Source organism: Chiloscyllium plagiosum, unplaced genomic scaffold (genome assembly GCF_037043375.1).
Source record: "Chiloscyllium plagiosum isolate Xiang-an unplaced genomic scaffold, Cpla_swu_hap1 HiC_scaffold_27, whole genome shotgun sequence".
NCBI classification, from domain to species: domain Eukaryota; kingdom Metazoa; phylum Chordata; class Chondrichthyes; order Orectolobiformes; family Hemiscylliidae; genus Chiloscyllium; species Chiloscyllium plagiosum.
Window position 1 is genome coordinate 45,093,679 of NW_028270165.1, and position 72,089 is coordinate 45,165,767.

A 72,089-nucleotide genomic window follows, 5' to 3' on the forward strand; every position below is an offset into this window, starting at 1 on the left:
GAAATAGTGAGGAAAGAGATCAGTCTGTGACTGGTCCAGTTGGGAAAGGGACTGAGTTAAACAATCAGAGCAGGAAGTAACAAAGCAGAGAACAAGGTAGGACTGGTAAATTAAACTGCATTTATTTCAATTGCAAGAGGCCGAACAGGGAAGGCAGATGATGGTTAGGAACTTGGGACTGAGATATCATGGCAGTTACAGAAACATGGACAGCACTGGCAGCTTAATGTTCAAGAACACACATGGTATTGGAAGGATAGAAAGAGGGGCAGGAGAGGAGGGAGAGTGGCTTTTTTGATAAGGGATATATTACTGTGCTTAGGGAGGATATTCCTGGGAATACATGCAGGAAGCTTATTTGGGTGGAACTGAGAAATAAGAAAAGGGATGATCACCTTATTGGGATTTTATTACAGACTCCCTCATAGTCAGAGGGAAATTGAGAAAAAACTTAAGGAGATTTCAGTTATCTTTAATAATAATAGGGTGGTTATGGTCAGGGATTTTAACTTTCCAAACATAGACTGGGACTGCCATAGTGTTTAAAGGCAGTACAAAGGCAGTTGGAGTATACTTAAGAGTAAACTCAGGAGGGCAAAAAGGGAACATGAGATAGCTTCGACAAGTGGAGTTAAGGAGGAATTTAAATGTGTACAAGAAAATTTTCTGATTCAGTAAGTGGATGTTCTGACTAGTGAAGGTGCAAACCGTGACCTACTCTTGGGAAATAAGGCAGGGCAGGTGACTGAGCTGTCAGTGGAGGAGCACTTTGGGGCCAGTGACCATAATTCTATGAGCTATAAAAGAGTGAAGATAAAGTATAGACCAGATCTAAATTGTAGGATGGCTAACTTGGTATTAGGCAAGATGTTTCAAAAGCTAACTGGGAGCAGATGTTCGCAGGTAAAGGGATGGCTAGAAAATGGGAAGCCTTCAAAAATAAGAAACTGAGAGTCCAGAGACAGTATATTCCTGTTAGGGTGAAAGGGGAAAATCTAGGTAAAAACAAGGACTGCAGATGCTGGAAACCAGATTCTAGATTAGATGAAGGGCTTTTGCCCAAAACATCGATTTTCCTGCTCCTCGGATGCTGCCTGAACTGCTGTGTTTTTCCAGCACCACTCTCATCTAGAACCCAGGGTGAAAGGGGAGGTTGGCAGGTGTACTGAATGCTGAATGACTAGAGGAATTGAGCTTTTGGTTCAGAAAAAGAAGGAAGCATATGACAAGTATAGACAGGAGAGATCGAGTGAATCCTGACAGTACAAAGGCAGTTGGAGTATACTTAAGAGTAAACTCAGGAGGGCAAAAAGGGAACATGAGATAGCTTCGACAAGTAGAGTTAAGGAGAATCCAAAGGATTTTTATAAATATATTAAGGAGAAAAGGGTAACTAGGGAGAGAACAGGGCCCCTCAAAGATCAGCAAGACGGCCTATGTGTGGAGCTGCAGGAGTTGGGGGAGATAATAAACAAGTATTTTACATCAGTGTTTACTGTAGGGAAGGACATGGAAGAAATAGAATGTGTGGAAACAGATGATGATATCTTGAAAAATGTAAAAATGTCCATACTACAAAGGAGGTGGTGCTGGATGTCTTGAAATGCATGCAAGTGGATAAATCCCCAGAACCTGAACAGTTGTACCCTAGAACTCTGTGGGAAGCGAGAGAAGTGATTGCTGGGTCCCTTGCTGAGGTATTTGTACCATCGATAGTCACAAGTGAGGTGATGAAAGACTGGAGGTTGTCTAACGTGGTACCAATATTTAAGAAAGATTGCAAGGAAAAGCCAGGGAACTATCAACCAGTGAGCCTGACATTGCCGGAGGGCAAGTGTTTGGAGGTAATCCTGAGGGACAGGATTTACATGTCTTTGGAAAGGCAAGGATTGATTAGGGATAGTCAGCATGGCTTTGTGCGTGAGAAATCATGCCTCACGAACTTGATCGAATTTTTTGAAGAAGCAACAAGGGATTGACGAGAGCAGAGCAGTCGACATAATCTCCATGGACTTCAGAAAGGCATTCAACAAGGTTCCTCATAAGAGACTGGTTAGCAAGGTTAGATCTAGAGAAATACAGGGAGAATTAGCCACTTGGATACAGATCTGGCTTGAAGGTAGTAGACGGAGAGTGGTGGTGAAGGGTTGATTTTCAGCCTGGAGGCCTGTGACCAGTGTTGTGCCACATGGATTGGTGCTGGTCCCACTACTTTTCATCATTCATATGAATGATTTGGATGTGAGCATAAGAGGTATAGTTAGTAAGTTTGCAGATGACACCAAAATTGGAGATGTAGTGGACAGCAAATAAGGTTACCTCAGATGACAATGGGATCTTGATCCGATGGGCCAATGGGCTAAGGAATGGCAGATGGAGTTTAATTTAGATAAATGTGAGGTACTACATTTGGAAAAGCAAATCAGGAAAGGTCCGAGGGAGTGTTGCTGATCAAAGAAACCTTGGAGTGCAGATTCATAGCTTCTTGACAGTAGAGTCGCAGGTAGATAGAACAGTGAGGAAGGCATTTGGTATGCCTTCCTTTATCGGTCAGAACATTGGGTAGGAAAGTTGAGAGGTCACGTTGCAGCTGTATAGGACACTGGTTAGGCCTTTTCGGAATATTGTGTGCAATTCTGGTCTCCTTCCTAACAGGAGGATGCTGTGAAACTTGAAAGGGTTCAGAAAAGATTTACAAGAATGTTGCCAGGTTTGGCGGATTTTAGCTATCTGGAGAGGCAGAATAGACTCGGGCTGTTTTCCTGGAGCGTCAGAAGCTTTTGTGGGGGTGGGTGGGGGGTGGGGGTGACCTTCGACACGTTTATTCTATCCATAATCCTCATGATTTTATAAACAGACAAGGTCTTTTCCCTGGGTTGTGGAGTCCAGAACTAGAGGGCATAGGTTTAGAGTGAGAGGGGAAAGAATTTAAAAGGGACCTCAGGGACAAGTGTTTCATGCAGAGGGTAGTGCATGTATGGAACGAGTGTCAGAGGAAGTGATGGAGGATGGTACAATTACGGCATTTAAAAGGCATCTGGATGGGTATATGAATAGGAAAGGTTTAGAGCGATAGTGGCCAAGTCCTGGCAAATGGGACGAGATTAGGTTGGGATAACTGGTCGGCATGAATGAGTTGGACTAAAAGGTCTGTTTCTGTGCTGTGCACCTCTACGGCTTTAATTCAAGACTCTGAAATTGTTCATGAAAACCACTTCAGTAATCTGCCCAGTTTTAAGACGACAATATACAGGAGCAGAATGAGGCCATTTGGCTCATTGAGTCTGCTCCACCAGTCGATCATGGCCGATATGTTTCTCAACCCCATTCTTTTGCCTTCTCCTCGTAACCCTTGATCCCCTTACTTATCAAAGACCTATCTATCCCTGTCTGAAATGCCCTCAAAGACTTGGCCTCCACAGCGCTCTGCAGCAATGAGATCCACAGATTCACCATCCTCTGGCTGCAGAATTTCCTCCTCATCTCAGTTCTGAAGGCATTCCTTCACCCTGAGCCTGTATCCTCTGGTCCTCGTTTCTCCTACTGGTGGAAACATCTTCCCCACATCCACTGTATCCAGTCAGAGTCACGCAGCACGGAAACAGATCCTTCGGTCCAACCAGTCCATGTTGACTATAATCCCAAACTAAACTAGTCCCACCTACATGTGCTTGGCCCAATATCCCTCTGAACATTTCTTATTCATGTACTTATCCAAATGTCATTTAAATGTTGGGACTATAAGTGCATCCATCACTTTCTCTGGAAATTCATTCCACACGTGAAGCACTCTGTGTAAAAATGTTGCCCCTTATTTTGTTTTTAAATCTTTCTGTTCTCACCTTAAAAATATGTCCGCTCGTCTTGAAATCCCTCATTCCAGGGAAATGACTCCTGGCATTCATCTTCTCTGTATCCAGCAAGATTTTATAAATCTCAAAGAAGACCTGAAATGTTAGCTTGCTCTCTATGTGGACACTGTCTGACCAGCTGTGATCTACAGCATTTGTTGTTTTCAGGACGGATTCCAGCATCTGTTGCAATGCGCTCCTAAATGTTAGCTACCTCTTTCCAGATCCTTCGAGACTCAACCTTACTCAACAATCCACTGTGCGGTACAGTCAATAAAGTTCCACATTGCATCTCTTTCAGCACGTGGCTCAGTGGTTACACTGCTGCCTCACAGCACCAGGGACAAGGATTTGACTCCAGCTTCAGGTGACTGTCTGTCTGTGTGGAGTTTGAATATTGTCTCTCCCCCCCCCCCCCCCGTAGCTGTGTGGGTTTCATCGAGATGCTCCGGTTTCCTCCCACAGTCCAAAGATGTACAGGTTAGGATGAATTGGCTATGCGAAATTGCCCCATAGAGTTCAGGGATGTGTGGATTAGGTATATTAGTCAGAGGTAAATGGAGAGTTGTTGGGCCAAATGGCCTCATTCCGCACTGTAGGGATTCGATGTGGCAACCCACCAGCTGTTTGCATTTCCTGTAGGGGAAGTGGGGACGGGCCGAAAGTTCAGTGTGTGTGAAGTGAAAATTAAACGTAGTGCTTTGCTTGAGCTCAAGCTGAGTGACTTGGTGGCAGGACTGGAAAAGGAAGGTACGGTGTCTGTAGTTAGTGATGCTGCCTCACGGCACCAGAGAGCCAGATACAATTCCAGCCTCGGGGCCGTTGTCTGTGTGGATATTGCACATTCTCCGTCTGGTGTTTGCTGCGGATTTCTTCCAGTGCACCTGTTTCTTCCCACTATCCAAAGATGTGCAGGTTTGGGTGAATTAGCCATGTTAAATTGTCCATAATGTCCAGGATGTGTAGGTTAGATGCATTAATCAGGTGTAAATGTAGAGCAATCAGAGTAGGGTAATGGTGCTTTCAATTTCATGGAATTACAAAAGAAAAGAATGTTCCGCATAAAGGAGAATTGCTTGTTCTGAATTTCTACCCTGACTGACAGTGATAACTTTCATAATCTGTTTTTTCCAGTGCATTTGAAGATTTGAAGACTGAAGTTTCAAATTCAGTAGTTGAAGGGCTTATGCCCGAAACAGCAACTCTCCTGCTCCCTGGATGCTGCCTGACCTACTGTGTATTTCCAGCACCACACATTTTGACTGACTCTCCAGCATCTGCAGTCGTCATTTTCATGTCAATGACAGACAGTCGATCAATCCATTGGGACTGTAACGATTTTTGACTATGATTCTGCGAGAAGGAGCAAAATTCTTTGGTTTCTGTTTCAGTACGCTTTCAGCATCAGTGGAGCTGGATGAGAGACGCTACTGTGGCAGCGCATTGAATGTGCAGCCTGTCACAATTATACAGCCTGGAAAGAGGAATTCACGGCAGGGAGGGTTTGTACATGCGTTTGTGTGCAGCTGAAGCTTTGGCCATGGAGAAACCAGAGGAATCTCGCCCCATGGAGAAACCGTGGAAGTGTGGTGACTGCGGGAAAGGCTTCAGTGTCCCATCTGCCCTGGAAATTCATCAGCGCAGTCACACCAGGGAGAGGCCGTTCTCCTGCCCAGAGTGTGGGAAGGGATTTATCCGCTCTTGCCACCTGCTGGACCACCGCCGAGTCCACACTGGGGAGAGACCATTCACCTGCCCCGAGTGCGGGAACAGCTTCACCCACTCCTCCCACTTGCTGGCGCACCAGCTTGTCCACACCGGGGAGAGGCCATTCCCCTGCTCTGATTGTGGGAAGGCCTTCAGCAAATCCTCTGACCTGCTGAAGCACCAGCGGGTCCACACAGGGGAGAGGCCATTCAGTTGCCCCGAGTGCGGGAAGGCCTTTAGCGATTCCTCTGCCCTGCTGAGGCACCAGTGGGTCCACACAGGCAAGAAGCCGTTCCCCTGCCCTGAATGTGGGAAGGGCTTCAGCAGTTCCTCCTCCCTGCTGACACACCAGCGGGTCCACACTGGGGAGAGGCCATTTGCCTGCCCTGAGTGTGGGAAGAATTTTCCCCAGCCCTCCCAACTGCTGACCCACTGGCGGGTCCATACCGGGGAGAAGCCATTCTCCTGCTCAGTGTGCGGGAAGGGCTTTGCGGTCTCCTCTAACTTCGTGGCCCACCAGCAGTTCCACACGGGGGAAAGGCCCTTCAGCTGTCGCGAGTGCGGGAAGGCTTTCAGCAATTCCTCCCACCTGCTGAGGCATCAGCGGGTCCACACAGGGGAGAAGCCGTTCTCCTGCCCAGAGTGCGAGAAACGCTTTAACCACTCCTCTCACCTTCTGACCCACCAGCGGGTCCACATGGGAGAGTGGCCGTTCTACTGTCCTGAGTGCAGGAAGGGCTTCAGCAATTCTTCTGCTCTGCTGACCCACCAGCGGGTCCATAGAGGAGAGAGGCCATTCAGCTGCCCTGAGTGTGGCAAGAGGTTCACATTTTCCAGGAACTTGCGAAGACACCAGCAGGGGCACCAGTGCTCCCAACAATCGGATACTGCAAGTGACGCTACTGTGGATTAAACCTTGTGCCCCACTCTGACAATGGGTGCAGTGGGAAAGTTGGTGGGCTTTTAAAAAAATGTCTGGACTGCACACTGCCTCACACCCCCAAGTGCAACTCTAAAGTGGCTCGGGGCGACATGGTGGCTCAGTGGTTAGCACAGCTGCCTCATAGAGCCATGGATTCGGGTTTGAATCTAGTGTTTGATTCTCCCGTGTCTGCATGGGTTTCCTCCGGGTGTTCCGCTTTTGCTCCCACAATACAAAGATGTACAAGTTAGGGTGAGTTAGCCTAGCTAAATTGTCCATAGTGTTCAGGGATGTGTAAGTGTGGTGCAGTAGTCAGGGGTAAATGTAGACTGGTCAAAAGTGTGGTGCTGGAAAAGCATAGCAGGTCAGGCAGCATCTGAGGCGCAGGAGGATCGACGTTTTGGGCATAAGTCCTTCATCAGGATTCTCCTGGTCTTCGGATGCTGCCTGATCTGCTGTGCTTTTCCAGCACCACATTCTTGACTCTGATCTCCAGCATCTGCAGTCCTCACTTTCTCCAAGTAAATGTAAAGTAACAGGGTTAAGAGAATAGGTCTGGGTGGGTAACTATACGGAGGGTTGATGTTGCCTTTTTGGTCCCAAAGGTCTGTTTACATTCTGTAGGGATTCTGTGATTCCATAAACTTTGCTTCCAGTGGGCGACATTACTCGGAGTCTGGGACTGCACGTTGCTAAGAATCCGCAGAAACCTTAGACCACAAGAGCACTGGAGCAGACATGAGGCCATTCAGCCCATTGAGTCTGCTCCACCATTTGTTAGAAACAAAAAATAATTGCGGTTGCTGGAATCCAAAGTTGGCAAGCAGGAGGCTGGGAGAACGCAGCAAGCTAGGTAGCATTAGGAGGTGAAGTTAGCATTTCGGGTATTAACCCTCGTTCAGGACTGAAGAAGGGTTCTTCCGAAAACATTGACTTCTGTATCAGAAACAATTTACCAGGATGTTGCCGGGGGTTGGAGGGTTTGAGCTGCAGGGAGAGGCTATTTGGCTGGGTGAGAGATTTAAAAGGGACGTAAGGGGCAATGTTTTCACGCAGAGGGTAGTGCATGTATGGAATGAGTTTCCAGAGAAAGTGGAGGCTGGTACAATTATACCACTGAGAGGGCATCTGGTTTCGGACATGAACAGGAACGGTTCAGAAAGATAATGGGCCAAATACTGACAAATGGAATCAAATTAATTTAGGATGTCTTGTCAGCGTTGATGAGTTGGACTGAAGGGTCTGTTTCCGTGCTGTACATCTATGTCTACCGGTCCTGATGTAAGTTTTAAAATTGAGTCCAAGTAACTTTGAATAGTTCAGTCTTGTTGAACTCACCTCTTGAAAGGTTTCAAGTGAATCCCTCCAAGTGATACTGTTTAAAAATGCCGAGTTGGACAAAATATCCCATTAAGTTCGACACAAACCCACAGCTGAAGATATCAGAAATCACACAACACCAGCTTAGAGACCAACAGGTTTATTTGAAATTACAAGCTTTAGAAGCATTGCTCCTTCTTCAATGCTGCTGCTTCATCACTTCACCGACAAAGGAGCAGTGCTCTGAAATCTTGAGTTCAAATAAACCTGTTGGACTCTAACCTGGTGCCATTTGACTTCTGACCTTGTCCAGCCCAATCCAACACCAGCACTTCCACATCAGAGTTGACTAATGAGATTGGATTTTATTCAGTGTGATTAAGTGAGATGCTCATCTGAAAACACAAAACTGTTGGAGAGACAAAGAGACACGAGTCAGTGCTACTCCGCGGAGACAGGCCCATCGGCCCAAACTGGTCCATGCCGACCAAAATGTCCATCAACAGTAACCCCATTTCCCTGCACTTGGCCACTATCCTTCTCAGCCTTTCCTCTCCATGTGTTTGACCAAATGTCTTTTAAATGTTGTTAATGTACCGACCTCAACCACTTCCACTGGCAGCTCATTCCATACACAAGCCACACTCTAAAATTTTTGCCCCACATATTTTTTCAATCACTCCCCTCTGACCAGGTTTGTATTATCTGTTTGGAGATGTAGGAGTAAAACTTCACAATAAAAGATTAATACAGCCTTTATTCATGACTCATGATTAAACACACTTTCTCCATTTACAGCTGTAATTGAGAGGCTTCTCTGAATTAGTTGACATGTTTGTAACAAGTTGTGAAACATGAAAGGGTTCTGAAAAGATTTACAAAGATACTGCCAGGGTTGGAGGGTTTGAGCTGTTGCAAGAGGCTGAAATAGCCCCAGTCTATTTTCCCTGGAGGGTCAGAGGCTGGGGGGTGACCTTACAGACTGTTTCGCTGTAGAAGTGTTTCAGAAAAAAAAAATCTCAAACCTTTTTCCGATTGTTGCCTTTGCCAACATCTGGCCATGAGTGAAGTCTCTTAGCCCAGTCGAATCGGACCCTCTGCCTTTTACAACCCCTCTTGGGAAAAAAAATCAAGATGACATCTTCTTAAAGGAGTAACATCATCACAACAGAGAGCACACAAACATAAACATTTCTATCACAAGTTTGTACAGTTAACAGGCCAAGATAATGACTTTTCAATTTAGCCAATCAATTTAAATCCCGTCCTTTGGCTACCAATATCTATTAAATTTAAATGTGATGGTTTTGACAACAGAGGACCGATCCTATTGTAAAAACTCAATATGGCATCAAGGGTATAAAAGAAGGGGACAGTTGGACAGAACCCCAGAGCTAACTCCCCATTGCTAGAGCTAAGAGTCCTCAGCACTAGAGAGAGACATCAGCTCTGACAGTCAGCTGTGAATGAGACAGCATCATTTACAAAAAAACCAGAAGAGCAGGAATTGCAGGAGGCATTCCTGACAAAAGATTCAATAGAAGGATGCTTAGAATATTCTGGAAGATGTAATCTGAGAGACTAAATTCTATTTCTTGTTGTTTTAGTGGGTCTTGTATTTATTGGAACAGCATATGACAAAAATCCTGTTTCATGCCAGAATCGTCAGTAGTTCGAAGGGATTTATTAGGTTTGTTAATAGTTTAGTTCAGTTGTTCACCATTCAAGTTGGATATGTAAATTGTTTTTTGTTGATTTTTAAAGTGTCAGGGATTTATTTTTGTTTAAGACTAGAGCAGATGACACTACTTTTCACACTAATTTTCCGATTATAGGGCAATGCACTCCTCTATTGGTGTTTCGGTTTGAGATCTCAGAGAGGGGAGGGGATTCAGCATTCGTTTTTTAACAGTATTGACGTGCCGTCCTGCTGAATGCAAAGGAGTCATTATTAATCCTAGCCTCTCACTCTGATTGTGGGTGAATCGCTTTAATTTGAATACTGACTCAGAAACTGCACAGGCAACCAACTGTTGAATCATAATTTACATTTTATTGTAAGTAGGAACCAAAATATAAAACCCCTCAAGTAAGCAAGTTCACCCTCACCACCCAAATCTTGGCTATCACCCAAATGTTGGCGGAATTTAACATTGTTTCTACCAATAGTGCCCATCTCTGGAAGTTTACAGGGGTTTGATGCAGGGTTGTTCTTCCAAGCACTGCAGCTGAAACGTTCTGGAGTTGAATTCTGGTGGAGTTCCGTCACTTTCAGATTTGTGGTGTAACGTTTCTTTAGATTCTAACACCATCTCCCCACACTTCTGGAGACTTCAGGTCTGTAGCTTACCTTCTTATCCTTGAGGGTTTTCCACCTGTTAGAAACAGCCTGTCCTGCAATGAATCTCTTTACGCCAAGGTAAAAACAATGACTGCAGATGCTGGAAACCAGAGTCGAGATTAGAGTGGTGCTGGTAAAGCACAGCAGTTCAGACAGCATTCAAGGAGCAGGAAAAATTGACGTTTCGGGCAAAAGCCCTTCATCAGGAATACAGGATTCCTGATGAAGGGCTTTTGCCCGAAATGTTGATTTTCCTGCTCCTTGTATGCCCTCTACACCAAGGCCTTCCTTCTACAAGCAGAATTAATTGTCCTTTTGTCACAGTTATTAAACACCATTATCTCATCTGTCCAAAGAAACAGCTCATTGTTTTGCCTCCTCCTTCCCAGCGATAGTTAATGTATGTTATTTGTTAACTCCCTTGTAGCAGTTTCTCATTGGCCCTTTCGTTTCTTGGTCCAGAAAGCGTTATTGCTGACTCATGAAGTTATCAAAGTTCTGGAGTTTACAGGACCACACCACATTCCTGTCTGCCTCTTCCAGGAATAACGACTGTTCCTGAGATACTCGCAATTCCTGACATTCCTTGGTATCCCCAAATACAATCCACATGTCAGGAAATCACTAGTGCTGCCCTGACACCAGACAGTCACTGTTGGAACAGAAGGATTATGGGAAGAAAATACAGAAATCCGAAGTGCAAAGAGACTTGGGAGTTCAAGTCCAGGATTTTCTCAAAGTAAACTTGCAGGTTGAGTCAGTAGTTAGGAAGGCAAATGCAATAATCGCATTTATTTTGACAGGACTTGAATACAAAAGCAGGGATGTACTTCTGAGACTCTATAAGGCTCTAGTCAGGCCACATTTGCAGCATTGAGAGCAGTTTTGGGCCTCCTATTCGCAAGGATGTGCCCCAGGAGAATGTTCAGAGGAGGTTCACGAGAATGGTCCCAGGAATGAAACGTTTAACATATGAGGAACTTTTGAGGACTCTGGGACTATATGAAGTTTAGAAGGATGAGGGGGGTTACAATTGAAACCTACAGGATATTGAATGGCCTGGACAGAGTGGATGTTGGGAAGATGTTTCCATTGTTAGGACAAAGTAGGACCCGAGAGTACAGCCTTAAGAAGAAAAGGAAGACCCTTTAGTTGGGAGATAAGGAAAACCTTCTTCAGCCAGAGAGTGGTGTATCTATGGAATTCACAGCCACAGAAGGCTGTGGAGGCCAGGTCATTGAGCAGATTTAAGATGGAGACAGAAATGTTCTTGAGTATCAAGGGGATCAAGGGTTCCGGGACGAATGGGCTTGAGAAAGTTAACAGCCACGATTGAATGGTGGAGTCGACTCAATGGGATGAATGGCCTAATTTCAGCTCCTATTGTCTTATGATATGCTGATGTGTGGAGGGGTGATGAGTGGGCAAAGAGATGAAGGGGGAGTAGAATTAAGGGGAAGCTGGATACAGCCACAAGGGAGAAAGAAATACAAGAACTGTACAATAAATGACAGAACTCTTAGGAGCACTGGCATGCAGAGGGATCTGGAAGTGGAAACAGAGGTGGGTATGGTGGTCAAGAAGGCACATAGGACGCTTGCCTTTCCTGGGTGTGAGAGTTGGCAAGTTACATTACAGCTATTTATTTCAACCACATTCGGAATATTGTATGCAGTTCTGGTCACCACGCTATCAGAAGGACGTGGATGCTCTGGGAGAGGGTGCTATAGTCAAGGGCTAATGTTGCGTAATAGGAGTAGGTGAATAAGTCTGTGTCAGTTACTCTTCAGAGGGTCAGTGTGCACATGTTGCGCCGAATGGTCTTTTCCACACTCGGGATTCTATGTTACTCAGAGGTTTTTTTATTCCCCAGGGTGAAAATATCAACAACAAAAGGGCACAGGTTCAAGGCAAGAGGAGGGCAGTCTACGGGAGAAGTGGAGGGGAAGGTTTTTCACACAGAGGGGTGATGGGTGGTGGAAGGAGGCACCTTAGCAACGTTTAAGGTGTATCTTGATAGACACATGAACGCGAGATGAACAGAAGGATAGAAACCGCACATGAGCAATAAATAGCAGGTCCAAGTGAGGATTAAGAATTGGCACAGGATTGACGGGGGTGCCTAAACCAAATAAGAATGGCTTGTGACTGTGTTGTACTGATACAGGTTTTCCCCACTATCCAAAAGTGGAGCGTTCCTATGAAACCTTTCATAAGGCAAAATAGCGTAAAGCGAAGAAGCAATGAACATTAATTCATTTATATCGTATATACTCAAGTAATAGTCAAATTTTTGACTACTTTTTAAGGTTAAATTTAGGGGGTCGACTGTTACTTGGATACTACTTGAGGGGCTGAAATTCATGCCTGTCAAGATTCATACCGTATCATAAGCAGAAGCTCAACTGATGAACAAAGCAAAAAAAATTATGGTAATTCTGAAAACTGAGTGGAACATACAGACAACGGACTGGAAGACAGGAACAGAGCCGAACAACCGACAGACTGCAGAGCTGGAGTGGAACATGACGGCCATCACACTGACTCACAAACATGGGTCTGTTGTCTATGAAGAACTAGGGTCGACGTTTACATGATCAGACTACTTTTCACAACACTTGCAAGAAAAAGAAATCAAACACGTCCAATTCGCCATGCATGGAGAACAGGAAATAAAGTAAAGAATTAAAAAAAAAAAGAGATTTCCAGCATTCATACACAACTATACATGTGCACATGTCCATTTAAATACTGGGTAGGTTGATTCTTTGGAAGATGACAATCGCAAAGAAATGAAGCTCTTCAACAAAATGCTGGATTTGGTAGAAAGATTAATTAGTACCCTCACTCCCCTCCCTCCACAGCCAAATCATCACTGGGCAAGACAAAACCCCAGGATCTAAATAACATACCTACATACACACACACACACAATCCTACCCATTTTACGTGCAATTACCTCAAATCACATTTATAAAACATAACCATAGGGGTTTACACAGGCTCTCGTACACAATATTGCCTGTGACCTTCTACAGCGCTGTAAAGTGCTGTAAATCCCATGATGACAGTATTTCATAACCAATGTGTTAAATAACATTGTATATTTTATTAAAAAAAGATATCTATATATTATACACAATTTAACATCGGAACAGTTCAGTCAGATGGTACAGCCTGCCCTCCTACATGGATTATAGAAGGTGTATGGAGGATTAGATGGTGATTCTAATAGAAATTATGTTTGTTTTAGGAATGGGAGTGATTGTGGCTCCAGGCTAATGGCGATCCGCCTTATCCCCCGGGTTCCCCCTCAGCCCAGCCCGGTACCTGGTAGAGTGAAGCCGCGGGTAGCTCCAGGCTCACGGTCCAGCACAGCACCGAGTGCAGCCTCTCCTCCAGCTTGTGTTCCGCCGGACTTTACCCCCCGCCGCCGCTCCTCCACCTCCCGCCGCCGAGGAAGCCGCGGGCGCCGGCTCTCTCTCCTCCACCGCCGACATTTTTAATTTGTTTTCTCGTTCACCCCGTAACCGTCACCTCCCCCTTCCCGGGCCCCGGGAATTATACACAAATAAACAATAAACCCCACCGGACACTGTCTCCTTTTCTTCACAACTTTTGTTTGAAAAGTTCCGGCTTTAATTTGAAATGTATTTTAAAGGTATTTTCTGAGGTAAACGATGCCTGTCTGCCCCCTCCCTCCGTCAGAAACCGCCCGCTGAGTCGATGAGAAAACCGCAGCCTCGCGCCGCCATCTTTGTTTTTCTTCTTTCCATCTCCTCCTTCAGTGACGCGCGTCATCCGCGCCCCGCCCAATCAGAGCGCACCTTACTCCACCTGACCAATGGCGGTCGGCGCCGGTTGTTATTGACAGAGTTTGTGTCCAATTGCCAATTTGGGATAAAAAGACGGGAGTCACGATTTCTTTTCCCTGTGGTTGCACTTCTCATTCTCCTTGCTTTTCTCCTCCCCAGGGGAGGGGAATCCCAAACTAGAGGGCACAGGTTTAGGGTGAGAGGGGAAAAATTTAAAAGGGTCCCATGGATTAGAAAAAAAAGTGTGAAAGTTAGTTCACCTCAAGAAAAGCCCCCTCTTACGACCTAAACAAATTAGATTGTTCACAGCCTATTACTCACTAAACAAGAAGGATGTTGTGAAACTTAAAAGAGTTCAGAAATTATTTATAAGAATGTTGCTAGGGTTGGAGGGTTTGAGCTACAGGGAGAGGCTGAATTGGCTGGGGCCGTTTTCACTGGAGCACCGGAAGCTGACGGGTGATCTTATGGAGGATTATAAGATCACGACAGGCATGGATAGGTCAAAAAGATAAGGTTTTTTTCCTGGGGTGGAGGAGTCCAGTACAAGTGGGCATTAGTTTTTGGGTGAGAGGGGAAAGATTTAAAAGGGCCCCAAGGGGCAACTTTTTCACATATAGGTTGGTGTGTGAACTGAATGAGCTGCCAGAGAAAATGGTGAAGACTGGTACAAATACAACATTTAAAAGAAATCTGGATAAGTATATGAATAGAGGGATATGGACAAAGTCCGAGCAAACAGGACTAGATTAATTTGGCTATCTGGTCAGCACATACTGAAGGATTGTTTTTGTGCTGTACAACTCAATGGTTCTATTTCTACAGAGCCAGAACCAATTTCACAAGACTAGGAATAGACCATTCGCCCCTTACACACTGTCCTCAACTGTGGCCTAACTGAGCATATTTCAATTCGTAGTGCTATGTAATGAGCCAGACTTTATAAAAAAATCTTAAAGCAAAGGAACACTTAGGAGTTATAATATGGTAGAGTTCAGTGTGCAGTTTGAAAGAGAGAAGGCAAAATTGGATGTTACACTTAAATAAAGGTAATTACAAGGGCAATGAGAGAGGAACGGACAAAAATTTGTTGGAAGTAGAGCCTAGTGGGGAAGACAGTAGAGTAACAATGGCAGGAATTTCTGGGTGTAATTGAGGACACAGTACAGAGGTTCATCCTCCCCAAAAAAGAAAGATTATCGGGGGGAGGGCAGTGAAGAAGATAGCTATGGCTGACAAAGGAAGTCAGGAAATGTATCAATGAAAAAAAGAGAACCTACAAAGTGGCCAAGACCACTGGGAAATCAGATGCCTGGGAAGACTACAAAAACAAACAGAAGATAACAGAGAGAAATAAGGAATGAGAGGATCAAATATGAAGGTAAGCGGACCAGTAATGTTAGAAATGATAGTAAAAGTTTTTTTGCAATACATAAGAAACAAACCAGAGGCAAAAGTAGAAATTGGGCTGTTCCAAATTGATGCAGGAAGATAGTGATGGGCAATAAGGAAATAGCTGAAGAACTTAATAAATACTTTGTATCAGTTTTCACAGTGGAAGACATGAGTAATATCCTAACAACTAAGGAGAGTTAAGGGGCAGAGTTGAGTATGGTAGCCATTACAAAAGAGAAAGTGCTAGAAAAGCTAAAAGGTCTAAAGATTGAGAAATCTCCTGGTTCTGAAAGCTACATCCTGGCGTTCTGCGGGAGGTGGCTGAAGAATTCGCAGAGGCGTTGGTTGTAATCTTTCAAAAGTCACTGGAGTCAGGGAAAGTCCCAGGCAATTGAAAAATCACTGTCGTAAGTCCTTTGTTCAAGAAAGGATCAAGACAAAAGATGGAAAATTATACACCGATTAGCCTAACCTCAGTTGTAGATAAAATTCTAGAATCCATCGTAAAGGATGAAATTTCTAAATTCTTGGAATTGCATGGTTGGATTAAAATAAGTCAGCATGGATTTAGTCAGTGGAGGTCGTGCCTGACAAACCTGTTAGAATTCTTTGAAGAACATAGAACATAGAAGAATACAGCGCAGTACAGGCCCTTCGGCCCTCAATGTTGCGCCGATCCAAGCCCACCTAACCTACACTAGCCCACTATCCTCCATATGCCTATCCAATTCCCGCTTAAATGCCCATAATGAGGGAGTCCACCACTGCTACTGGCAGGGCATTCCATGAACTCACGACTCGCTGAGTAAAGAACCTACCCCTAACATCTGTCCTATACCTACCCCCCCTTAATTTAAAGCTATGCCCCCTTGTAATAGCTGACTCCATACGTGGAAAAGGATTCTCACTGTCGACCCTATCCAAACCCCTAATCATCTTGTACACCTCTATCAAGTCACCCCTAAACCTTCTTTTCTCCAATGAAAACAACCCCAAGTGCCTCAGCCTTTCCTCATACGATCTTTCTACCATACCAGGCAACATCCTGGTAAACCTCCTCTGCACCCGTTCCAGTGCCTCCACATCCTTCCTATAGTATGGCGACCAAAACTGCACACAATACTCCAGATGCAGCCGCACCAGAGTCTTATACAACTGCAACATGACCTCAGGACTCCGGAACTCAATTCCTCTACCAATAAAAGCCAGTACGCCATATGCCTTCTTCACCGCACTATTTACCTGGGTGGCAACTTTCAAAGATTTGTGTACATGGACACCAAGATCCCTCTGCTCATCCACACTACCAAGTATCCGACCGTTAGCCCAGTACCCCATCTTTTTATTACTCTTACCAAAGTGAATCACCTCACACTTAGCTACATTGAACTCCATTTGCCACCTTTCTGCCCAGTTCTGCAGCTTATCTATATCCCACTGTAACCTGCCACATCCTTCCTCACTGTCTACAACTCCTCCGACTTTCGTATCATCCGCAAACTTGCTCACCCAACCTTCTAACCCCTCCTCCAGGTCATTTATAAAAATGACAAACAGCAATGGTCCCAAAACAGATCCTTGCGGAACACCGCTAGTGACGGCACTCCAAGATGAACCTTTGCCATCAACTACTACACTCTGTCTTCTTCCAGCCAGCCAACTCCTAATCCAAACCTCCAACTCACCCTCAATGCCATACCTCCGTATTTTTTGCAGTAGTCTACCATGGGGAACCTTATCAAACGCCTTACTAAAATCCATATACACCACAGCTACTGCTTTCCCCTCGTCCACCTCCTTAGTCACCTTCTCAAAGAATTCAATAAGGTTTGTGAGGCACGACCTGCCCTTCAGAAAACCATGCTGACTATCCTTGATCACAATATTCCTATCCAGATGTTCATAAATCCTATCCCTTACAATTCTCTCTAAGATTTTGCCCACAACAGAAGTGAGACTCACCGGCCTATAGTTACTAGGGTTATCCCTACTCCCCTTCTTGAACAAGGGAACCACATTTGCTAGCCTCCAATCTTCTGGCACTACTCCTGTAGACACTGAGGACATAAAAATCAAGGCCAATGGCTCTGCAATCTCCTCCCTTGCTTCCCAGAGAATCCTAGGATAAATGCCATCAGGCCCAGGGGACTTATCTATTTTCACCCTTTCCAGAATTTCCAACACCTCTTTCCTACATACCTCAAAGCCATCCATTCTACTTAATTGTGACTCAGTACTCACATTGACAACAATGTCCTGTTCCTGATTGAATACTGACGAAAAGTATTCATTCAGTGTCTCCCCAATCTCTTCAGCCTCCACACGCAACTTCCCACGACTATCCTTGACTGGACCTATTCCTACCCTAGTCATTCTTTTATTCCTGACATACCTATAGAAAGCCTTGGGGTTTTCCCTAATCCTACCAACTAAGGACCTTTCATGTCCCCTCCTTGCTGCTCTTAGCTCTCTCTTCAGGTCCTTCCTGGCTACCTTATAACTCTCAATCGCCCCAATTGAACCTTCACGCCTCATCTTTACATAGGCCGCCCTCTTCCATTTAACAAGGGATTCCAATTCCTTATTAAACCACGGCTCCCTCACACGACCCTTTCCTCCCTGCCTGACGGGTACATACTTATCAAGGACACTCAATAGTTGCTCCTTGAACAAGCTCCACATATCAATTACACCCTTGCCTTGAAGCTTACTTTTCCAAGCCACACATCCTAAGTCATGCCTCACAGCATCATAATTTCCCTGCCCCCAGCTATAACTCTTGCCCTGTAGTGCACACTTATCCCTCTCCATCACTAGAGTAAAAGTCACCGAATTGTGGTCACTGTCCCCAAAGTGCTCACCTACCTCTAATTCTAACACCTGGCCTGGTTCATTACCCAGAACCAAATACAGTATGGCCTCACCTCTTGTTGGCCTATCTACATATTGTGTCAGGAAACCCTCCTGCACACATTAGACAAACACTGACCCATCTAACGAACTTGAGCTATAGCTTTCCCAATCAATATCAGGAAAGTTAAAGTCCCCCATAACAACCACCCTATTACTTTCACTCTTCTCTTGAATCATCCTCGCAATCCTTTCTTCTACGTTTCTAGGACTATTAGGAGGCCTGTAAAAAACTCCTAACAGGGTGAGCTCACCTTTCCAATTCCTAACCTCAGCCCAAACTACCTCAGATGGCGAGTCTTCATCCATCGTCCTTTCCACAGCTGTAATACTATCTTTGACAAGCAATGCCACACCTCCCCCTCTTTTACCCCCACCTCTGACCCTACTAAAACATTTAAACCCTGGAACCTGCAACAGCCAATCCTGTCCCTGTTCTACCCATGTCTCCGTAATAGCCACAACATCGAAGTCCCAGGTACCAACCCACGCTGCAAGTTCACCTACCTTATTTCGTATACTTCTTGCATTGAAGTATACACACTTCAATCCACTTTCTTGTTTACAGGCACCCTCCTTTGAAATTGATGCCATGTTCCTAACCTCCCTACACTCCAGGTCCTGCACCCTAAAGCTACAGTCTGGGTTCCCATGCCCCTGCAGAGTTAGTTTAAACCCCCCCCCAAGAGCACTAGCAAACCTCCCACCAAGGATACTGGTGCCCCTCAGGTTCAGGTGCAGACCAGCCTGTTTATAGAGGACCCACCTTCCCCTGAAAGAACCCCAGTTATCCAAATACCGGAATCCCTCCCTCCTGCACCATCCCTGTAGCCACGCATTTAACTGTTCTCTCTCCCTATTCCTCGACTCTCTATCACGTGGCACGGGTAACAAACCAAAGACAACAACTCTATTCGTTCTAACTCTGAGCTTCCAACCTAGCTCCTGCGCGCTTTTAAAGGGAAAAAAACCTACCCGGCTGCCCCTCCGGTCTTCGTCACTTCCCCCTGCTGCTCCCGCTCTTTCTGTAAAGAGAGAAAAAAACACCGCTGCCCGTTACCGGTAAGTAATTTTAAAACAAACTGTCTTACCTTAGCTGCTGCTCGCACTCAAAGTGACCGTTGGCGTCGAAGGGTGAGTATTTATACTCATTGCTTTCCTTTCCAGCTGCCCCTCCGGTCTTCGTCACTTCCCCTGCTACTCCCGCTCTTTCTGTAAAGAGAGAAAAAAACACCGCTGCCCGCTACCGGTAAGTAATTTTAAAACAAACTGTCTTACCTTAGCTGCTGCTCGCACTCAAAGAGTTAACAAGTAGGTTAGACTTGGAAAACCCAGTGGATGTCACCTACCTAGATTTCCAAAAGGCCTTTGATAAGGTGCCTCATGGGAAGCTGCTGAGTAAGGTGAGGGCCCATGGTGTTAGAGGTGAGCTACTGGCATGGATTGAGCATTGGCTGCCTGACAGAAGGCAGAGAGTTGGGATAAAAGGTTCTTTTTCAGAATGGCAGCCGGTGACAAGTGGTGTCCCGCAGGGCTCAGTGTTGGGGCTGCAGCTGTTCACTTTATATATTAATGATCTGGATAAAGGGATTGGAGGCATTCCCACGAAGTTCGCTGATGATACAAAGTTAGGCAGACAGGCATGTAGTTCTGAGGAGGTTGGGAGGCTGCAGAAAGATTTGGACAGTTTAGGAGAGTGGTCCAGGAAATGGCTGATGAAATTCAATGTATGCAAATGTGAGGTCTTGCACTTTGAAAAAAAGAAACAGGCATGGACTATTTTCTAAACAGTGAGAAAATTCATAAAGCCAAAGTACAAAGGGATCTGGGACTGTTAGTCTAAAGGTTAACTTGCAGATTGAGTCAGTGGTTAAGAAAGCAATGTAATGTTGTCATTTATCTCAAGAGGGTTGGAATGTAAAAGCAGCGATGTGCTACTGAGACTTTATAAAGCTCTAGTTCGGCCCCATTTCGAATACTGTGTCCAATTTTGGGCTCCACACCTGAGGAAGGACACAGTAGCACTGGAGCATGTCCAGCAGAGATTCACACGATGATCCCTGATATCGTAGGCCTAACAGACAATGAACAGCTGAGGATCCTGGAATTATATTCATTAGAGTTTAGAAGGTCGAGGGGAGATCTATTAGAAACTTACAAGATAGTGCATGGCTTAGAAAGAGTGGATGCTGGTAAGTTTTTTCCATTAGGTGGGGAGACTTGCACCTATGGACACAGCCTGATAATTAGAGGGGGTCAATTTAGAATGCAAGTAATGAACATTTCTTCGGACTGAGTGGTGGGCCTGTGGAATTCATTGCCATGGAGTGCAGTGGAGACCAGGACATTAAATGTCTTCAAGGCAGAGATTGATAAATTCTTGGTATCGCAAGGAATCTTGGTATCTCTATGGGGAGAGTATGGTAAGTGGAGTTGAAATGCCCGTCAGGCATGATTAAATGGCGGAGTGGACTTAAGGCCTTACTTCCACTCTTGTGTCTTATGGTCTTAAGGAAGAGCTCTTTGCTATTCACCTTCCCGCCACTCCTAATGATTTTATAGATCTTAGTAAGGTCACCCCTCAACCCCCTACACTCCAATGAACCCCAACCTTTCCTTATACCTCAAACCCTCCAGTCCTGGCAAAATCCTGGTAAATCTTTACGGAACCGTCTCTAATAGTATTCTTCCAATTACAGAGCCACCAGAACTGTACTCAGTACCCAGAAAGTGGCCATACCAACATCCTGTACAACCTCAACATGATATCCGAACTCCTACACTCAATGATGTGAGCAGTGAAGGCAATAGTGCTAAATGCCTTCTTTACCATCCATGAGGTGAGGGAAGGAAGAAGAGTGTGCTGGAGCCAAGGTGGAGGAGGAACAGAAGATGCAAATCTGGGTTGGAGCTACAATGAGGAGTATTGCATGTGCTGTACTTGTACTGGTTGCATTTATTTGTGGGACTCAGGAGCATTTTAAAAATAAAAACAGAAACGATTTCAACCACTGCCCCATCCCAATCTATCCTGCCGTCACTCCTCATTCGGGTAATTCAGACACAATAGTGTCCAGGGATGTGCAGGTTAGGTGCATTAGTCAGGGGTAAATGTAGAGCAATAGGGAAATGAGTGTGGGTGGATTACCCTTGGGAGAGTTGATGTGGAGTCTTTGGGCTGAATGGCCTATTCCACACTGTGGGTATTCTTTGATAGGTTGGTAATTTTGCAAACTGTGCAGGGAAGTGCAGGCCAGCCGTCCGTAGCAGGCGCGGTGGGGGTTTCTGCTGCCTGCCTCGCCATGCCCACTGTCTTGGCCCAAACCCTTTGTCTCGCTTCATCTCCCAAACCTTCGGCCTGCCTCTGCCTGCCGATCCATTGATGACATCACAACGCAGACCCTCCCTCTAGCTAACTCTTCATCCTGCGAGAAGAGACGGGGGAAAATCTGTTCACTTGTAGCAACTGGATTGAATCCAGCGGGGGATGGGGGGGCGGAGGGAAATTTGTTCAGTTGCAGCAACAGGACTGAATCCGGGGATGGGGGGGGGGGGCGGGGGGAGAAGAGATCTGTTCACTTGTTGCAACTGGATTGAATTCAGGAAGGGACCAAACTCTGGTACGTCTCTTAATTACCTGGGTGAGGAGAGACGGAAGAATAGTGTCTGAGGGGTGACCTTGTAGACTTACATAAGATTAATTTATAAGACTAATCCGCAATCTAGTTTTGATCAATACGCCGTATCAGTTGCATGACACTGAGATAATTTGCTATAAAATCTGTGTCTGATGATTCTGCTCCGCAGCTACCTGATGAAGGAGCAGCGCTTCAAAAGCTAGTGCTTCCAAATAAACCTGTTGGACTTTAACCTGGTGTTGTGTGATTTTTAACTTTATCCACCCCAGTCCAACACCAGCTCCTCCACATCATTTCTCGTGAACCCAGCCCAGACTTCCTGGTGCTGCCAGTAAACGTTACAATGGCATGATGCAATGCCTGCGCTCTTGAAAAATTTAACATTTCTAACGATACCAGCTACTCATTCACTGCTCCTTCTGATATATGACATTGGAAACTTAGTGCAGGAGGCTGAAAGAAATGAGCAGCTTTAAAACAAAAACCTCTTGGAGCTCAAAGCTTTCAATGAGAACCTGAACCCAGCTGTAAGTTCAGGTGACCTCTATTGTGACCCAACTTTGTTACAGCTTCAGATCCCCTCCAGGAAAATCGCGTACAAAAATAGTTATTTTCAAAAAAAACAGCTCAAGGTCAAAGCGCACACACTCCACTACGTACTCACCCCACCTTTCTTTAATATTGCTCACCACTGAGTTGTCCCTTTGTAATTGGATCCTTAGTACAGCCTCAACCTATAGGAAGTATTTCCTCACACAGCAATTTCAACCCATATCCTGTATCCAAGTAAGTTTCTCCCTGCTCATTTGCCAGGTTGGGGCAGTGCAGAGTCAACCACATGACTTTGGGTTGGAGTCACGTGTAGGCCAGATGAGTAAAGGATGCAGCTGGGACAACTGAGTGAATCCATTCCCACAATGGCAGCATCCTTCCCCAAAAATGATGTAAGTGAATCAGATAGGAGTTTCTCTAGGCCCATCCCCCTGAAAATTGTTTCATCGTTAGATTCGGAACTCCAGATTTCTAACCGAATTCTAATTCCGCCATCTGCAGCGGCAGGATTTGAACCTGGGAATCCCCGGAACTTGGTTAATGACACTCAGCCGTCGCTCCTTCAATCACCCTACGACAGCATGTGAACTCGCTGGTGCCTCCACAGGTGGGAGGAACGGGTGATGCCCTTCCTGCACTCAGGGCAACTGAAGGGCGTCTCCCTGGTATGGACCTGCTGGTGCCTCTGCACGTTGCCCACCTGAATGAATTCCTTCCCGCACTCAGGGCAGCAGAAGGGCCTCTCCTCTTCGTGGACCCACTTTTACTTCAGCACGTCAGAGGAATTGCTGACGGCCTTCCCGCACTTGGGGCAGGTGAATGGCCTCTCCCCCGAGTGGACCCGCCTGTGCCTCAGTAGGGAGGAAGAATTACTGAAGGCTTCCCGACATACAGGACAGCTGAAGGGCCTCTCCCCTGTGTGGACCCGCCAGCGGGTCAGCAAGTGGGAGGTATTGCTGAAGACCTTCCCACACTCGTGGCAGCTGAAGGGCCTCTCCCCCAGGGTGGACCTGCTGGTGTCTCAGCAGGTCGGAGTAATGGCTGAAGGCTTTCTTGCACTCACTGCAGGGGAAGGGCCTCTCCCCTGTGTGACTGCGCCGATGCGTCTCCAGGGCAAGATGGGAAACGGAAACCTTTCCCACAGTCACCACACTTCCATCGTTTCTCCAATGGGCAGGATTCCTCAGGTTTCTCCATAGCCAAAGCTCCTACCGCACACAAACATGTGTGGAGCCTCTCCCCACCGTGAATTCCTCTATCTAGGCCGTTTGACTGTTTCAGACTCCATACAATGTGCTGCAACAGTAGGGTCTCATCCAGTCCTAGTGATGCTGAAAACATACTCCACAGGAACCAAGAAGCTTTGCACCTCACAAAATCACAGTCAAAAATCATTGCAGTCCTGATGGATTGAATGAATGTCAGACTTTGATGTCAAAGTGAGGACTGCAGACACTGGAGAGTCAAAACGTGTGGCTCTGGAAAAGCACAGCAGGTTAGGCAACATCCGAGCAGCAGGGCAGTCAACGCTTCAGGCATAAGCCCTTCACTGCTGATTTTGAATATTGCATCTTCAGCTCTTCAGATGCTCTGTAAAGAGAGATTACAAAAGTCATCACTGTCAGTCCAGGGTAGAAATTCAGATTTGTTATTCTACAAAAATCTCTCTCTCTCTCTCTCTCTCTCTCTCTCTCTTCCCCCCTGCTGTTCTCACTCCACTCTAACTAATTCTCCTGAGGGTACTGATCCAGGATCTTACAGAAAAGCAAAAACATCAAGACGGACATCTCTCTGAATTTTGGATAACTCCACCTGAAAGTTAATATCTTCCACAACATTGGGATACTGCTGAGAGTGAGCAGGTCTGATTGTGGGAAGCAAAAAATGAGTTTGTCAAAATTCCTTCCCTTCAGAGAACCCCCATGAGTTCTCGCTGGCCCTCCGAAGGGTAACCCACTCACACCCATTCTCCTCCCTGCAGTTGCTCTATATTTACCTCTGACTCAAGCACCTAACCTGCACATCTCTGGGCACTATAGATAATTAGCATAGCCAATCCACCCTAACTTGGACAAAGTTAAAAATCACACAACACCAGGTTAGAGTCCAATAGGATTTTTTGGAAGGACTAGCATTTGGAGCGCTGCTCCTTCATCAGGTGGTTGTAGAGAATAAGATCATAAGACAGAATTTATGGAAAATCATTACAGTGACCTGCCACTGAAATGATATATTGAACAAACCTGAATTGTTAAGTCTTTCAACTTAAAGAATGGGTTGCAGGTATCATTACTATGTAAATCCCATAACTTCTTGTGTGTCACCTTCTCAAGAGCACTTAAGGTTTTATAGCAAAAGGTGACATCTCAGCTCAGACAATGTATTTAAGGTGTGAGGTCAGAATCGGCCTGTATCTCAATCTTGAGTCAGACTGATTCTATTTTCAAAGTGGAATTTACGAAATAGTACATGGATCAACTGCCTGCAGACTGTACATTTTTATTGCGCAAAATAGAATGGATCTGCAAATACCATTCTGCAAGTACAAATTCTCCCCCATGGACTTATACATGTGAATGTGCATGATAGAGAAAAAAGGTCTATTTCTGTGCTGTATATTTCTATGTCTGTTTGATAACAGATGCCTTATTTCTGTTGGTGTCAATATTGTAAATCACAGCTGGGTACTAATAGTTAGATGTAAGGGAGACAGAATTCCTTAAGTCGGGCACCAGAAGAATCCTGAGAGAGCCCTATTTCTGGTTTACTTCCTCATGAACAAAGCATTAAGCATGATCACCTATTAATTTGTAATTTTGTTTCATTTTTCTTGTTTTATTCCCTGCTATGACTACACTCTGTGTCTGGATGGTTGACAGGCTGGGAGATTGTGGGTTGGGTCTTGTTTTACTGTTCCAAAAGGTGTAAAAGGGGGGTCAAAGCTTGAGCAGAAATCTAGCAAAGCTGAGAACGGATAGACATCCAGATGCCTTTAAATGTTGTAATTGTACCAGTCTCCACACTTCCTCTGCCAGTTCGTTCCATACATGCAACACCCTCTGAGTGAAAAGGTTGCCCCTCAGGTCCCTTTTAAATCATTGTCCTCTTACCTCAAACGTATGCCTTCTAGTTTTGGGCTTCTCTACCCTGGGGAAAACACCTTGGATATTCACCTTATTCATGCCCCTGACAAACATCTGTAAGATCACCCCTCATCCTCCGATGCTCCAGGGAAAATATCCCTGGCCTATTCAGTCTCTCCCAGTAGTTCAAACTCTCCAAATCTAGCAAAAGCCTTGTAAATCTTTTCTGACGCCATTCAAAGTTTCACAACATCTTTCCTGTAGCAGGGAGACCAGAAGAGAATGCAGTATTCCAAAAGTGGCCTACCCAATGTCCTGTACAGCTGCAATATGCATTGGGTGGCAGGTGGGACTGGACAGGGGATGCTGTGGAATGTGGGGGTCAATGGACGGAGAGCGCTGGGTGTTGTTGGGGAAACAGACAGGGGGCACTGAGGTGACGGGAAATTGACAGGTGGTGCGAGAGGTCACGTGGATGAATGGACGGGGCACTGTGGGTGGAGGGGCAGAAAGGACAGGGGATGTTTGTGGCAGAGCAGAATAGATAGGAGGCGCTGCAGGTGGTGTGAGGGGCAATGGACCGGGAGAGCTTTGGGTGCCGTGGGCGATTGACGGGGGGAACTAGACAGAAGGTGCTTTGGGTGGCATAGGGAATGGATGGGGGCGCACTAGGTGGCAAGGGGAATGGACGGGGCTGCAGTGGGTGCCAGAGGGAATGGCCGGCAGCGGTGTGTGTGGCGTTGGGGAATGGACAGGGGATGCTGTGTGTGGCGGGGGGAAAGAGACAGGGGGCACTGCGGGTGACAGTCTTCAATGGACAGGTGGTGCTATCACAGAGTGGCAGGGATGTGGATTAAGGGACTTAAAGGGCAAGCTTTTCATGCAGACGGTTGTGTAGGTGTAGAACAAGCTGCCAGGGGAAGTTGTGGAATAGGGTACAATTACAACATTTAAAAGGTGCCTGGATGAATAAATTGGGTTGAGAAGGATCTGGGTCAAATACTGGAAATTCGGATTGGGTCAGATCTTGGACAATTGGTCAGCGTGGATGTGTTGAACTGAAGGGTCTGTTTCCATGCAGTGTCACTCTATAAATTGATTATTGTTATGATCAAAACCAGACCTTTTTTTTTACTGAAAATCGTCCTGCTGGATTTTTTTTTAGTGCACCAAGTTTCAGGAGATTTGTGGTGGGTAAAAGTGGTGCAAGTCCCCAATCCTGGAAATTCTGGAAAATATAAAGGGGTTATTAAAAATACTTTAACTTTGGGAATACTAGGTCTTGTGGAAATAGTCTATTTGTCAAATATTTTCATCTGTCCATCTTCTACAAGGCACAAGTCAGCAATGTAATGGAATACTCTCCCATCAGCTTGGATGGCTGCAGCTTCAACAGTTTTCAAGCAAAGACTTGATACCATCCAGGACAAAATAACCTGCTCGATTGGCGCGATGTCCACATACATTCACTTCCTCTGCTCCACTGTTCAGAAGCAGTAGTGTGTATTATCTATAAGATGCACTGCAGAAATTCACCAAAGATCCTTAGAAAATAGCTTCCAAACCCAGACCCTCCCTCTAGCTAACTCTTCATCCTGCGAGAAGAGAAGGGGGAAAATCTGTTCACTTGTAGCAACTGGATTGAATCCAGCGGGGATGGGGGGGGGGGGGGGGGGCGGAGGGAAATTTGTTCAGTTGTAGCAACTGGACTGAATCCGGGGGCGGGGGGGGAGGGGGGAGAGAAGAGATCTGTTCACTTGTCGCAACTGAATTGAATTCAGGAAGGGACCAAACTCTGGTATGTCTCTTAATTACCTGGGTGAGGAGAGACGGAAGAATAGCGTCTGAGGGGTGACCTTGTAGACTTACATAAGATTAATTTATAAGACTAATCCGCAATCTAGTTTTGATCAATACGCCGTATCAGTTGCATGACACTGTGATAATTTGCTATAAAATCTGTGTCTGATGATTCTGCTCAGCAGCTACCTGATGAAGGAGCAGCGCTTCAAAAGCTAGTGCTTCCAAATAAACCTGTTGGACTTTAACCTGGTGTTGTGTGATTTTTAACTTTATCCACCCCAGTCCAACACCAGCTCCTCCACATCATTTCTAGTGAACCCAGCCCAGACTTCCTGTAAACGTTACAATGGCATGATGCAGTGCCTGCGCTCTTGAAAAATGTACCATTTCTAACGATATTAGCTACTCATTCACTGCTCCTTCTGATACACGACATTGGAAACTTAGTGCAGGAGGCTGAAAGAAATGAGCAGCTTTAAAACAAAAACCTCTTGGAGCTCAAAGCTTTCAATGAGAACCTGAACCCAGCTGTAAGTTCAGGTGACCTTTATTGTGACCCAACTTTGTTACAGCTTCAGATCCCCCCCAGGAAAATCGTGTACAAAAAGTACTTATTTTAAAAAAAACAGCTCAAGGTCAAAGCACACACACTCCACTACGTACTCACCGCACCTTTCTTTAATATTGCTCACCACTGAGTTGTCCCTTTGTAATTGGATCCTTAGTACAGCCTCAACCTATAGGAAGTATTTCCTCACACAGCAATTTCAACCCATATCCTGTATCCAAGTAAGTTTCTCCCTGCTCATTTGCCAGGTTGGGGCAGTGTAGAGTCAACCACATTACTTTGGGTTGGAGTCACGTGTAGGCCAGATGAGTAAAGGATGCAGCTGGGACAACTGAGTGAATCCATTCCCACAACGGCAGCATCCTTCCCCAAAAATGATGTAAGTGAATCAGATAGGAGTTTCTCTAGGCCCATCCCCCTGAAAATTGTTTCATCGTTAGAATCGGAACTCCAGATTTCAAACCGAATTCTAATTCCGCCATCTGCAGCGGCAGGATTTGAACCTGGGAATCCCCGGAACTTGGTTAATGACACTCAGCCGTCGCTCCTTCAATCACCCTGCGACAGCATGTGAACTCGCTGGTGCCTCCGCAGGTGGGAGGAACGGGTGAAGCCCTTCCTGCACTCAGGGCAACTGAAGGGCGTCTCCCTGGTATGGACCTGCTGGTGCCTCTGCACGTTGCCCACCTGAATGAATTCCTTCCCGCACTCAGGGCAGCAGAAGGGCCTCTCCTCCTCGTGGACCCACTTTTGCTTCAGCTCGTCAGAGGAATCGCTGAAGGCCTTCCCGCACTCGGGGCAGCTTAAGGGTCTCTCCCCCGAGTGGACCCGCCTGTGCCTCAGCAGGGAGGAAGAATTACTGAAGGCTTTCCGACATACAGGGCAGCTGAAGGGCCTCTCCCCTGTTTGGACCCGCCAGCGGGTCAGCAAGTGGGAGGTATTGTTAAAGGCCTTCCCACACTCGGGGCAGCTGAAGGGCCTCTCCCCCAGGGTGGACCTGCTGGTGTCTCAGCAGGTCAGAGTGATGGCTGAAGGCTTTCCTGCACTCACTGCAGGGGAACGGCCTCTCCCCTGTGTGACTGCGCCGATGCGTCTCCAGGGCAAGATGGGAAACGGAAACCTTTCCCACAGTCACCACACTTCCATCGTTTCTCCAATGGGCAGGATTCCTCGGGATTCTCCATAGCCAAATCTCCAACCGCACGCAAACATGTGTGGAGCCTCTCCCCACCGTGAATTCCTCTATCTAGGCCGTTTGACTGTTTCAGACTCCATACAATGTGCTGCAACAGTAGGGTCTCATCCAGTCCTAGTGATGCTGAAAACATACTCCACAGGAACCAAGAAGCTTTGCACCTCACAAAATTACAGTCAAAAATCATTGCAGTCCTGATGGATTGAATGAATGTCAGACTTTGATGTCAAAGTGAGGACTGCAGACACTGGAGAGTCAAAACGTGTGGCTCTGGAAAAGCACAGCAGGTCAGGCAACATCCGAGCAGCAGGGCAGTCAACGCTTCAGGCATAAGCCCTTCACTGCTGATTTTGAATATTGCATCTTCAGCTCTTCAGATGCTCTGTAAAGAGAGATTACAAAAGTCATCACTGTCAGTCCAGGGTAGAAATTCAGATTTGTTATTCTACAAAAATCTCTCTCTCTCTCTCTCTTCCCCCCTGCTGTTCTCACTCCACTCTAACTAATTCTCCTGAGGGTACTGATCCAGGATCTTACAGAAAAGCAAAAACATCAAGACGGACATCTCTCTAAATTTTGCATAACTCCACCTGAAAGTTAATATCTTCCACAACATTGGGATACTGCTGAGAGTGAGCAGGTCTGATTTTGGGAAGCAAAAAAATGAGTTTGTCAAAATCCCTTCCCTTCAGAGAACCCCCATGAGTTCTCACTGGCCCTGCGAAGGGTAACCCACTCACACCCATTCTCCTCCCCACAGTTGCTCTATATTTACCCCTGACTCAAGCACCTAACCTGCACATCTCTGGGCACTATAGCTAATTTAGCATGGCCAATCTACCCTAACTTGGACAAAGTTAAAAATCACACAACACCAGGTTAGAGTCCAATAGGATTTTTTGGAAGGACTAGCATTTGGAGCGCTGCTCCTTCATCAGGTGGTTGTGGAGAATAAGATCATAAGACAGAATTTATGGAAAATCATTACAGTGACCTGCCACTGAAATGGTATATTGAACAAACCTGAATTGTTAAGTCTTTCAACTTAAAGAATGGGTTGCAGCTATCATTTCTATGTAAATCCAATAACTTCTTGTGTGTCACCTTCTCAAGAGCACTTAAGGTTTTATAGCAATAGGTGACATCTCAGCTCAGACAATGTATTTAAGGTGTGAGGTCAGAATCGGCCTGTATCTCAATCTTGAGTCAGACTGATTCTATTTTCAAAGTGGAATTTACGAAATAGTACATGGATCAACTGCCTGCAGGCTGTACATTTTTTTTGAGCAAAATAGAATGGATCTGCAAATACCATTCTGCAAGTACAAATTCTCCCCCATGGACTTATACATGTGAATGTGCATGATAGAGAAAAAAAAGGTCTATTTCTGTGCTGTATATTTCTATGTCTGTTTGATAACAGATGCCTTATTTCTGTTGGTGTCAATATTGTAAATCACAGCTGGGTACTAATAGTTAGATGTAAGGGAGACAGAATTCCTTAAGTCGGGCACCAGAAGAATCCTGAGAGAGCCCGAATTCTGGTTAACTTCCTCATGAACAAAGCATTAAGCATGATCACCTATTAATTTGTAATTTTGTTTCATTTTTCTTGTTTTATTCCCTGCTATGACTACACTCTGTGTCTGGATGGTTGACAGGCTGGGAGATTGTGGGTTGGGTCTTGTTTTACTGTTCCAAAAGGTGTAAAAGGGGGGTCAAAGCTTGAGCAGAAATCTAGCAAAGCTGAGAACAGATAGACATCCAGATGCCTTTAAATGTTGTAATTGTACCAGTCTCCACACTTCCTCTGCCAGTTCGTTCCATACATGCAACACCCTCTGAGTGAAAAGGTTGCCCCTCAGGTCCCTTTTAAATCATTGTCCTCTTACCTCAAATGTATGCCTTCTAGTTTTGGGCTTCTCTACCCTGGGGAAAACACCTTGGATATTCACCTTATTCATGCCCCTGACAAACATCTGTAAGACCCCTCAGCCTCCGATGCTCCAGGGAAAATATCCCTGGCCTCTTCAGTCTCTCCCAGTAGTTCAAACTCTCCAAATCTAGCAAAAGCCTTGTAAATCTTTTCTGACGCCATTCAAAGTTTCACAACATCTTTCCTGTAGCAGGGAGACCAGAAGAGAATGCAGTATTCCAAAAGTGGCCTAACCAATGTCCTGTACAGCTGCAATATGACCTCCCAACTCCTATACTCAATGCTCTGACCAATAAAGGATAGCACATGAAATGCCCTCTTCACTATCCTGTCTGCCTGAGACTCCACTTTCAAGGAAATATGAACCTGCACTCTTAGGTTTCTTTGTTCTACAACACTCCCCTTAACTGTGTCTGTCCTGCCTGGATTGACTAATTTCTCCAAATTAAACTCCATCTGCCAATCCATGATCCATCGATCAATTATAATTCATAGGGAACTCTTTTTCCTCTCTTATTGCCTCAAAACTGAAAATGTCCATCCCACCCACTCTCCCTCCATTCTCACTTCGCGAAATCTAATCCCTGCTGCACCTCATCTTGAAGGGCCTGGTTCATGCTGATTAACAGGCCTACACTCAGGGGCGATCTAATTGAAACATAAAGAATACTGAATGGCCTGGACAGAGTGGATGTTGGGAAAATGTTTCCATTGGGAGGACAGACTAGGACCTGAGGGCACAGCTTTAGAGTAAAGGGAAGACCTTTTAGAATGGAGATAAGAAGAAACTCCTTCAGCCAGAGACCGGTGAATCTATGGAATTCTTTGCCACAGAAGGCTGTGGAGGCCATGTCACTGAGGATATTTAAGACGGGGATAGATAGGTTCTTGAGTATCAAGGGGACTGAGGGTTACGGGGAGAAAGTGGGAGAATGGGGTTGAGAAACCCCATCAGTCATGGTTGATGGTATGTGCAGACCTGATGGGCTGAATAGCCTAATTTCTGCTCCTAAGTCTTATGGTCTATTTCTGTCCTGGACACAGAATTGGGAGCAGTTGTCGGCCATTTGGTCTTTGAAGTCTGCACCAGCATTGAACAGATCATAACTGGATATGAATATCCCTACATTTAGTTTAATAGGCTGGGACTTTTTCACTGGAGCACAGGAGAGGTTTTTAAAATCATGAGGGTGATAGAGGAGGTGAACAGCAGGTATCCTTTCCGACAGGTGGGGCTTCAAGATTCATGAGCAAATTATGAAGGTGAGACAAGAAAAATGTTAAAAAGACTTGAGTTGCACCTTTTTTCTTTTAAGAGAGTGATTTGTGTGTGGAATGAATGTCCAGAGGAAGTGGTGGATGCAGGTACTGTTACAATGTTTAAAAGACATTTGGATAGGTACATGAATAGGAAAGGTTCAGAGGGATATGGGGCAAACACAGGCAGGTGGGATTCCTTTAGTTTGAGAACACAGTCAGCATGGTCTATTTGGACTGAAGGATCTGTTTCTATGCTGTATGACTCTGTAACTGTTCTGTACTGGTCTGTACTGGTCTTAAAAGGATTTTCTTGCCTTCCCCGATAAACATCCCTTTCTTTCTTGTTCAAAACTCAGATTAACTCAGCCTTGAATATATTCAATGACACCCCAACTGCAGGAAGACATCCCCACTTCTGAACTCAATTCCTCTTGGTAATATACCACTTGCCTTGCTGATGGTTTGCTGCACCTGACTGACAACTGGCAGTGACTGGTGTAGAAGGACGCTGAGGCCCTTTTGTAAATCCACACATCATTCCTGATGAAGGGCTCTTGTTCCTCGGATTCTACCTGACCTGCTGTGCTTTTCCAGTGCCACACTTTCCGACTCTGATCTCCAGCATCTGCAGTTCTCACTTTCACCACATCCCAATAGATCACCACTTAAACAATACACCTCCTTTCTACTTTTTTCACAGCAAAGGCTATAACTTCATATTGTGGTACTGTATTTGCCATGTGTTTGCCAATTGTGGCCTTCTCTACAATCGGGGAGACCAAGTGTAAACTTGGGGAACACTTCACAGAGCATCGCAGCTGGGTCCGCAGAGGCCGGCCGGACCTCCCAGTCACCACCCATTTTAATTCCCCTTCCCATTTCCTTTCTGACATGATCATCTTTGGCCTCCTCCATTGCCACAACAAACAAAACTGCAAAATGGAGGAACAACACCTCAACATTGAGTTCTCCAATTTCAAGTAACCTCCTTTCCCATCCCGATCCCCTCTCCCACCCTGCCACCAACCAGATTCCTTCCTCCCATTGACCAACCAGGTGTTCACCTGTCCCCATTTCCCCACCCTGCCCCCAGCACCCACTTGTTCTGCAGCTCCCACGCTCAGTCCTGAAGAAGGTTTACACCCAAAACATCAACTTGTCCACCTCCTGACGCTGCCTGGCTTGCTGTGTTCTTCCAGCATCCTGCCTGTGTATTTTGCCAATTCAGACATTGATCTGGACCAATATTTCCCGAGTCTGCCCGCTCCTTACCTTTCAGTTGCTACAAGTCAACAATTTATAGAATCCCTGCAGTGTGGAAAGAGGCCTTTCAGCCCAACAATTCCACACCAACCCTCCAAAGAGCAACCCATCCAGATCCATTGCCTTACTCTATTACTCTCAATTTACCCTGACTAATGCACCTAACCGACACATCCCTGATTACTATGGGCAATTTAGCATGGCCAATTCACCTAATCTCTCCGTCTTTGGATTGTGGGATGACTACGGAGCACTTGGAGGAAACCCACGCCCCTTAATTTAAGAATGAAAAATAAATGGAAAAACGGAGTCGGAAAAGAGAATTATGTGCTCACAGAAGTTGGACAGAGGAAGGAAGTTGCAGTCCAGAGTGAAGCACAATCTTCATTGAGAGGAGCAGCAGCAACTTCAGAAGCTCATGGTCCAACTTCCGCATTTAGACAATGGGGGCTCTGATTGACGGGAGGACCAGTCATCTTCCGGTCCTCTTGGTTTCCTATTGGTTCATCAAAAGTAAGTCGCGCGCCTTTTCCGCGGACAGCAAGGAACATGCGCAGTGATTTGTTGACACTGATAAACATGCGTAGTGCCTTACTGACACCGTAAAGCATGCGCAGTATGCTCCGTAGAGATGCTGCTGTTACTGACAGTTGTGTCCAAATGTCAATAGGAGAAAAAGAGGGTCGATCCACAATTTTTTTCCTTTTGCATTCTGTCTGGCTGCTCAACATTTTTATGCCTTTTCCTCAGGGTAGTGGAAGGGGCGAATCCAGAACTAGAAGCATAGGTTTGGGGGGGGGGGGGGGGGGGGAAGATTTATGAGGGACCGAAGGGGCGACTTTTCACACAGAGGGTGGTGTGTGTTTGGAATGAGCTGCCGGAGGAAGTCGTGGTAGCTGGTACAATTACAACATTCAAAAGGCATCTGGATGGAAGGGTTTAGAGGGATATCGGCCAAATTAGGATATCTGGTCGGCCTGCACTGAAGGTTTTGTTTCCGTGCTTTACAACTCTAATTCACAAGGGGGACCAATTTCACGTGACTAGGTGTAGGCCATTCACCCCTTACACCCTGTCCTGAGCTATAGCTTAACTGCGCATATTTCACTGCAAGTTTCAGAACGATTTCAGGAGCTCTTTTTAAAAAAAAATGTACGTGCTTTCAGACTTTAACGATGTTTCTAAATATAACATTTTAGCAATTCTCACTTTTAAAGATTAACCATTTCTCGTCCCTCCGGTCTCCCAGGTAGAGTCATCACATATATTTTGTCTCTCTCTCTCTCACTCTCTTCTTAGAAGGGCTTGATACAGCGACCAAAGAGGGCTCAAGGCACGAGAAAGGACAGGGGGTGGGTTTGTGGGCTGGGGAGAAAAGAGGCAGAATGGACAGGGGAGCAGAGGGTGGGGGTAGAGAAAGACGGTGAGGGGGTGGGACAGAGGATGGCAGGACAGAGAATGTGAGAGGGGCCACAGAGGAAGAATGGGGGAGGCAGAGTGTTGGGAAGGAATGAGAGAGAATAGTGTGGGGTGCAGAGTGTGAGGAGAGAGCGAATGGTTGGGGGTGCAGAGCGTGGGGGGAGAGAGAGAATGGATGGGGTGCACTGGGTGGGGAGAGAAAGGACAGGGCCAGAAGATGGGGAGATAGAATGGACCGGGTGTTCGGGGTAGAGAGGAATAATGGACAAGAAGCTGGGGATAGAGAGAGAATGGACTTGGAGTGCATTGGGTGGCAGGTGGGACTGGACAGGGGATGCTGTGGAATGTGGGGGTCAATGGACAGAGAGCGCTGGGGGTTGTTGGGGAAATAGACAGGGGGCACTGAGGTGACGGGAAATTGACAGGGGGTGCTATAGGTCACGTGGATGAATGGACGGGGCACTGTGGGTGGCGGGGCAGAAAGGACAGGGGATGCTGTTTGTGGCAGAGCAGAATAGATAGGAGGCGCTGTAGGTGGCGTGGGGGGCAATGGACCGGGAGAGCTTTGGGTGCCGTGGGTGATTGACGGGGGGAACTGGACAGAGGGTGCTTTGGGTGGCATAGGGAATGGATGGGGGCGTTGTAGGTGGCATGGAGAATGGACGGGGCTGCAGTGGGTGCCAGAGGGAATGGCCGGCAGCGCTGTGTGTGGTGGGGTGGAAGGGACAGGAGGTGTTGTGGGTGGCGTTGGGGAATAGACAGGGGACGCTGTGTGTGGCGGGGGGGAAGAGACAGGCGGCACTGCGGGTGACAGTCTTGAATAGACAGGTGGTGCTGTCACAGAGTGGCAGGGATGTGGATTAAGGGACTTAAAGGGCAAGCTTTTCATGCAGACGGTTGTGTAGGTGTAGAACAAGCTGCCAGGGGAAGTTGTGGAGTTGGGTACAATTACAACATTTAAAAGGTGCCTGGATGAATAATTTGGGTTGAGAAGGATCTGGGCCAAATACTGGAAATTCGGATTGGGTCAGATCTTGGACAATTGGTCAGCGTGGATGTGTTGAACTGAAGGGTCTGTTTCCATGCAGTGTCACTCTATAAATTGATTATTTTTATGATCAAAACCAGACCTTTTTTTTTACTGAAAATCGTCCTGCTGGATTTTTTTTTACTGCACCCAGTTTCAGGAGATTTGTGGTGGGTAAAAGTGGTGCAAGTCCCCAATCCTGGAAATTCTGGAAAATATAAAGGGGTTATTAAAAATACTTTAACTTTGGGAATACTAGGTCTTGTGGAAATAGTCTATTTGTCAAATATTTTCATCTGTCCATCTTCTACAAGGCACAAGTCAGCAATGTAATGGAATACTCTCCCATCAGCTTGGATGGCTGCAGCTTCAACAGTTTTCAAGCAAAGACTTGATACCATCCAGGACAAAATAACCTGCTCGATTGGCGCGATGTCCACATACATTCATTTCCTCTGCTTCACTGTTCAGAAGCAGTAGTGTGTACTATCTACAAGATGCACTGCAGAAATTCACCAAAGATTCTTCGAAAATAGCTTCCAAACCAACAACTACTTCCATCTAGAAGGACCAGGACAACAGATACTTGGGAACACAACCTCTTGCAAGTACCCCTCCAAGCCACTCACCATCTTGACTTGGAAACGTACCGCTATTCTTTCAGTGTTGCTGGGTGTAAATCCTGGAATTCCCTCCCTAAGGGCATTGTGGGTCATCATACAACATATAGACTTCAGCAGTTGAAGAAGGCAGCCCACCACCACCACAAGGGGAATAAAATACTGGCCAGCCAGCAACGCCCATTTACCACGAGTAACTTTTATTAATCGTTGAAACAGAGCGTTGAATTGTGCAAACTAAAGAAAAATTAACGTTAAGGAGGAACAGATGGAGGGCATTGATTCGGTCCTTATTTGAGGACAGATAAGGAGCAATATACTGGCACTGAATTGGAAATAGAGTTTAGAGTTAAACACCTATAGTATTTCATTCAGTGTATCATTTAAAATCGATTAAAGGTTGGCTCCTAACGTGTACTTCAATATCACGTGAATAGTATGATTAAGACGGCATGTGGGAAACTTCATTTCACCTCGTTACTGGCAGCTATATCTCCCACAATCCCATGCGCTGCAGAACCCGCTCTGTCGGTCGCAGGCAGTGCGCATGTGTGAGATCGGAATGGGGCCCGCCCCACATTGTTCTGATGGACGGCAGACCAACCTTTGATCCTGATGAAGGGCTTCTGCTCAAAATGTCGATTTTCCTCCTCCTCGGAAGCTGCCTGATCTGCTGTGCTTTTCAAGCACCATTCTAATCTAGACTCTGATCTCCAGCATCTACTGTCCTCACTTTCGCCTTCGCCAACCTTTGTGAAACCCTGGAGGACTGGAAAGAGTCTGGTCCTCCTGCCAATCAGAGTCTGGTCCTCCTGCCAATCAGAGTCTGGTCCTCCTGCCAATCAGAGTCTGGTCCTCCTGCCAATCAAAGAGTGTTCTAGCTAGGAGGATAAAGAACTGGTTGAGCAACAAGAGATAGACAGTCGTAGTTGAAGGGAGTTTCTTGAAATGGAGAAAGGTGACCAGTTCCACAGGGATCAGGGCTCTGGAAGAGAGCACTGCTGGTATGATTAGCACATTTGCAGATGACACAACGATTGGCGGAGAAGCGGAAAGCATAAGGGATTGTCAAAGAATACAGGAGAATATAGATAGACTAGAGAGTTAGGCAGAGAAGTGGCAGATGGAGTTCAATCCAGGCAAATATGAGGTGATGCATTTTGGCTAGTCTAATTCTAGAGCAAATTATACAGTGAACAGAAGAGCCTAGGGAAAAGTTGATGAGCAGAGAGATCTGGGAGTGCAGGTCCATTGTCCCCTGAAGGTTGCTGCACAGGTGGATAGAGTGGTCAAGAAGGCATATGATATGCTTGCCTTCATCAGACAGGGTGTTGAATATAAGAGCTGGCAGGTCATGTTAAAAGTTTAAACGATGTTGGTTCGACTGCTTTGAGAATATTGTGTACAGTTCTGGTCGCCACATTATCAAAATGATGTGGACAATTTGGAGAGGGTGCAGAGAAGGTTTATGAGGATGTTGCCTTGTATGGAAGGTGCTAGCTATGAAGAAAGGTTGAGTAGGTTAGGTTTGTTTTCATTAGAAAAAAGGAGATTGAGGGGGGACCTGATTGAGGTTTACAAAATGATGAACGATATAGACAGGGTAGATAGAGATGAGCTTTCTTTCCCAGGATGAAAGATTCAATAACGAGAGGTGAAAAGTTTTTAAGGGTGGTGGGTGTCTGGAATGCATTGCCAGCAGAGGTAGTAGAGGCAGGCACGGTAAATTCATTTAAAATGCACCTGGACAGATGCATGAGTAGGTGGGGAACAGAGTGATACAGATGCTTAGGAATTGGGCAACAGGTTTAGACAGACAGAAGATTTGGATTTGCTCAGGCTTGGACAGCTGAAGGGCATATTCCTGGACTATAAAATTTCTTTGTTCTATCTGTGAGCACAACACCCTCTTTTCTCACCCTCCCCTCCTTTTCTATTTGTCATCCTCGGGTTCAACTGTTGGTTTGTTGCAGCTGGAGGGAAAGCAAGTCAATCCAGAGGAGGGGACAGTCTCTGGAAAATGTTGGTCTCGATCTGTGTCTATTAAAGACATTGACAGGCTTTGTTTCCTCAACTTGACACATTTATTTGTCTCGTAAAAAGGATGGCCTCTTGATCTGCAGTCAGAAAAGATACAAGAATGTAGGTAAAAACTATGACTGCAGATGCTGGAAACCAGAGTCCAGATTAGAGTGGTGCTGGAAAAGCACAGCAGGTCAGGCAGCATCTGAGGAGCAGGAAAATCAACGTTATTCCTGATCAAGGGCTTTTGCCCAAAACATCGATTTACCTGCTCCTCGGATGCTGCCTGACCTGCTTTGCTTTTCCAGCACCACTCTAACATAGATACAAGAATATTGGATCTACATGAGAAACGGCACTGGTCAGGGGTGAGATTCCCTCTGAGAGTTCTTTGTGAGAGCTTTTTGACTTGATTTATTGCCATATGTCCCACATTGAGTTGGTGGAGTTGTGGGTAGTGTGGAGGGCTGATCTAGTTTGCAATTAGACATTGACAAGATGCAGAACTGGGCTGATAAATGGCAGATGGAGTTCAACGTGGGAAAATGTGAAGTTATTCACTTTGGAAGGTCGTATTTGAATGCAGAATACAGGGTTAAAGGCAAGATTCTTGGCAGTGTAGAGGAACAGAGAGATCTTGGGGTCCATGTCCACTGATTCCTCAAAGTTGCCATGCAGATTGATAGGGCTGTTATGAAGGCGTATGGTATGTTGGCTTTCATTAGCAGGAGGACTTCGTGTAAATGCTATGAGGCTATTCTGCAGCTCCGTAGAATCCTGTATAGACCACACTTGCAATATTGTGTTCAGTTCTGGTTGGCTCATTGTCGGAAAGATGTGGATGTTTAGAGAGGATGCAGAGGAGATTTACCAGGATGCTGACTGCGCTGGAGGGCATGTCTTTTGAAAAAAGGTTGAGGGAGCTAAAGCTTTTCTCATTGGAGCGAAAAAGGATGGAGGTGACTTGATAGAGGTGTACAAGATGTTGAGAGGCATAGATAGAGTGGATAGCCTTGGCAGAAATGCCCTTACTAGAGGGAATAAGTTTCAGGTTATTGGAGGAAGGTTCAGGGGAGATGTTAGAGAAGGTTCTTTACTCAGTGAATGGTGGGTGCATGGAATACACTGCCAGCGGCTATAGTACAATCAGATACATTAGGGACATTTAACCAACTCTTGTATAGGCACGTGGAAGTTAGTACAATGAAGGATATGTAGGTTAGTTTGATCTAAGAGTAGGATAAAGGGTCGGCACTACGTCGAGGGCTAAAGGGCCTATACTGTGTTGTATTGTTCTATGTACCTAAGTACAGTCAAAAGTTTTGATTTGTGAGCAGTACAGTCAGATCCTAGCAAACAAGGACATGCAGGTCATACTGTGCTTAGACAGAGCGAGGCGTGTAGGATTATGGCTGCACAGAAGGTGCACAAAAGCAAGGTCAACATCAGATTTCAAATTCATGAGTTACATTCAACAGTCTAATAATGGCAGGGAAGAAGCTATTCTCAAACTTTTGGTTCGTATGTTCAAGCTTCTGTATCTTCTGCCTGACAGAAGAGGGTGTAGGAGATCATTCCTGGGTGCCAGGGCGGGGGTGGCTGCGGGAATAATGTTGGCAGCCTTTCCACGACAATGAGAAGTGAAGATGAATTCCATGGATGGAAGGTTAGCTTCCAGGATGGACGGTACTGTGCACACAACCTTCTGTAGTTTCTTCTGGTCCTGGGCAGAGCAGTTGCCGTTGCAGGCCGTGATGCACCCAGACACAATGCTTTCTATGGTGCATCTGTAAATGTTGGTGAGGATCCTTATGGACATGCTGAATTTTTAAGCCTCATGTGGAAGAAAATGCATTGTTGTGCCTTCTTGACTGTTACATGGGTAGGTTTGGATATTCAGCCGCTCCTTTCTCATTCTTATTAACTCCTCCACTTAAAGTAGTCACACAGTCAGTTTCATACCTGGTGCTAATATGTTTTGAAGGATTTCTTCAGGACGATGAAATATTACAAGCGGCAAAGATAGTGTACATACATAATATGAAGTCTTTAAACTTATAGAGTCATAGAGATGTATAGCATGGAAAAAGACCCTTCGGTCCAACCCATCTATGCCGACCAAATATCCCAACCCAATCTAGCACCACCTGCTAGCACCAGGCCCATATCCCTCCAAACCCTTTCTATTCATATAGCCATCCAAAAGGCGCTTAAATGTTGCAATTGTACCAGCTTCCACCACTTCCTCTGGCAGCTCATTCCATACACGTACCACCCTCTGTGTGAAAAAGTTGCCCCTTAGGTCTCTTTTATATCTTTCCCCTCTCACCCTAAGCCTATGCCCTCTAGTTTTGGACTCCCCGACGAAGGATTGTTCCATTCCTGGTCGGGGTGGTGGTGCGGGGCGGCGAATGGGGATGAAAAGGATGCTGTCACTCATGGGGGTGGGGGTGGAAGTGAGGAAGAATCATCCCATGGACATGGGAAAAGGAGAATTGTACAGTCCAGACAGGGAGGGTTGTTTCATTCATGGCGGATGTGGGTAGGGGAGAACTTTACCATTGACAGTTGGAAGGATTGTACCATTCGGAGACGGGAGAATTGCACCCTACATGGGTGAGGGAGGAAAGGAGTGTACCATTGAGAGGGAAGGATTGCATCATTCATGGGGAGGGGTAGAAAGGATAGGATGATTTTACCATTCGGGATTGGGGGGGGGGGGTGAGGTGCAGAGGGGAAGGAGAGGATTGTACCATTCACGTCGGGGGATGTGGATTGTACCGTTCACAGAGAATTATTTATTTTTATTTTCCAGAATTTCCAGGATACAGGACATGTGCCAATTTCACTCACCACAAATCTCCTGAAACTGAGTGCTCTAAAAAAATCCAACAGGAAGATTATCAGCAAAAAGGCCTGCTTTCAGTCATAGAGTGAGAAACATCGAGTCACACTGCACAGAAACAGACCCTTTGGATCAACTCTTTCATGCTGACCAGATGTCCCAAACTGACCCAGTCCCAAGTTCCAGCATTTGGCCCAAATCCATCTACACCCAAACTAGTCATCCATTCACCTTTTAAATATTGTAATTGGACCAACCACCATCACTTCGTCTGGCAGCTCATCCCATACAAGCACCACCCTCTGTGTCCAAACATTGCCCTTTCGGTCCTTTTTTAATCTTTCGCCCTCTCACCTTCAACCTATGCCTTCTAGTTTTTGACTCCCTCATCCTGGGAAATAAGACCTTGGCTATTCGTCCTATCTGTGACGCTCATGATTTTAGAAACCTCTAATAACGTTACTACTCAGACTATGACGCTCCAGGTTTTAAAAAGCCCCAGCCTCTCCCTACAACTCAAAACCTCCAGTCCCAGCAACATCCCTGTAAATCTTACTGCTTCACCATTCAATCATGGCCGGTACGCTCCTCACCCCCATTTTCCTGCCTTCTCCCCATAACTCTTCAACCCATCACCAATTAAAAACCTATTCCACACCTCTTCAAATTTATTCACTGTCCCAGCTTCCAACACTTTGGGGGAGCGAATTCCACAGATTCACAACCCTTTGGGAGAAGTAGTTTCACGCAACACTGTTTTAAATTTGCTCCCCCTTGTCCTAGTCTGTGACCTCTCCTAGAATGCCCAAGAGGGTGCGTCCATTCCATGTCTACTTTATCCATACCTTTTATCATCTTGAATACTTCAATTTGATCTGCTCTCATTCTTCTAAATTCTCAAAAGTATCAGTCTAAACTGTTCAATTTCTCTTCATTCAACAACATTTATGGGCGGCACGGTGCGCCAGAGACCCGGGTTCAATTCCCGCCTCAGGCGACTGATTGTGTGGAGTTTGCACGTTCTCCCCGTGTCTGCGTGGGTTTCCTCCCACAGTACAAAGATGTGCAGGGTCAGGTGAATTGGCCATAATAAATTGCCCGTAGTGTTAGGTTAGGGGTATAGGTGGGTTGCGCTTCGGCGGGTCGGTGTGGACTTGTTGGGCCGAAGGGCCTGTTTCCACACTGTAATGTAATCTAATCTATAAAAAAAGACCTCCTCATCTGTGGGATCAATCTAGTGGACCTCCTGTCAACTACATCTTTTCTGAAGTAAGGGTTTCAGAACTCGGCAAATCCTTCAGGTGTGGTTTCAGCAATACCATGTACAGTTGCAGCAACACTTCCTTAACCTTATATCCTATTCCTTTACCTGTAAAACCCAACATTCCATTCGCTATCTTTATTATCTACTGTACCTGCATGCTAGTTTTCTGTGACTCATGAACGAGGATACCCAGATCCCTGTGCATCAGATCACGCCAAAGCCTCTCACCACTTAGATAATAGGTCTCCTTCCTGTTTTTGTGACCAAAATGCATGACCTCACACTTATCTACCAAACTCCATCTGCCAAATTTTGGCTCACTCTCCTAACCTATCTATATCTAGTAGATTAGATTAGATTACTTACAGTGTGGAAACAGGCCCTTCGGCCCAACAAGTCCACACCGACCCGCCGAAGCGTAACCCACCCATACCCCTACACCCACCCCTTACCTAACACTACGGGCAATTTAGCATGGCCAATTCACCTGACCTGCACATCTTTGGACTGTAGGAGGAAACCGGAGCATCCTGCCTATTTTGTGTCATCTGCAAATTAGGCTATAGTGCCTTTTATCCCTGTATGTAGATTGTAAATAGTTGGGCTCCAAGGACCCAACCCTGTGGCACATCAATAGTTACATCTTGCCATCCAGAATAAAAAAGCCATCGATTCAGACTGTCTGTCTCCTCCCCATCAACTTGTCACCTATTCAAGCAGATAAATCAACCCTAATCCCATATGATCCCACCTGTGAATTGACCTTTTGAGTGGCACTTTCACAAATGCCTTCTGGAAGGCCAGATATATTACATCTACAGGATCCCCATTATCCAATTCACTTGTTATATCTTCGAAGAACTTAGTCAAACCTGATTTGCCCTTCATAAAACCATGCTGACTCTGATGGGTGGAGTTTTGAATTTCCAAACGTCCTGATATTGCTTCCTTTATAATTGATACGAATACCTTCCCAACATCAGATACTATACTAACTGGTCTGCAATTTCCTATATATTGCCTCCCTCCCTTTTTAAATACAGATGTTACATTAGCATTTTTCCAATCAACTGGAAACATAAGATCATAAGATATAGGAGCAGAAATCAGGCCATTCAGCCTATCAAGTCTGCTCCACCATTCAGCCATGGCTGATAAGTTTCTCAACTCCATTCTCCCGCTTTCTCTCCGTAACCTTTGTTCACATTGTCAACCAAGAATCGACCTATCTCAGTCTTAAATACACTCAATTAGTCTTTCTCATGTCCAGGGAATTTTGGAATGTTGGAATTAATGTTTCCACTATTTCCGCCATTACTTCCTTTAGTACCCTAAAATGTAGGCCATCAGGCCCAGTGAACTTGTCTACCCTTAATCCTCCTAGTGCACCTATCAACGTTGATTGTTTAAGTGCTACGCTTTCTATGGCTTCTGCCTTGGCTGTTCAAATAGGACTGGTACTGCTGTCCTCCAAGGTGAAAACTGAGGAAAAGTATTAATTAAGAAGCTTGCCATTTCAGTATTCCCCCGATTAACTCACCGGTTTCATCTTCCAAGGGACCAACATTTACTCTGTTCCCTTTAGCATACGACTAGAAGCGTTTGCTTTTCTTTTTGATATTTTGTGCTAGGTTTCTTTGGTAATTTACTTTACCTACTTTTATTCATTTTATTAGTATCCCATTGTTTATGTCTGAAAGTTTCCCAATGTTTCAGCTTTCCAGACGTCTGGAATACCATTTCTGTACAGGCTGAAAATTGAAAACATACTTTTGTTCAAACTGAACATAAACCCACCTATCAGGTGGCTGGGGGCGGGCAAACCTATCGCCCCGCTCCTATTGTTTTCAAATTCTTGGAAGACTCGTCCAATCACGTCCCTTCAGCTGGTGATGACATCACCCTTATTCTCACCCCCCGCCCCCGCCCAAACGCGTCTCGGGTCCAGTGATCCTTCTTCAGAACAGGACCAGGTTTCAGGAACATCCCGGGGAGGTCGCCAGGCCCGAGCGCCAAGACCTGGCTCCTGCCCCCGGGGAGAGGAGACAGTGAGACAGGGTAGGATTGGAAACCTCGGGCGGAGGGAGACTGGGGTGTTTACAAACTCCTAGGGGGAGGCCTGAGGCCGCGAATTAAAGCCCCACAGGTCAAGTATTTATTGGAGAAGGACCTCTCGGGTTGCCAGTGCAACCGGCCGCCATCTTTGTGGGGGTAAGGCGCATGTTGTCTTGGGGTGGGCGGCCATCTTGGTGAAGGCACCATCCACGGTCATTTCCAGGAGAGAACTCCAACCTCGTGACAGCCTTTGTGTCAACTAGAATTTCCTCATTTCACTTTGAGAGACCAGGCGCTGAGGGTATATCTGCCCTTAACACAGGAAAAGGGAGTGAGAGAGAGATCCTGAATTTGAGTTGAATGTGATAATCTGTGGCGCTGGACAAGAAAGTGGTGATCGCAGTGACCTGGAGAGTATTGACGTGTTGATATTGTTGTCAGTTTGTAGACTGGAGAAAAGAGAAAACACCAGGAGTGGAAGAAAGACATGAGGAAGTGGATGTGAATTTCAATGCAGGAGGAGAGACAATGTGTAGGATTGAAATTTTTAATACTTCCAGCTAGTAGAGAAGAAAAGTGTTCTGTGGAAAGTAGAACTGTCCCCTGAGCTTTTAATCTTGTACTCAGTGACATCTTTTGTAGATTTAGTTTAGTGGATGTCACAAGTTTCAGATGGGAAACTCAAGACAAACATCATAGAGTCATAGAGATGTACAGCACAGAAACAGACCATTCAATCCAACCTGTCCATGCCAACCAGATATTCCAACCTAATCTTGTCCCACTTGCCAGCACCCAGCCCATATATCTCCAAACCCTTCGTATTCATATACCTATCCAGATGCCTTTTAAGTGTTGCAATTTCACCAGCCACCACTATTTCCTCTGGAAGCTCATTCCATACATGCAACACCCTCTGTGTGAAAAAGCTACCCCTTGGGACTCTTTTATATCTTTTCCCGCTCACTCTAAACGTATGCCTTCACCTCAGGGAAAAGACTTTATCTATTTATCCTATCCATGACCCTCATGATTTTATAAACTTCTATAAGGTCACTGCTCAGACTCCGACTCTCCAAGAAAACAGCACCAGTCTGTTTGACTTCTCCCTGTGGCTTAAATCCTCCAACCCTAGCAACATCCTTCTGATAGGAAAGAGACTAGAATTGCATGCAATATTCCAAAAGTGGCCTAACCAATGTCCTGAACAGCTGCAAAATGACTTCCCAACTCCGGTACTCAATGCTCTGACCAATAAAGGAAAGAATACCAAATGCCACCTTCACTATCCTAAATACCTGCGACTTTACTTCCAAGGAGCTATGAACCTGCACTCCATGGTCTGGTTGTTCAGTAACACACCCCAGGACCTTCCTGTTAAGTGTGTAAGCCCTGCTAAGATCAGCCCAAGGTTTGACAATTGGATGACTTATCTCAGTCCATACCCTGGAGTTTGGATTATCAGGTGCTGGGGCTTTGTAAACTTTTAATCCCATCAATTTCCCCAACAACTACTCAGTTCTGCTCTCGATGGACCATGTGTTCCCCAAAATTTTGGGGATGTTACTTGTGTCCTGCTTTGTGATGATACAAGCAACATGTGTGGTTAATTGGTCTGCCATCTCTTTGATCCACATGAGAACTTTGCCTGTTCTCATTTGTAATTATTTTCACTAATCCTTTTTTTTTGTCTTTACATACCCCATTTTCCCCTTTTTAATCAATCCTTTTGCTGAAACCAGAAGTGCTCCCAGTCTTCAGATCTGCTTTTCCTTGGCCAATTTGTACGCCATTTCTTTGGATCCAGTACGATCCATGATGTCCCTTGTTAGCCGTGGCTGGACCTCCTTTTGTATTTTATTTTGCCAGACAGGAAGGGACAACTATTGCAGTTCCTCCAGGTGCTATTTAAATGTTTGTCATTTTTTTTTTAATAATGTTCCCTCATTTGTTGTGGCCTGTTTGTGCCTTTGCCATTGTAATTTTCTCGCTTTAGATTTAAGTCCCCAATCACAGAATCAACTCTGTTCCTCTCCACCTTAATGGAAAGTTCTCTCTCTGTTTTTCACTCTTCCGTAAGGGGCCTCTCTCAGTTACGTTGCAAATTATTTCCTTCTCGGTGAAGGAATTAGCATTTTGGAACTAAATTACCATTGCCCAACAGCCACTTTTGGAATGTTGCATGCAATTCTGGTCTCCCTCCTATTGGAAAGATGTTGTGAAACTTGAAAGGGTTCAGAAAAGATTTACAAGAATATTGCCAGGGTTGAGAGATTTGAGCTATAGGGAGAGGTTGAATAGGTTAGGGCTGTTTTCCTTGGAGTGTGAGAGGCTGAGGGGTGGCCTTATAGATGTTTATAAAATCATGAGGGGCATGGATAAGGTAAATAGACCATCTCTTTTCCTGGGGATAGGGGAGTCCGAAGTGAGAAGGTCATCGGTTCACCATTGGGGGATGTGGAGGGGGATGGTGGGTGGGGGGGTAGCGAGATTAAAAGGGAGCAGAAGGGCAACTTTTTCATTCAGAGGGTGGTGCATGAAAGGAATAAGCTGTCAGAGGAAGTGATGCAGGCTGGTACAATTACAATATTGAAAAGGCATCTGAATGAGGAAAACGAATAAGAAGGGCTTAAAGGGTTATCGGCTAAGGTGCTGGCAAATGGGACTAATTGATTTAGGATATATTTTCTGTACGGATGAGTTGGTCTGAAGGGTCTGTTTCTGTGCTGTATATCTCCATGACCCTGGCTTTCCAATGATGCTTGCCATGTCTGTATGTTTAGTTTCTCTCGAGTGTTGGTGTTAATGCCTTGATGTCTCACCTCCTCCACACCCACCCTTTTTTTTTTACTGGGGATGTTAACAATTTAATGTCTGGTTCTTCATCAAGAAGCTGCATTGCTGGTTCACCCTGAATTGACACACCCTTTTGTGTTTGCTTCCCAAAATCAGACCTGCTCATTCTCAGCAGTACCATGGTGTTGTGAAATATATGAACTGTTGGATGGGGTTATCCAAAATTCAGAGATGCCAGTTTTGACGTTTTTTGCTTTTTCTGTCTGAGATCCTGAATCAGCATCTTCAGGAGAATTAGTTCAAGCAGAGTGAGAACACAGGGAGTGGGAGAGTGGGATAGTGCTTTCAATTTTGTGGAATAACAAAAGCAAAAAATGTTCCTCAAAGTAGAATTGCATATTCTGAATTTCTACCCTGGACTGACAATGCTCTGACCTTGTGCTGTATAAAAAGCAGCTACTTTTTCTATGCCTTTTTGCTGGGAGGATCTGAAGCTGTAGTAAAGTTGGATTGCAATAAAGATTACCTGAACTTACCACCAGTCTCAGACTCATGGAAGCTTTGAGCTGCAACAGGTTTTTGTTTTAAAACAGCTCATTTCTTTCAGCCTCCTGCACTAAGTTTCCAATGTTGTGTATCAGTTGCAGCAGTGAATGAGTAGCCAGTATGGTTAGAAATTTTCCAGGAGTGCAGGTACTGCGTTATGTCGTCAGCATTGTAAGGTTTATAGACCGCACCAGGTGTGGGCTGTGTTCACTGGAAACAATGTGGAGGAGTCGATGTTGGACTGGGGTGGATACAGTTAAAAATCACACAAAACCAGGTTATAGTCCAACAGGTTTATTGGGAAGCACTAGCTTTTGGAGTGCTGCTCCTTCAGGTAGCTGTGGAGCAGGATCATAAGACACAGATTTTATAGAAAAGATCAGTGTCGTACAACCGGGCTATATTGAACAACCCTAGATTGCGGTTTAGTCTTTAATCTTTTAGAATGGGTTTTGGTTCATTAATATATAAAGCCCAGAAGTACTTTTAAGTCAGGTTCTCGAGATGACTTAAGGTTTTATAAAAATCGGTGACATCACAGCTCAGTACATGAACGGTGTGAGGTTAGAGTCTGAAGATTGTCTGTATCCCAATCAGACTGGTTCCATTTCCAAAGTAGGAAGTTTTAAAATATTACAATTTTAAAAATTATTAAAATATTGACTACCTACAGATTGTGCTTTTTGATCAAAATTGAATGTATCAGCAAATGCAAATTTATCCCATAGACGAGTGTGTGTGTGTGTGTGTGTGTCTGAGAGTTTGCATAAGAGCGTTTGCCTGTGTGCATGTTTGGTAATGCAAGAGTGTGATGGAGTATAAGCTTGTGAAGGTGTGAATATTGGGTGGTGGGAGTGTGTCTCTGAGAGAGATCATGTGTATGAGAGAGGTATAGATAAAAGCGAGGAGTGCATTTTGCTACAAAAACAAAGGGCAGGACTTGTACAGTTACTGGTAGGGCCCTGGATCATGTTGTAGAACAGAGACATGGGGCGTGGTTTAAGTACATAGTTCTTTGAAAGTTGCATCACTGGTAGACAGGGTGGTTAAGGCATTTAGCACACTTGCCTTCACTGTTCACACCATTGAATATTGGAGTTGGGATATCACGTTGAGGTTGTATAGGATATTGGTGAGGCAACTTTTAGAATGCTGAGTACAGTTCTGTTCGCCCTGTTATAGGGAGAACACTGTTAGATAGGGTTTGGAAAAGATGTACCAGGACGTTGTCAGGACTGGATGGTTTGAGTTAGGAGAGCCAGGGACGTTTTTCACTGGAGCATAGGAGGTTGAGGGGTGACCTTATTGAAACTTGTAAAATCATGAGGGGTATAGGTACGGTAACTAGCAAAAATAGTGAGGAGCCATGGAGGAAAATAAATTGTGGGTCTACCCTTTTTTTATCTATTGGCATTTGGACCCTTAAAATTTGTCAGTAATAGCAGCATTTCCACAGAGCATACTGCACAGGCTCCTCGGTGTCAGCAAGAACGGCGCTTGTTATTTTTGTCAGCTAAAAAATGCGCATGCTCCTAGTTTCCGCTGAAATGGGGCGCGACTTTTAGCCATTGGGGCATTCCTGGAGGACCAGAAGCTTGGTAGTCATCCTGCCAATCAGAACATCCCCTATTGTCTGAATGTGGAAGTTGTCCTGCACCTCTCTCTCTGAATGAAGATTAAGTTTCACCCCAGACTGCAACTTCCTTCCTCTGTCCACTTTTCTCATGCCCTTTTCTTCATTGTGGGCTTAAATTGCTGACTTGTAGCAAATGAAAGGAAACGGATTGAATCCAGGAAGGAGCAGACTCAGGAAATGTTGGTCCAGGACTGTCTGAATTGGCAAACACATGGCAAATCCAATACTTCAATGTGAAGTTATATCCTTTGCTGTGGGGGAAGAAAAAAAACAAAGAAGGGGCATTGTTTAAATGGTGATATTGGGATGTGGGTGAAGGTGAGGACTGCAGGTGTTGAAGATCAGAGTCAAAAAGTGTGACACTGGAAAAGCACAGCAGGCCAGGCAGCTTCCAAGGAGCAGGAGAGTCGATTTTATGGGTACGAGTCTTTCGTCAGGAATGATGTGTGGATGTACAAAGGGGCATCAGCATCCTTCTATGCCAGTCAATGCCAGTTGTCAGACAGGTGTAGTAAGCAATCAGCAAGGCAAGTGGTATATCAGCAAGAGGAATTGAGTTCAGAAGTGGGGATGTCTTTGTGCAGATAGGAGGTCATTAAATATATTCAAAGCTGAGTTTATCTGACTTTTGAACAACAAAGAAGTGGATGGTTGTGGGGGAAGGAAATAAAATGGTTTAAGACCAGTACAGAACAGTTAGAGTCAAACAGCACAGAAACAGACCCTTGAGTCCAATGAGTCCATGCTGACTATATTCACAAACTAAACTAGTCCCACCTGGTTTCATCCATATTCCTCCAAACTTTTCCTATTCATGTACTTATCAAAATGTCTTTTAAATGTTGTTACTCTACCTGCATCCACCATTTCTTCATTCCACACACAAACCACTCTCTTAAAAGAAAAAGGTTTTCCTCATGTCTTTTTAAAATCTTTCTCCACTCACCTTAAAAATTTGCTCCTCATTTTGAAACGACACTTGCCATTCAACTCATCTATACCCCTCATGATTTTATAATCCTCTAAAAAGGTCACCTCTCAACCTCCTGTGCTCCAGTGAAAAATTCCCAACTTATCCACCTAGATGTAGGTAGATCCATATCCAGTTATGATCTGTTCGATGCTGGTGCAGGTTTGAAAGACCAAATGGCATACTCCTGCCCCCAATTCTGTGTCCAGGACAGTAAGAAACTGGAAGACAAGAGCAGACATTAGGTCAGTCAGCCCATCAGGTCTGCTGTTACCATTCAAATGTGTCTGATAAGTTTGTTAACCCTATTCTCCCACTTTCTCCCGGGACCCCTCGATACTCCAGAATCTATTTGTCTCAGTCTTAAATATCCTCATTGACTTGGCCTCCACAGCCTTGTGTGTCAAGGAATTCCATAGATTCACTGCTCTCTGGCTGAAGATGTTTCTCCTTGAATCCGTTCTAAAAGGTCTTCTCTTTTCTTTAAGACTGTGCCCTCTGGATCCAGTCTCTCCTGCCATTGGAAACAGCTTCCCAACATCCACTCTGTCCAGGCCGTTCAGTATTCTGTATGTTTCAATTGGATCACCTCTGAGTGTGGGCCTGTTAATCAGCATGAATCAGACCCTTTAGGATGAGATATAGCAGGGATTAGATTCAGCAAAGTGGGAATGGAGGGAGAGTGTGTGGATTGGAGATTTTCAGCTTCTCTGGAATAAGAGGAAATAAATATAAATTAGAATTGATCAGATGTGCTGAGGAATGGCAGATGGTGTTTAATTTAGAGAAATGTGTGGTTTGCATTTTGGTCAAGCAATCGATGCAGGACTGGCACAGTTAAGGGGAGTGTTGCAGAACAAAGAGACCATGTTGTGAAACTTTGAAAGGGGTGGAAAAGATTTATAAGGCTGATGTCAGAGTTGGAGGGTTTGAGCTACAGGGAGAGGCTGAATACCTCCGGTATATTTTCCCTGGAGTATCAGAGGCTGAAGGCTGACTTCACAGAAGTTTATAAGGGCATGGATAGGGTGAATACCCAAGGTCTTTTCCCCATGGTGGGGGGGCGTCCAGAACTAGAGGAGTTTAGGTTTAAGGTGAATGGAGAAAGGGACGTGAGGTGAAACTTTTTCACGAAGAGGTTGGCGGATGTTTGGAACCTGCTGCCGGAGGAAAAATGACACAATTTAAAAGACATCTGGGTACATGAATAGCATGGGTTTAGAGGGATATGGGCCAAATGCTGGCAAGTGGAACTACATTAATTTAGGATCTCTGGCCGGCATCTGTCTAGGTTAGGGTGGATTAGCCATGTTAAATTGTTCCGTCAGGTTCAGGGATGTGCAGGTTCGGGTGGATTAGCCATGGTGTTTAGGGATGGGCAGGTTAAGTGCATTAGTAAGGGTTCAATGTAAAGCAATAGGGTTTGGGAAATGGGTGTGGGTGGGTTACCATTCGCAGGGTCGGTGTGGACTCCTTGGGCCGAATGACCTGCTTCCACACTCTGGGTATTCTCTGAAAGGAAGGAATTTTGCAAACTGCGTAGGGCAGTGCGGTCCAGGCGGCCGCCATCCGGAGCAAGCGCAGTGCGGCACTGGTGACGTCACAACACGGAAGTGGCCATGTCCGTTTCAGAGTGAAACTCACTTCCTCCCTCTAAGCAACTCTTCATCCTGGGGGGATCTGTTCACTTGTAGCAACTGGAGTGAACCCAGGGAGGGAGCAGATACTGCAAATTCAAGGTGAGGAGAGCCGGATGGAGGGTGGGAGGTGCTGTTTTCCCCAGCGTGCCAGAGACTGGGGGGCGGGTCAACCAGAAAGATTACTTATAAAATCGAGGGGCGGGGATAGAGTAAATAGACAAGGTGGTTTCCTTGGGATGGGGGAGTCCAGAACTGGAGGTTAATAAGTTTAGGCTGAGGACGGGGATGGGAGTGGTGAAGATTTTAGAGACCTAAGGGGTATTGTTTTCACGCAGAGGGTGGTGCGTGTATGGAATGAGGTGCCAGAGGAAGTGATGCAGGCTGGTACAATTGTAACATTGAAAAGGCATTTGGATGGTATATGAATAGGAAGGGTTCAGATGGATGTGGGCCAAGTGCTGGCAAATGTGACTACCTTAATTTAGAATGTCTGATCAGCACGGAAGAGTTTGCTCTAAGTATCTGTTTCTGTGCTGTATATCTCTGTGAATCTGACTTTCCACAAACATTTGCCACGTCTTTGTTTGGTTTCTCTCTGGTGTTGGTCTTAATACCTTGATGCCTCACTTTCTCCCCCGTTCCTGGGTACGTTAACCATTTTGTGTCTGGCTGTTCCTCAAGAAGCTGCTTTGCAGGTTCACCCTGAATTGAGGCACTTTTTAAAAAATTTCTTCCCAAAATCAGACCTGCTCACTCTCGGCACTATCCCAATATTGTGATAGATATTAACTCAGGTGGAGGTATCCAAAATTCAGAGGGATGTCAGTCCTGACGTTTTTGCTTTTCTGCCCTGTGAGATCCTGAATCAGCACCTTCAGGAGAATTAGAGTGGAGTGAGAACAGAGGGGGAGAGAGAGTGGGATAGTGCTTTCAATTTTGTGGAATAACAAAAGAAAAGAATATTCCACAGAGTAGAAATTCAGAACAACCAATTCTACCCTGGACTGACATTGATGTTTGTGATCTCTTTTTAGAATATTGGAGATCTGAAGACGGAAGTTTCAAAATCAACAGATGAAGGGCTCGTGCCTGAAATATTGACTCTCCTGCTCCTCAGATGCTGCCTGACCTGTGCTTTTCCAGCGCTGCACTTTCCGACACTGACTCTCCAGTGTCTGCAGTCCTCACTTTGACGTCAATGTCTGACAGTCACTCAGTCCATCTGGACCACAATGATTTTCAACTATGATTCTGTGAAAAGGAGCAAAGTATTTTCATTGTTGTTTCAGTACGTTTTCAGCAGCAGTGGGACTGGATGAGCTACTGTACTGTTGCAGTGGACTGTGGAGTCTGAAACAATAATACGGCTTGGAAAGAGGATATCACGGCGGGTAGAAGCTCTACACACATTTGTGTGCGGCTGAAGCTTCGGCCATGGAGAAACCCGGGGAATCCTGCCCTGTGGAGAAACTGTGGAGGTGTGGCGACTGCGGGAAAGGTTTCTGTGTCCCCTCTGCCTTGGAGACCCATCGGTGCATCCACACAGGCCTCCACCCTTCAGATCCACCAACAAGTCCACACGGGGGAGAGGCCCTTTAGCTGTCCTGAGTGCGGGAAGGGCTTCAGCCATTCCTCCAATCTGACACACCGGTGGGTCCACACGGGGAGAGGCCCTTCCCCTGCCCCGAGTGCAGGAAGGCCTTCAGCAATTCTTCCCATCTGCTGAGGCACTGGCGGATCCACAATGTTGAGAGGCCATTTGCCAGCCCCTAGTGTGGGTGGAGGTTTTTGTTGACCTGCAACGTGCGGGGGCACCAGTGCTCCCAACCAATCGGATTACACCGGTGAAGCTGTTGTGGGTCACCCCCAGGACTGAAACTCCCGCCTGTTCTGGCAGTGGAGAGTCAGTGAGCTATTTTTGTTTCCTGCTGGACTTCCCTCCGTCCAACTTTGCTTCCAGTGGGAGGTGCAGCATGTTGAGCCCAGAAGCTACTCTTTTTTTTTTTCTGTCCAGTTAAAGAACTGTTGGCTTTTTCTGGGAATGAGTCGCAGTCTGTAAGAAGTAGTTGAATGCATCGGGACAACCATTCACATTCAGCAGTGACTTTGAAATTAGATATACGGTTATGTGCGTGTGAACGACTCATCGTCCAAAAATTGCACAAAAGCTTGGAAATCAATTGTTGGAAACTGGTTGAATTGGTAATTTCTTTATTTTCTTTTTTAATTTACCCCTTAAGTCTCTGTCTGTGAGATGGTGGGGGCATGATCATTGCTATTAATTAAATTATCTTGTTTAAATTTGCCTGAGTAAAGTTGCAGTATTTATAATTGTTCATTTTTATTTAAATTATAGTTTTGGTGTGCAAAATCTGTTCTTCAAGTCTGACTAGGAAGAGCTGAGAAATTCTGAGGGACATTGTGTGTTTTAATTTAATTGTGCTGTGAATCTGGTGATAATGACAATCGTTTGTATTGGCTTGCTTACCCTTGCCTTCACCCTAACTACTCACTGTGGTAGTGAGTTCCACAGTCTCACCACAATCTTGAAGTTTCTCATGAAATCCTCAGTACAGACTTGGAAAGGAAAATGTTGACGAGCAGAATATAAGGTGCTATCTGCAAAAAGCCAGGAAGAATTCGGCAAAGTAAAACTTTGACAATGAAGAGACAAATAAGGAACTTTGACAACAATGCAGAGATCACAAGTCAGTGTTCAAGGTAACAGTCATGACAAAAAAATGTACTCTCTAGACATTGGATATTGTAATTAGGCAAATGTCGAGATGCTGTCGTTGGTTAAATCCAATAAGGTAAGACAAATAAAATAACCAGAACTACTAATCGTAATTGGATGTGGATTTCCCTACGGAGAAAGTGAGGACTGCAGATGCTGGAGTACCAGAGTCGAAAAATGTCATGCTGGAAAAACACAGCAGACCAGGCAGCATCCGAGGAGCAGGAGAAGGGCTTAAGCCCTTCCTGAAGAAGGGCTTATGCCTGAAACGTCGATTCTCCTGCTCCTTGGATGCTGCCTGGCCTGCTGTGTTTTTCCAGCATGACATTTATCGACTGTGGATTTCCCTAAGACAAGTGTATACTGTTGATTTGGTATAGGTAAGCTGCTCTTAAAATAATTGAACAGTATATCAAACAGATGTACTTGATCATCTGGGGGGTTTGTTGCCAACTTATGGAAGTGGCTCTGCAGGCTTGAATAAAAGCAGTGTACGAAAAGTGTCCACGTATCATCTGGTAAGTTACAGGCTCCAGGCAGTTCTAGAATCCCGACCAGCGTGCAATAGGCCGTTCAGCCCATCAAGTTGACACTGACCATCCATTTCAACTACCCTAATCTGGTAACCCTTCATTTCCCATGGCCAATCCACCCTAATCCGGATATCATTTGGACTGTGGGAGGAAGCCCACACAGACACAGGGAGAATGTGCAAACACCACACAAACAGTTGGCTGAGGGTGGAATCAAACCTGGGGCCCTGATGCTGTGAGGCAGCAGTGCTAACCATTGAGCCACCACCCTGTGCAGCTCTGAGGGAGTGAATTTCAAAGACTCGGGAACCTTTGAGAGAAAAGCAAAACTTTTCCATCTTAAATGAGAGGCCACTTATTTGTTAACTATGTCCACTCATTTCTAGTCTCTGCCACAAAGGGATTCATACATTCACATTAAGTCCTCTCAGGATGTTATACATCTCCATCAGATCATCTAATTCTTCGAAGCTCAAACTGATACAAGCCTAGCCCAATATCCCCTTGACCCCGAGAAGCTAAGTAATGCAGCGACCCTTGACCTCACTGACATGACACAGGATGCCTTCAATCCAAGTTGACCTTTACCTTCTAACATCTTGACCCCAGGCCAGCATGTGGTCAGCTACAACTCAGCTCTGACGGGAACAGATGAACTGACCAGACAGCGGTGAGGTGGACACTGCATCCCCAGAGAAACCTATTCGAGTGTGAAAGTTGTTCAGCTCACATTCGGATTGTTGCAGGGACAATATCTCCTGTCATTTAAAAGTCTTTGATCCCAATAAAGTTCTGGTTCTGTTGCACTTTGTGTGTTTTATCAATCTGTGTTTCACTCTATTTTCTGTTCCTGTCATTCCCATTCGGAAGTGTGAATTCAGTACCAGATAATAGTCTCACTTCTGAATTATCATTGAGGATTGGTGTAGAACATACCAAGTGTCGGTCAGAATGGAAGGAGCTGTACTCTTTATTTAACCCTCTGCTGTCTCCGTCCTGGGAGTGTTTGAATGGGAACGTTAGAGGGAGTTTTACTCTGTATCTAACCCAATGATGTGTCTTTCTTGGCACTGTTTGTTTGGGACAGTGTCATGGTTGCTTCACTTTCAACTGAAAAGAGTAGAGGAGGCTGTATCCTGATTGTATTCCTATGCTGTCCCTGTCCTGGGAGTTTTAGATGGGACAGAGTGCTGATGGAGAGAGCTGTCCTATCTGTCATGAAGACCTCTGTAATTGCAATGAATGCAGACTTGGCTGTGGGAGTGGAGGGTACTTTTACTTGAACACACCCGTCTTGGGCTTTGCTCTGCTGATCAAGATCATCTCAGACACCTTCATTCTCTTTTCCAACCAACCACAGGATGGTTAAAAATGCTGGCATTGCCAGCGATGCCTACACCCCAAGAACAAATAAATACTTTTTGTTTAAAAGTTACACTTATATTCCAAACCCTCTGCTTACTTACATCTGAAAATTCATATTTGATTGCAATATCATTTTAAAACATAGGAATGTGGCAACCGTAGAAATATAACGAGCAACAAATTGAGCAGGTAACAGGTAATGAGCAGGATGGTAATTTGGACCAGAATGCTGAGTCAGTCTGACCCATGGCTGAGAGAGTTCACCCAGATGTTGCAGTTACAACTTCCCCAAAAATATGTCCCTGATGTAAGATCATTCAATGACTTGAAGAGCTAACTGTTTTTATCTCCATAGCTGCTGCCAGACTTGCTGAGTAATTCCAGCCCTTCTGCTTTACCCTTTTATGGGATTTGAGCTTCCCTAAGTCAGTGTAATGAAGAACTGCAGATACTGGAGATCTGAAATACACAAAGGCAGAAATTGCTGGAGAAACTCAGCAGGATTAGCAGCACGTATTGAGAAAGAATCAGAGTTAGCATTTTGAGTGCATTTTGACCCTTCTTCACAGCTGTTCTGGACTTAGGACAGGATATTGACTCAGTTTCTTTCTCACTCTCCACCAGTGTTGCCTGACTGGCTGGCTGAGTTTCTCCAGCAATTTCTGTTTTTGACTCTTTCACAACGTTGATGTTTGTTGCCCATCCTTAATTGCAAGGTGTCTTGCTTGTGCCATTTCAGAGAGCAGTTTAAGAGTCATCCACATTGCTGTGGGTCTGCAATCACATGTAAGCCAGACCAGGTAAAGATGGCAGTTTCCTTCCTGAAAGGACATGGTTTTTTATGACGATTGACATCAGTGCCATCGACACCATGCTGAGACTAACTTTGTTTTCCACATTTATTAGTTGGTTTATTCAAATTTCACCACTTGCTGTGATGGGATTTGATCCGATGTCCCTGGATTACTCACCCAGTGACATTACGACTACGCTGTTGTTTCCTGTACTTTACTATTTTGCATTTACTGTTTCTGTCTTTGGCCTCTGATGTTTGGGAAATGAACCTGTTTAAAGAGCTGCCCTAAACCTGCCCCTTTGACCAAGTCTTTCGACACCTGTCGTTATCTGTGCTCCGGTATTGTAATTTTAGAAAATAATTCTTCTTATTTTCACATGAAGCACTTTGAGGCAGTTGACTATACCACAGATGTTATTTGATTGCAGCTTGTATCCCTATCTTAACATCTGGAACTAGGGAGTCATATGTTAAAAGTGTGAGGTTGCACATTTAAGACAGAAATGAGATTTCTTTTCTCTCTGAGGGTTGTGTGTCTTCCACAAAAGGCAGTGGATTCAGTATCTTTAAGGCAGAGATAGATAGGTTCTTGCTAACCAAGTGGGTGACAGATTGTCGGGGATGTGGAGGAATGTAGAGCTGAGGTTGTATTCAGATCAGCCATGATCTTATTGAATGTTGCAGCAGGCTCGAAGGGCCGAGTGGCCTACTCCTGTCCCTTTGTCTGTGTCTCCCCTCTTATATCCTTGAACTGGGTCATTCCTTTCCAATATTGCCTCTTGTAGACAGTTAATTGAATACCAGATGACCTTATATTGGGAGTGGGCACATTGTAGCAATTGCTGTGTTTCTTATATCAATTTTGTTCCTTCTTACTCAGTGTTGCTGAAAATCTTCTAACTAAAATAAAAGTTCCTGTTACTATTGCATCAATGGAAGTGTTGGTTTGGATGTAACGTTGAAATAGCCATTCCCATCTTTTCCAGACTTCCACATTTAAAGCCCTCGAGTCTGGTTTCTGCCCCTGAAACAGTTCTTGTCAAGGTCATGTTTGACATTCTTTGCAATGGTGACAGAGGTAAACATTCCCTGGGTTCAAAACCTACTAAGACAGATGGTGGAATGTAAATTCAATATAAATCTGGAATGAAGAGTCTAATTACAAAACTGTTGTGTATTGTTGTAAAAATGGGCGGCACAGTGGCTCAGTTTTAACCTTGGGCGACTGTGTGGAGTTTGCACATTCTCCCTGTGTCTGCGTGGGTTACCTCCGGGTGCTTCGGTTTCCTCCCACAGTCCAAAGATGTGCAGGTTAGGTGAATTAGCCATGCTAAATTGCCCATTGTGTTAGGTGCATTAGTCAGAGGGAATTGGGTTTGGTGGGTTACTTTTTGGAGGGTTGGTGTGGACTGGTTGGGCCGAAGGCCCGGTTTCCACACTGTAAAGAATCTGTAAGGAATCTACTCTAATCTTTTTTTAAAAAAAACTCATCTGGTTTTCTGCTGTCTGAACCTGGTCTGGCCTACATGTGATTCCAAACCCACTGTAAGCTGGTTGAGTCTTCATTGCCCTTATGGTCAATTGTTAAAACTCACCCTTTTTGACCAGGATGTTGCTGGAATGATTTATAGACTGGATAGGCTGGGATGTTTTTTCACTGGAGTGTAGGAGATAGGGGGGCCACCTTATGGAGGTTTATAAAGTCATGAGGGGCAAAGATAAGGTGAATAGCAAATGTCTTTTCTCTAAGGGTAGGGGAGTTCAAAACTAGGGCATATATTTTTAAAGTGAGAGGAAAAAGACTGAAAAAGGACTAGAGGGGCAACTGTTTTTACACAGGGAGGTTTGTGTGTGAAGTGAACTGTTAGAGGAAGTGCTGAATGTTTAAACGTCATAGAGCCAAAGCGATGAACAGCACAGAAACAGACCCTTTGGTCCAACTCTCCATGCTGACCAGATATCCCAACCCAATCTAGTTCCACTTGCCAGCACCCAGCTCCTATCCCTCCAAACCCTTCCTATTCATGTACCCATCCAGATGGCTTTTAATGGTTGCAATTGTACTATCCTCCACCACTCCCTCTGGCAACTCAACACGTACCACCCTCTATGTGAAAAAGTTGCCCCTTCGATCTCCTCTAAATATCACCCCCCACAACCCTAAACATATGCCCTATAGTTCTGGACTCCCCCAACCCATGGTGCGATCTGGGTACGACATCTGTCACCCCATTGATTTTCAGGGTTGATTTGGCTGATCTGGCTGGGTAGGTGGTTGTCCCTCTTCCCTCACAGTTCCATGTGCGTCCCTCCTGAAGCTCAACGCTCTGTCGCGGAGGATGACCCCCTAGAAGAGAATTGCTCCGCCGGTCTAGGGTATATGATGTAGCTGCACTCCCCTGCTCGGCCAAATCTCCATTTGGATAGCTACATGAATAGGAAAGGTTTGAAGGGATATGAGCCAAACACAGGCAGGGGGACTAGTTTAGTTTGGGAACAGGGTCAGCATGGACTAGTTGGACCGAAGGGTCTGTTTCCATGCTGTATGATTCTATGACCAAGATAGTGATCTTATGTTTTATGGTGCTCCTTAGGATTGTTTGTTCTATGAAAGGTGATACAGTGTATAGATAGAAATGCTCCAAGCAGGTACCACCCCCTCACCTCAATCCAGAGCCCCAACTAGTCCTTCCAGCTGAGACAGAGGTTAACCTGCACCTCTTCCAACCTAGTTTACAATATCAGATGCGCCTGATGTGGTCTTTTTTACATCGGGGAGACAAAACATAAACTGAGGGAAAGTTCACCAACCATCTCAGTCGGGCCGACAGGACCTCCCAGATCCGCCAATTTTAATTCCCTTTCCAACATGACCATCCTCGGCGGCCTCTATTGCCATGACAAACCACACCTCAACTTCCCCTTGGGCAGCCTTCAGCCTGGAGGACTCACCATTGAGTTCTCCAATTTCAAATACCGTCCCTCTCTTCCCCTCCCCCCAACCCCCCGCCGGCCACCAACCGGATTCGTTTCTCCAATTGGCCAACCACGTCAAACCCTCTACCTGTCTACACCAATCCCCACTCCGCCACCCTGCCCCCACAACCCCCTTTATCTGCAGCTCCCCCGACACCCACCCCCAAACCTGAGGAAGAGTTACACCAGAAACGTCGACTTCTTCCCCTCCTGCTGCTGCCTGGCTCGCTGTGTTCTTTCAGCCTCCTGCCTGTCTATTTTGAGTCAGAAGCTGGAATGAAGTCGAGGTCGGTCCGAGTTTTGTTATCGGCAGATTCCGGGGCAGCGTTGTCGGAGACCGAGGTTGCGGATGAGTACTGGGGTGGTCGCGATGGCCTGGGTACCGACCCGGAACTCACATTGGACTGGAGAGGCCCGGTACTGGACAGAGTCTCCACGTGGAGAAAGTGAGGACTGCAGATGCTGGAGATCAGAGCTGAAAATGTGATGCTGGAAAAGCGCAGCAGGTCAGGCAGCATCCAGGGAACAGGAGAATCGACGTTTCGGAGATGAGCCCTGAAGAAGCCACATTTTCAGCTCGAGTCTCCATGTGGGCGACACAGCAGTGTGGGCGGGGCCTGGGGAAGAACGCAGCGTGGGGGCGGGGCCTGGGAGACGTTGGCAGCGTGGGGGCGGGGCCTGGAGGAGGAGGCGGCAACGTGGAGGTGGCTGAAAATGTGTTGCTGGAAAAGCGCAGCAGGTCAGGCAGCATCCAAGGAGCAGGACAACCAACCTTTCGGGCATGAGCCCTTTTTCAGGAATGAGGAAAGTGTGTCCAGCAGGCTAAGATAAAAGGTAGGGAGGAGGGACTTGGGGGAGGGGCGTTGAAAATGCGATAGGTGGAAGGAGGTCAAGGTGAGGGTGATAGGCTGGGGTGGGGGTGGGGGCGGAGAGGTCAGGAAGAAGATTGCAGGTTAGGAAGGCGGTGCTGAGTTCGAGGGATTTGACTGAGACAAGGTGGTTGGAGGGGAAATGAGGAAACTGGAGAAATCTGAGTTCATCCCTTGTGGTTGGAGGGTTCCTAGGTGGAAGATGAGGCGCTCTTCCTCCAACCATCATGTTGCTATGGTCTGGCGATGGAGGAGTCCAAGGATCTGCATGTCCTTGGTGGAGTGGGAGGGGCAGTTGAAGTGTTCAGCCACGGGTGGTTGGTCCGGGTGTTCTCTGAAATGTTCCGCAAGTAGGCGGCCTGTCTCCCCAATATAGAGGAGGCCACATTGGGTGCAGCGGATGCAATAAATGATGTGTGTGGAAGTGCAGGTGAATTTGTGGCGGATATGGAAGGATACCTTGGGGCCTTGGAGGGAAGTAAGGGGGGAGGTGTGGGCGCAAGTTTTGCATTTCTTGCGGTTGCAGGGGCAGGTGTCGGGGGTGGAGGTTGGATTGGTGGGGGGTGTGGACCTGACGAGTGAGTCACGGAGGGAGTGGTGTTTTCGGAATGCTGATAGGGGAGGGGAGGGAAATATATCCCTGGTGGTATTTGAAGAAGACATGGAGGTGGCACCTGGTATGGAATACAGCGTGGGGGCGGGACCTGGAGGAGGTGGCGACGGCACCTGGTATGGAATACAGCGTGGGGGTGAGGGTGTATGTGCAGGTTAGGTGCATTGGTCAGGGGGTAAATGTTGGGTAATATGTCTAGGTGGGTTACTCTTCCGGACTCGGTGTGGACTTGTTGGGCTGAAGGGCCTGTTTCCATACGGTACTGACTTTATGAGCTGCTTTTCTGCCAACCCTAGGGAAAAGACACCTTATCTATACTCTTACGATTTTCTAAACCTCTACAACATCACCTCTCAACTTTCTAGGCTCCAGCTCCTAGTCTATCCCGCCTCTACTTATAATTCAAACCCTCCATTCCTGGTAATATTCTGGTAAAGTAAGGAATAGGGAAATGTATCCAATCATGTAAATGTACTGTCGGAAAAAAATTGGTTGTGTTCTTGCCTGAGATGATGACAATATCTGATATAAGTAATTACAAATCCAATTATTTTGGTCACAAAATTGAACAATCATTGTGTAACAAAAGGATCTTTGCCCTGAGGCATTGGTGCTTCCAAGCTGACCATCAAAAGTTCAGTTTGTCCCTGCATTCTTTCCTGGTTGTGTTTTTGTGCATTTTGAAAAAAATTCCCAATCCTCTGAGTAGAGGAGTTGGGCAGTTATGTTGTGGATGTATAGGACATTGGTTAGGCCACTTTTGGAATATTGTGTGCAATTCTGGTCTCCCTCCTATCGGAAGGATGTTGTGAAACCTGAAAGGGTTCAGAAAATATTTACAAGGAGGTTGCCAGGGTTTGAGCTGAATAGGCTGGGGTTGTTTATCCAAGGGTAAGGTTTACCCAAGGGAGGCTGAGGTGTGACCTTATACACATTTATAAAATCATGAGGGGCATAGATAGGGTATGATAGATGACAAGGTGGGGAATTGGCGGAGTCCAGAATTAGAGGATAATAGGGTTAGAGTGAGGAGCGGGGAGATTTAAAGGGGGCCCATCGTGCAACTTTTTCATGCAGAAGGTGGTGCGTGCAAGGAATGAGCTGCCAAAGGAAGTGGTGGAGGCTGGTATGATTACAACAGTTTAAAAGGCATCTGGATGGTTATATGAATAGGACGGGTTTAGAGGGATATGAGCCAAGTGCTATCAAATGGGACTAGATTAATTTAGGATATCTGGTCAGCATGGATGAGTTGGACCGAAGGACCTGTTTCTGTGCTGTATATCTCTATGACTCTGGCTTGCCACTAATATTTACTACGTCTGTATGTTCAGTTTTTCTCTGGTGTTGGTGCCAATGCATTGATGTCTCATTTCTTCCTCACCATCTCCCCGGACATTAACCATTTTGTGTCTGGTTATTTCTCCAGAAGCTGTAGGTTCATCCTGAATTGACACTTTTTTGCTTCCCAAATCAGACCTGCTCACTCTCAGCAGTATCCCAACATCGTGAAAGATAATAACTTTCAGGTGGAGGTATCCAAAACTCGAGAAAAAGAGAGAGAGAGATGGTGCTTTCAATTTTGTGGAAAAAGAAAACAACGTTGTGCAGAAAGTAGAGTTGCTTGTTCTGAATTTCTACCCTGGACTGACAGTGATAATTTTTGTAATTTTTTTTAAGAGTATTTGAAGATCTGAAGACAGAAGTTTCAAAATCAACAGATCAAGGGCTTATGCCCGAAACATCAACTCTACTGCTCCTCGGATGCTGCCTGATCTGCTGTGCTTTTTCCAGCATCGCACTTTTCAACTCTGACTCTTCAGCATTTGCAGTCCTCACTTTCATGTCAATGACTGACAGTCACTCAATTCATCAGGACTGCAACAATTTTCGACTATGATTCTGTGAGAAGGAACCAAGCTTTTTCGTTCCTGTTTCAATACGTTTTCAGCATCAGTGGGACTAGATGAGAGACCCTATTATTGCATCGCTCTGAGTGTGGAGCCTGAAAAAGTTATACGGCCTTGGAAGAGGAATTCACGCCGAGGAAGAGCTGTACGTGCTTTTGTGTGCGGATGAAGCTTCGGTCATGGAGAAACCCAAGGAATCCCGCCCTGTGGAGAAACCGTGGAAGTGTGACAACTGTGGGAAAGGCTTCCATTTCCCGTCTGACCTAGACACTCATCGGCGCAGTCACACCGGGGAGAGGCCGTTCTCCTGTCATGAGTGCGGAAAAGGATTTAGCAATTCCTCCCACCTGCTCTGGCACCGGCAGGTCCACACAGGGGAGAGACCCTACAGCTGCCCCGACTGTGGGAAGACCTTTAGCAGTTCCTCCCACCTGCAAAGGCACCAGCTGGTCCACACAGCTGATAAGCCATTCACTTGCTCTGAGTGCAGGAAGACCTTCAGCTATTCCTCTGCCCTCCTGACCCACACCGGGTCCACACGGGGGAGAAACCCTTCAGCTGCCCTGAATGCGGGAAGACATTCAGCAATTCCTCCAACCAGCTGAGGCACCTGCGGGTCCACACGGGGGAGAAACCCTTCAGCTGCCCTGAATGCGGGAAGACATTCAGCAATTCCTCCGCCCGGCTGAGGCACCACCGGGTCCACACAGGGGAGAGGCCCTTCAGCTGCCCCGAGTGCGGGAAGGGCTTCAGCAATTCCTCTGCCCGGCTGATGCACCAGCGGATCCACACCGGGGAGAGGCCTTTCAGCTGCCCCGAGTGCGGGAATGCCTTCAGTAATAGCTCTCACCTGCAGAGGCACCAGCGAGTCCACACTGGAGATAAGCCGTTTGCCTGCCCAGAGTGCGGGAAGACTTTCAGCAGTTCCTCCCACCTGAAGAGGCACCAGGGGGTCCACACAGGGGAGAAGCCCTTCACTTGCCCCAAGTGCAGGAAGGCCTTCAAGGATACCTCTGCCTGGCTGAGGCACCAGCAGGTCCACACCGGGAAGAGGGCATTTTCCTGCCCCGAGTGTGGGAAGGGCTTTACCCAGACATCCCACCTACTGGCCCATCAGCGGGTCCACACGGGGGAGAGGCCCTTCCCCTGCCCCAAGTGCGGGAAAGCCTTCAGCAATTCCTCCAACCTGCTGAGGCACCAGCGGATCCACACTGGGGACAGGCCGTAGTCCTGTCCCTAGTGTGTGCAGAGGTTCTCATCATCCTGCAACTTGTGGAAGCACCAGTGCTCTCAACAATCTGATTCTGCCGGTGACACTGCTGTGGGTCACTCCCAGGACTGAACCCTTCCCATTCTGACAGTGACTGCAGTGGGAGAGTCAGCGTGCCCCCACCCCCCCAACTTTGCTTCCAGTGGGCATTGCTGCTCATTGTGCCCGGGAGTGTTCTTTCTAGTTTTTTCTGCCCACATAAAGATTTGTTGGCTCTTTCTGGGAACGAGTCTACAATAAATAGCTAAATACTTTGGGGTGTCCATTCGTATTCAGCAGTGACTTTGAATTTAGATTTACAGTTACGTGCCTGTGAACAATCCATTGTCTAAGGATTGCACAAATGCTTGGCAATCCATTTTTGAATTGGTAATTTTAAAATTTTCTTTCTTCAGTCTCTGTTTCTGAGATGGTGGGGAAATGATCATTGCTATTAATTAGATTATCGTGTTTAACTTTGCCCTAGCAAAGTTTCAGTATTTATAATTGTTGGTTTTTGTTTAAATTATAATTTTGGTGTGCAAGATCTGTTCATCAAGTCTGGTTAGGAACAGTTGAGAAATTTTGAGGGACTTTGCATGTTTTAATTTCATTGTGTTGTGAATCTGGTGACAGTGACACTCATTTGTATTGGCTGGCTTACCCTTGGTTGTAATGCTTTTCATGCCAACCTGTTGCGATGGTAGTGAGTTCCACAGTCTCACCACATTCTGAGGTTTCTCATGAAATCCTCAGTATAGACCTGGAAAGGGAAAACGTTGACCAGAGCAGAAGATCGGGTGCTAACTGCAAAAAGCCAGGAACACATTCGACTAAAGTAAAACCTTGACTATGTATGGACAAATGAGGAACTTTGAGAGCAATAAGGAGGTCACAAGTCAGTATTCAAGGTAACGGTCACGACAAAAAGAAAAATACTGTTCGAACATGGATTTTGTAGTTGGTTGAATACAATAAGGTAAGGCAGATGAAATAACCAGAACCACTAATTGTAACTGGATAACGATAACCATAAAACAACTGTATACTATTGATTTGGTATATGTAAACTGCTCTTAAAATAACAACAGTATATAAAATGGATGTATTTTAGTATTTGGGGAGTTTGTTGCCATCTTGTGGAAAGGGCTCTGCAGGCTTGAATAAAAGCAGTGTAAGAAAAGTGTCCACGTGTCATCTGGTCAGTTACAGGTTCCAGGCGGTTCTAGAATCCTTAGTGTGCAAGCAGGCCATTCATCCCATTGAATCAGCACTGACTATCCCACCCAGACCCACTCTGCTATCCTATCCCGGAACTGTGCATTTCCCATGGCCAATCCACCCTCACCTTCACATCTTGTGGGAGGAGGCCAGAGCACCAGAGGAAACCCAGGCAGACACAGGGGCAGAATGTGCAAACTCCACGCAGACAGTTGGTCCGAGGGTAGAACCACACTAGGGTCACTGATGCCGTGAGGCAGCAGTGCTAACCACTGTACCACCACTCCATGTTTCCCTAAATAAGTGAATTTCAAAGATTCGGGAATCTTTGAGAGAAAAACAAAACTCTCTTATCTTAAATGAGAAGCTAGTGTCTGGCTAGAAATGAGTGGTCATAACAATGTGAATGTAAAGTCCTCTTCAGATGTCATACACCTCCATCAGATCATCTGGTTCTTCTAAGCTTGAACTGATACAAGCGCAGTCTGACATTCCCTTGTCCCTGATTATTATAAGTTGAGTAAATCAGCAACACCCGACCTCACTAGCATGACACAAGATCCCCTCTATCCAAGTTGACCTTTACCCTCTAACCTCTTGACCCCAGGCCACCAGGTCAGCCACAACTCACTCTGAATGAGAACAGATGAACTGACCAGACAGCAGTGAGGTGGACACTGCATTCCCAGAGAAACTGATGAGAGTGAGAAAATTGTCCAGCTCACATTTGGATTGTTGCAAGGACCGTGTCTCCTCTCATTTAAAAGTCTTTGATCCCAATAAAATTCTGGTTTTGTTGTGCATTGTGTGTGCTTTATCTATGTTTCACTAGGTGATTTTCTGGACCTGGTCATTTCCCATTAGGAAGTGTGAATTCAGTGCCAGATAATAGTCTCACTTCTGAATTATCCTTGAGGATTGGTGTAGAACATACCAAGTGTCAGTCAGAATGGAAGAAGTTCTACTGTTTATTTAATCCTCTGCTGTCATTGTTCTGGGAGTGTTTAAATAGGAAAGCGTAGAGGGAGTTTTACTCTGTATCCAAACCAATGCTGTGCCTGTCATGGCAGTATTTGTTTGGGACAGTGTCGCGGTAGCTTCACTTTCAATTTAAGAGTAGAGGAAGCTTTATTCCGATTGTAATCCCATGCTGTTCTCCCTCCTGGAAGAAGGAAGCTGAAGCACCCAGAGGAGATCCAAACAGACACCGGGGGAGAATGTGCAAACTCAGCCCAGACAGTCGTCCAAGGGTGGAATCAAACTCAGGTCCCTGATGCTGTGAGGTAGCGGTGCTAACCTCTGTTCTATCTCATTCTGCTCTCTAAAGAAGTGAATTTTAAAGACTCAGGAAGCCATCAGAGAAAAACATAATTCTCCACTCTTAAATGAGTGGCCACCTATTTGTTAACTGGGTCCACTCATTTCTAGTCTCTGGCACAATGGCATTCATCCATTCACATTGTTAAGTCCTCACAGGATGTTATACATCTCCATCAGATCATCTGATTTTTATAAGCTCTAACTGATAACATCGCAACCTGACAACCCCTTGACTCTGATTATAAGTTGAGTAAATTCAGTTATGAACTGCTTTGAATGTATTTACTAAGTAAAGAAACCAAATATGGTGGTCTTCCCAATACCCACCGACAAATGGAGCAAAACACCCTGACTTTATATTCTACCCCCTTACCAGAAATGAGAACATTTCATTTAAGTTGGACATGTTTTCCTGTATTAAACTCCAATCTTGCCTGGTCCCAACCTGTCAACCACACTTTACAGTTGTCTTATTCCCTGTTTGTACATGAGTTTGCTACCTAGGTTTGGTCCATCACCAAACTGAACACCTTTGCAGATACTTCCATCATCAAAGCTGTGAAAAGACATTGTGAAAAAAATGGAAGCCCTTGCACTGTGTTCCACTCATCACCCCTTGACAACCCGAAACATTTTGATGACTGTTGCCTGTTCACTCACCAATGCTCTATCCACGCTGTTAAATGACTTGGACAAGATGAGCTCTTATTTTGAATAATGACTTTCGATGTGGCACCATACCAAAAGACTCTGGAATATCAGTACATCCATGGGTTCCTCTACTTCATTAGAACTAGGAGCAGGAGTCAGCCAACTGGCCCTTCGAGTCCACTTCAACATTCAGTAACATCATGGCTGATCTTTTCGTGGCCTCAGCTCCACGTACCCACCCTCCACCGTATCCCTTAATTCCTTCACTGCTCAAAACATTATTTATCTTAGCTTTAAAAACATTTACTGAAGTAGCCTCAACAACTTCACTGGGCAGGGAATTCCACAAGTTCACAGCCACTTCTGTGTGAAGAAAGTGCTGCTCAACTCAGTCCTAAATCGGCTCCCCCCTAATTTTCCGGTTCTGCCTTCTTATCCTGGTTTCACCTGCCAGTGGAAACATCCTCTCTAAGTCTGTCTTATCTATTCCTTTCATAATTTTACATGTTTCTATAAGATTCCACCTCATTTGTCTAAATTCCAATAACATAATCCCAGCTTACTCAGTTTCTCCTCATAAGCCAATATCCTCACCTCTGGAATTAACCTAGTGAACCTCCTGTGCACACACTCCAGTGCCAGTACATCCTTTCTTAAATGAGGAGCATATTACTGCACACAGTACTCCAGGTGTAGCCTCACCAGCACCCGAAACAGCTGCAACATAACCTTCCTGCTTTTAAACTCGATCCCTTTAGTGATGAAAGACAAAATTCCATTTGCCTTCTTAAATACCTACTGTACCTGCAGACCAACCTTCTGTAATTCATGCACAAGGACGCCCAGGTCCCTCTGCGCAGCAGCATATTGCAATTATTTTAAGCATTCAAGTAATAATCCTTTTTACTGTTATGCCAACCAAAATGGATGACTTCACATTTATTAACATTTTACTCCAATTGCCAAACCTTTGTGCACTCACTTAACATATATCAGGAAGCTAAGGCAATTCAGCATATCTGTAAAGACTCTTAGCGATGTTTATGGCTGCACCATTGAAAGCATTCTTTCTGGATGCATTACGGCTTGGTACGGCAACTGCTGTGCCTACGACCGAAAGAAACTACATACAGTTGCAAACATAGCCCAGTCCATCACACAAGACAACCTTCCAACCATTGACTCCATGTGTACTTCCTGCTGCCTCAGGAACTCAGCCAACATCAAAGACCCCTCCGACCCTGGTTTAGACCGTTGACTGGACACTTCAAATTTCAAATTTAATGTTGATGTCACTCTTTGTGCACCTTCTCTGCAGCCGTTGCATTGCATTCCTTGCTTTGTTCTATTACTCTGATGCACCTTGTGTAGTATATCTGCACACAAAACAAAACCTTTCACTGTACTTAGGTACATGCGACAATAATAAAGCAATGCAAATCAAATTGAATGATCCACATTGCTTGTTACTTTCTTAAAATAGATTTCCCAATGAGTGAGTCCCTTTCACAATCCTTTGTTAACTCTGCCTGATTGCAACAAGATTATAAATGTCACAATTTATTTTCCTTATTAACTGATTGCAGCATTTCTCCCTGTGACTAATGTTAAACCAAGCAGCCTCGACATTCATAGAGTCACAGAGATGTACAGCATGGAAACAGACCCGCCCATGCCGACCAGATATCCCAACCCAATCTAGTCCCACCTGCCAACACCCGGTCCATATCCCTCCAAACTCTACCTATTCATATACCCATCCAAATGCCTCTTAAATATTGCAATTGTACCAGCCTCCACCACTTCCTCTGGCAACTTATTCCATACCCGAAACACCCTCTGTGTGAAAACGTTGCCCGTTCGGTCTCTTTTATATCTTTCTCCTCTCACTCTAAACCTATGCCCTCTAGTTCTGGACTCCCAACCCCAGGGAAAAGACTTTGCCTATTTACCCTAACCATGCCCCTCATAATTTTGTAAACCTCTATAAGGTCACCTCTCAGCCTCCAACATTCCAGGGAAAACAGTCCCAACCTGTTCAGCCTCTCCCTATATCTCAAATCATCTAACCCTGGCAACATCCTTGTAAATCTCTTCTGAACCCTTTCAAGTTTCACAACATCATTCCGATAGGAAGGAGACCAGAATTGCACGCAATATTCCAACAGTGGTCTAACCAATGTCCTGTACAGTCGCAACATGACCTCCCAACTCCTGTACTCACTACTTTGACCAATAAAGGAAAGCATACCAAACGCCTTTTTCACTATCCTATCTACCTGCGACTCAACTTTCAAGGAGCTATGAACCTGCACTCCAAGGTCTCTTTGTTCAGCAGCACTTTCTAGGACCTTACCATTAAGTGTATAAGTCCTGCTAAGATTTGCTTTCCCAAAATGCAGCATCTCACATTAATCTAAATTAAACTCCATCTGCCACTTCTCAGCCCATTGGCCCATCTAGTCAAGATCCTATTGTTTAGGTCCCTAGTAGTTTTCTGACTCTGCTAAAATCAAACCCTCTTTGCTGTCCACTACACTTCCAATTTTGGTGTCATCTGCAAACTTATTAACTGTACCTCTTATGTTCACATCCAAATCATTTATGTAAAAGACAAAAAGTAGAGGACCCAGCACCAATCCTCGTGGCACTCCACTGGTCATAGGCCTCCAGTCTGAAAAACAACCCTCCACCACCACCCTCTGTCTTCTACCTTTGAGCCAGTTCTGTATCCAAATGGCTAGTTCTCACTGTATTCCATGAGACCTAACCTTGCTAATCAGTCTCCCATGGGGAACCTTGTCGAATACCTTCCTGAAGTCTATGTAGATCGCATCTACCGCTCCGCCCTCATCAATCCTTTGTTACTTCTGTAAAAAACTCAAGTTTGTGAGACATGATTTCCCAAGCACAAAACCACGTTGACTATCCCTAATCAGTCCTTATCTTTCCAAATACACATATATGCTGTCTTTCAGGATTCCCTCCAACAACTTACCCACCACCGAGGTCAGGCTCACTGGTCTATGGCTCCCTGGCTTGTCCTTGCCACCCTTCCTAAACAGTGGCACCACGTTTGCCAACCTCCAGTATCCAGCACCTCACCTGTGACTCTCAATGATACAAATATCACAGCAAGAGACCCAGCAATCACTTCTTTAGCTTCCCACAGAGTTCTCGGGTACACCTGATTAGGTCCTGGGGATTTTTTATCCCTGCTTCCACGAAGAGAGAAATATCCTGCAGTCTGCAGTGGCCATTTTAGAACCTAGGATTAAAACTGAAGTTCCGGCATCTTCCTTTTTGAAGATGAGAGGATGACATCTCGTGTAGCTTTGCATGGATTGCAGAAAGACCATGCACATGACACGCAGTTAGATCACCTCACAATGTGGCATTCCACAACAAAGTCTGTTCCCTCACCTCAGTAGTCACAATTCAATATGTGGT

The 72,089-nt window shown here is 45.5% G+C and overlaps 1 protein-coding gene and 1 pseudogene across 1 annotated transcript; both read left to right on the top strand.

The window, feature by feature from the left end:
• The first annotated feature begins 5,361 nt into the window (after nucleotides 1–5,361).
• Nucleotides 5,362–54,440, top strand: LOC148143852 (uncharacterized). The gene is made up of 3 exons (XM_087975274.1): nucleotides 5,362–6,380; nucleotides 44,473–44,482; nucleotides 53,946–54,440. The coding sequence occupies exons 1-3, from the start codon at nucleotides 5,362–5,364 to the stop codon at nucleotides 54,123–54,125; spliced, it is 1,209 nt and encodes a 402-aa protein (XP_087831400.1). The 3' UTR covers nucleotides 54,126–54,440.
• Nucleotides 54,441–64,377: 9,937 nt separating this feature from the next.
• On the top strand, nucleotides 64,378–65,513 carry LOC148143853 (uncharacterized; annotated as a pseudogene).
• The last annotated feature ends 6,576 nt before the right edge of the window (nucleotides 65,514–72,089 follow it).

Excerpts from the sequence above, each read along its gene's own strand:
- LOC148143852 (XM_087975274.1), top strand. The coding sequence starts at position 5,362 with ATGCGTTTGTGTGCAGCTGAAGCTTTGGCCATGGAGAAACCAGAGGAA.